Raw genomic sequence first — 68,509 nt, 5'->3', positions numbered from 1 at the left:
GCAAGTCTGTCAGTCGAGTTCCCGCGGTAACATCGGCAACCAATCGCAGTGCGTGGCCAACAGGGGGCTGCCCTAATGGTGGGAATAGCGCCGTTGCTGCTATCGCATTTATCGAGGGATCACTGTAGCAAACAACCATTCATCAGAGTGTATACCCGCGCCTTATTGCATCCTGCCCGCGTAACGTACTACAAACAGCCCCGCGGACGGAGAATCAAAAGAAAAAAAAAGAATCCGTTCGACGCTTTCCAGAGGCCTCGGGACACGCCACATGTTGGAAAGAGAGAAAGAGAGGGGCGATGAATCGAGGGACGGCGGATGGCGCGCGCGTTGCCCAGGAGGTTTAATTATAAGTAATCTCGCGTCCTCGCTGAATTTAATGCGCACGAGAGATCGAAGAAGCGAGGATTTAAGACCGTGTACCATCGGCCCGTTATGAAAAACCGACATTATGGCTGATGATACGGAGCCCCACGAGAGAGAGGAGAGCAAGCGCACGGTCGCGCGCCCTCGCGCCTCTCTCATCGCGATCCAGCACAGGTCTTACGTTCTGTGTGTGTCCCGCCTAGCGCGTTATATCCGTGGAAGAGGAACTCGACGGCGAGAGAAAAGACGCAAAAAAAAGAAAAGAAAAAAAATAGGGTGGGATCCCCGCGCGCGCGGTTGCACGGCAACACGCTAAACAGTACATTTGCAATCATGAAGGTTGGCGGATATGTAAATCCGTGTAGGTATACGCACAGGGGACACGATGATCACGTGTGCGAACACACGTAAATACGTACACACGCGGAAAGGAGAACGACCGACATATACCATATATACGCGGGTGTTCGCGTAAATCTACGGATGTTTTTTTCCATATGTACACACACATACACACGGGGGGGGGAATAACGAATGACGACGGAGAATTCCGGGGGAGTTCGGGGTCTCACAATTAAAACGAGAAACCAGCCGCGCGCGATATGTGGAAAAGCGTTGCGATGTAAGACACGTCCCGCGAATATATCAGACCGCGTAGCAAAATCCTTCAAGTTCGTCGAAACCGGCTTCCTTAATGAGTATCCCCCCCTCGACACATCTTTTCTCTGCCAGTCATCGATGCCTTTAATTGTCCTCCCCGTTCCTCCTTCACACTCCTTACGCCCCTCGACGATCTGGCCACTTCGTGATATTTTATTACTCGTTTGACCGTTCATTTTTACACTTCTTTAAAATATCTATCGATCGCGAGTGTGGTGGCTTCGGCGAAATTTGTGGGCGACGAACGATATATGGAATTCTTGTAGTGCCATAAATAATGGAAAATTCGTAAACGCGAATGATACCGAAATTACAGAGCTTCCATTACATTGGAAGATTTTCTGACAACGAAAGTTAGTTCGAATACTTCTTGTTCGTTAGCTATATGTACATCAACTTGAAAATTAATGATACACTACAAGTGAATGAAATGAAGTTCGGAATTGAAAATGCCCCGTTAAGAACTTCTTTCGACTAAATTTAGGTAAATGAAATCGAAAGGATGCCAGCAGAACCGTAAGAAATACTCGAAGATTAATGGAACGAACCGATCGCGATGTGGCCCGTGTGTATCCGCTCGAAAGCCAGCCGATGATCATCGAAATTCTGAGCGTCATATCGAGCTAGCAGTTACCTAATAACGTATCCATTAAGGAATACACCGATCGGACGTATTAACGAGGACGATAATGAGACCGTAGACCCCGCTGGAAGAATTTAACCTCGAACTTCCGTCCGCGGCTACGGTTCACACGAATAGGCATGTCCCCCCGGACGAATCAGGCCGAGAAAGCCCCCACCCCCCTCCCCGCCCCTTAAGGTGCCACGGCGATCCGCGGCGGTCGTGAGATAATTATGGAAATGAATTTCGATCGTTAGGGGGGCGTGGCTGCTGGCTCCTCCGTGACACGACCTGACCCCGGCCGGCTCCGGGGCCCGCCTACCAGCCATCATTCTCCCTACAATTTTCGTGCCTGCGTGTAAATACACCGAACGGTATATTACCGTCCGCGAAGGCTCGCGGTGGAGAATAATCTTCCCCCTACCCCACCTCCCACCGACACCGAACGACCTTTCGAAGACAATGTATGAACCACTCGACGGTCTCCATCGGTTATTAAATCTTTGTAACGCACAAGTTACTTCTCGCGAATTATTAACTTCATCGCGAAACTGCAAGAGGGAAAGGAGAAATAAGAACTTGTTTGTAAATTACGGTAGAGTCGATATTTTTTCAACGATACACTTATTCGAAACTTTCAATGATACACCCCAATGAATACTTTAAATTCAATTAACGTGGTAACTGCTTGTAAAAACAAGATGTTATGTATACCACAATGAACTCTGAAGATTATTGCTTTACTCTAACGATGAATATGTGGAGTTGTTAGATTCTGAGCGTAAGAAGTGGAGTCTACAGTAGACTCGCGTTAAAGTAGCTGTACGGGGTTCTCGAGGCGGATTTTTCCTGGAAACGGTACTTTAACGCGAGTCAATAGGCACGTAAGATCTCGTGGTAATTTGATCGATCCACCAATTGGATCAGAACTTTGGTTAATGTGTGTGGGTAATGCGTGTAAGCTGGGGTGTTTCTATCGCTACTTTACCGCGAGTCTACTGTACCAGGAAATTGTTCCTCGGCGAACGGAACAACAGGATGGCATCCATTCCATTTTATCGATCTTCCTATCGATCGGCGAGAACCCGAGATTCCCGGAAATCGCGTTAATTTTCACTTCGACACTCTCGACGGATTTTTCAGACGAGAGGTGAGAAATAAGAGAGATCGTTCAGCTCTTCCCCTGATTATACAGGCAACAAGTATCATTAGGATATCGCTTTAGAATTAATATGTGGTTGCCGTGGCGATCCCAGCGAAGGTCGTGATATCCAGGAGGACCTCATAGTCGCGACATTGAGCAATCTCACGGTATCGCCGCGGTGCATTTTCGTAAAATTGTGGTGCATGCAAATTCAGAGACACCTCCGGGACCATTACGGGAACCGCGTGCAACAGTTTCCTCGAGTGCATTAGCGTGGATCGACATGGGGACTGGCTGGATTTCGAGCCCGTTAAAAGCAGTCGCGAATAAATTACGCGTGACATATCCTATCTTGTGCGAATGAAATAATTACAACCTCCTCATCCTTTCTACCTCCATCGAAAACGGCGAAATATGTCTCGCGCACAAAACAAGATATAACGGAGACGCGATCATCGACGAGCCACGGCGATTTTTTTCCGTATGAACGACGATCAGGTTAACTACCGCTTCGGACGTTCCAAAAATAATTCAGAACAGGTTCCGAACACGCTAGTTATCTAGAAGAAATTAAACGCAACGTATCATTCCGTTTGTACACCCCTCCCCACCCCCCTGAAGCACTTTCCATGATACGAGGAATAAATAAAGCGGTGAAAAACTTGAAAATAATCCCTTGGAACGTTACGGCTAACGTGATCAAAATGAAACTACCAAGGATATCGAAAGAGGAAGTGATCATTGGACCATCGATTTTTAAACGCTTGGCCACGATGTATCGTGGCCAGTTATTTTCTGATTAAAATGACAAGCTGGAATTATCTGGATTATCCTTAGAATTCTATAATTACCGATCACCAAAGATGAATGAACTTTGTGTTTCCCCTGTCGAGGCAAGATACTCGAAAGTACTCGTCCATTCGGAGGTTACCTGCTTTTGGTACAGCCTGTACACACACTAGCTGAAAAGGATCCACGGAAGATGGACAACGAAAGATCCTAAAGAACGAGCAACAAGAATAGAAAAGAACGAAGGGATTGGTCGTGGGCGAAGAATGGAACAACGGACTGACCCTAGACTCGCTGAACCTCCGCCTCGAAGAGGTCGTATTTAACAGCATTGAGGCCACGAATCACAGGGCAATTCGTTTGAAGGGGGCGATGAAAAATAGTTTCGGGCCATAGGGGCCAGGAGGAACAGGCTGTCCCCATAGAAAATAACGCGCGAGGGTGCTCGAACTGGGTCCGTGGCGTGCCACTTTGGGCCTAGCGCGCTGTTAGAATCCTCCATTGATTTTGATCCCGTTACGGTGCTTCGGCGTGGTCTCGAGTTGCGTGTGTCAGCCGTTCATCCCGCTAATCTTGATCTTTAGCATCGTCATTACCGTAATTACGGTTAATCGAGTTCACAATATCTTTTTCATGCGGTTCCCGCCTTCCTCGACACCAACTCGGCGAATATTCATAAGGGCTCGCCGAATTAGGAGACACATAGCTTCGAGTTATTCTCGAATAATAACGTTGAGCTGGCTACCTACTGACGTTCATTCAACCTGGGATCTCACAGTCGAATGAAAAAAATAAAGCATATTTTCTTCGAGAAGAAAATCACCATTTTTATAAAATTTTTGAGAAAAGAACTCTACAAGTATTCATAGACTCAGGGAGCTACATTGATTTCAAAGGTTTCCCATCTTATCTATTCACATTGGATGCACAATTGGACTACCTAAGCTTCCGACTACCACAGTTATATAGACGCAACGATCACGAAATTTTCTTTTGGATAAGTATCATATCTAATATATCAGAATTTTGATATCCCAGACGTAACGACTTCCCTGATTCTTAGGATGATTAAAGTGACACCTGGCAAAGAATATCGTATTATCTATCCAAATTGGATACAGAATATGACTACCTCAGCTTCTAGCTACCACAGTTATATAGACGCAACGATCACGAAATTTTCTTTTGCATAAGTATCTTATCTAATATATCAGAATTTCGATGTCCCAAATATCACGATATATCTGATTCTTAGGATGACTGAAGCGACCAGATCACCGGTGCATCGATAAAATCTTCGGGGCTCGGCGTTATCACCTGCCACAGGAACTTGGCACCGCTCGCTTCGATGGCTTCCTAACAGTGTACAACGCCACGGAGAAACCTGTTTGTCATGTACCTCGTTCTCTGGATATATTAACAGCGGTCTGTTGCTCTCGCTAGCAATGGCTCGCGCTTAAAGGAAATCGTGTTTCTCGCTGGTTGTACGCCGATATTACGTACCAACGATAAAACTTCCTGTTCCGATGCGTGTCCCGTAATCGTTGTTCCTTTCGAATTTAACAGAGCTCACAGCCATGAGAGGGGTTGGGGTGGTGGACGAACGGGCTCTAACGTAAATTAATTACGTCAACTTTCTCTGATTGGCCACATGTCGTCGACCGTGGGAGGGCGCGTGCCTCAAAATGAACTTTCCGATACGAAGCAGAGAATACAATCTTGATCGCAATCGTTGGGCTTAATTGACCGATACAGAATCGAACCACAGATCTATTCCCAGCGTCCGATCCGATAGTTACGTAACTCGGTCCTCCGTCGAAAAAGAACAATATTTATCCAAGTAACCAGAGTTTATTCAAGATCAAGAACCTTTCACCTTTCATTATACTTCAGCTAGAATCTTAACGAGGTGTTAACCCGCCATGGTAATTAAGGCTCATTTCGGAAGCCATTAGGAAGCTTCGGCAACTGAAGTCCATCGATTAATGCAGATTCTCCTTGAAAATCGACCAGCACGAGATCGTGCCCAGTTTTTTTTTTTTCTTCCTTTCCATCGATACACCGATAGATCGATGCACCGTAAATATAATTACAACTCGTTCTCCGCGTGGCCTTCGGGGTCGAACGGTTTAATCGAGGGATCTTGAATCTATCTTGCGTCCGCTATCGGGCGACGCCATTCGATCGATCGTAGCAATATAATACACGAAACTTTCGTCCTGAAAACTATATCGTTTTCTGATCGCACCCATCGTTTGTCAGGGGGCAGGGAATTTTTCAAACGTTCTTGAAAATTCTTCCGTCGAATCGTGAATTCGCGCGTGACCTACACACGGGAATGATAAATGATGATCTTCTCGTTTTGCCGTCGCGTTCGAGACGACTCAATCCCGCTGTCACTAACGACCTGTCACACGGTGAATTCCATGCTTGCCGGGTGACGCCACGCAACACTCGGACGTAGAAAAAGTAGCCCGATATAAGACGAAAAATCTTGAACGTCGCAAACAAGTTCAAAAAATGCACTACAAAGAAACGCGTAAAAAGTGATAGTTCAACTGACGAATGTGAAGAAGACATTGTTCTGAACGATGATAGTGATGAAAAAAATTATGATGCAGAATGCTTGTTCTGTACTGGACTTTATTGTTTAAGGAAGTACTGTATTAATAAATAAGTGTACCAACAAGTTTCCCCACGGAGGTTAAAATTGCGTTAAATAAAAAAAAAACCAGAACGTGTATCGTATTTCAATAAAAGTAGTTTTAACCACGAATTATGCATGCTTAAAAAAATGGATCTCATATTCGGCTACTTTACTCTACGACACCCAAGAGAAAGAGAGATCCGTATCTTATATTTATTTATGCGAATAGCTGGAGCCCCTGTACAAATTAAACGAATGAGCTTCCAGCATCCATCACGCTCGATGCGTTCTTGCTCGACTATTTTCCCCCAGGTAAATTTATATCTCACGATGACGCGTGTCTCGGTGTGTTCACCATCTAATCGTGTCCGAGATAAGAGACCGGTACTCTGAAGTTTTATAATCGTTGTGTCCAGCGTTCGGAGCACGGAAAGCTTTCATAGATCTTCTCGAACTGCGGAAGTGTCTCTATTTGCTGTCGGAACCTTTGATTCGTACTTCGTTTTCTACCCCACAGGGAATATAAAACGATTTTCTGTTGTCGGTAAAAAAAAAGAATAAGTCGTTGAACATCGACTGAGAAATGTGTGCGAATCGCTGACGTTCGATTTTTGTCAGAAGCTTCGAAAGGCAATAGCAGTGCTTCGTGCCTGTATCACAGCTGTTTCGAAGTGATAGTTGTAAATTATTCAGAAGCAACAAGACATAAGGTTAATCATCTATGTTAACTTCACAGTCCTTCGAGATATCGTTCCCCACAATATTGCATTCTGAACGACTCGTATTTCGCTATCTGTATAAAACCAGGATCCTTGGAATTCCTCGAGTTCCCATGAATCCTTCGAGTGATCGTAATCCCGTTCCATCGAGGGTTATAACCGAGTAAACTTCGATACATTAAGAAACTTATAGCAATCGAGCGTCGTCGTCCCCATGACGATGTCGCTCAAAATTTCTCGGATCGTGGGATTTCCGTTGGCTGACAGCGGCAACATTCTTCGGAAGTATGATATATAAACGTTGCTTCGGTTTTGCCGCGCGTTCTCTCCCAGAGGAGCACGATCATTTCGTCGACATGCTGCAATTTAATTAAACAAAAAGTCACGATCGCTCCTCCTCCGATGGAATCTTCCCACCACTTTGGTCGCCTGGATTCGATAACGTAAATAACCAGTGGCAACATATCGCGGACCTTCCTTCATATTTCGTTTCTTTTTAAATTTTTCACGAATTACACCGTTCGCGCTCTCGACCGAGGACAAGGGGACGGAAAAATACAGTAACGACGCTAGAAAACCTTGGCTTGTACATTCGCGATAAAAAATGACGATCGCAGATAAAGCCATTTCGATCGGAGACCGATCGTCTGCCAGATGAAGATTACACCCGTCCCGGAGCTGTTTCGTTTGCACGATCTGGGATAACCGAACGACCGCTGATAATAAATTTCCGACCGTTCGTAGACCGACTCTATTGCTATGCAAGATATTCATATTTCTGGAACTCTGAAGGGAGTCTGAAAACGTTTATCTACAAGGAATCGTATGCCCACTGGATTTGAATGATAAACAAATGTAGGTCTACCAATGAAATTACTCGAATGGTAATTGTTAATTTTATTAATGCCGAGCAATATATATATATACAAATATAATGTATAAAAAAAAAACTCTTCTCGATTATATTAACCTGTCAAGCGCATACTTTGTTGCCCTTCCGCTTTATTAACAACGAATTTACTTAAGGTCTTCAGACTCGCTTTAGCATTTCTCCCTATAAGATTACTGACCCGGCGCGAACCCGAGTTTTACGTTACAATAATACGAAAGCATTTTCACTGAATATTTAATCGTCTCGGGCCACTTTCATAATTGTTTTTTTTTTTTTCGAGATAAAACTTATTCACGAATCGACCAAATAACGAGGGAAAATCTACTAACGAGTCCCACGGACATCGGTCGCGAACGAATAGTCACCCGCTGTGTTCTTCATGCCGATCAGTTCCCCAACAACTAACTGTCCGTCCGAGCGTGTAGGGGTTTTTGCGCACTGCAAATCGCTTTGCATTATCTCCCCGCAATCAAGGCCGGTTATAAAAATCACTGAGCCATTCGAATTAATCGTTATCCCGACAAATCATCCTGTCTCGTCGTACGATCATTGGAAGCATACGCGTTCAAGAAAGAAAGATAGAGAGAGAGAAAGACAGAGAGTACAGAGATGAACAGACCGCAAGAAACACCCTGTGTATACACGGGGTAATTACTTAAAAACCCTTTAGCAAGTGTTAATTTCACTTGGTGCCGGGACAATCTGCCGAGTAACCGCGTCTAACTGCCCTCACGTCGAACACTTTTGCCGAATGGTACATTCGATATCTCATAAGCGAGCGGGGGAGGGACGGATGGATGGAGGGAGGGGCGGGGAGGAGGAGGTACACCGTTAAAAATCGGCGTCGTTAGGTCATCGACGTCCCATCAATTCCTCCTCGTTCCCTCCTCGCAAAGTAGACACCATATTGTTGCTGTTCCCGGTTCGCCTGTAATTACTAATTACAGGCCCCGACAGAAGTCACGGCTCCGGAAGCGAGCCGACCGCCATGACTCTCCCCTTCCCACCCCGCCTCACCCTTCCACCGTCGAACCTTCCGCCCCCGTTCCACCGCTAGCCCCTGTCCATCAAGACGATCTATACTCCTAGCATCGCGAGCATTTAATATCCTCGGCAGAATTGTCTAATACAGCCGAGTCATTGATTGGCAGAAGGTAGAAGCCAGTTACCCGCCGCCGTCCCCCCGCCATACCCATAAGCCTCTGTCCGGACGAAGATTAAATTTCCTGTATGATACGGCCATTCACGAATACCAAGGATGAAAAAACTTCCCCCCGTTCCGTGGATAAGACCAGACACCGATCCGACCATGCCAGTGATTTACCCCCGTTGTCGGTGTGTCGCGGTTTCACGGTGCTCGACGCCGCGCGCGTCCGTGATTCCGTCGGAGATCGAACTTCCGTCGGTGATCGAACTCTTCCGCGTGAAAAACTGATGTATATACACCGGGTAAAAGTAGCCCTCTTGAAAATATTCGTTATACGCGCGGCCATTGAAGTACATACATCTCCGCTTCCATAGGTACAGTGAACTCTAACTATATTGCCACTAAACATATTGCCACGCGAGCCACTTCCCCTTCACACGTACTTTCGAGCACGCAGATTCGCTCTCCCATCGCGTTACGCCGGCGCACCAGCACGATCCAGCTTTTGCTCAGGCCCCGAGGCTGAGAAGATAGAACTTAGCATGCAGGGGCCTCTGAACTCATTGCCATTTTACTCCCCTACGACCAGGGTAATATAGTTAGAGGCCACTGTATGTATGCCTCAAGCCTCGAGCGGAACAGTTTCGAATTCGTTTGTACGGTTTTTACGACTGAATAAAGATCGACAGAGACCTATCCAGCAGGTGTCCATGGAATAAACTGTACGATTTATTTCTCCGGTCGTACCGATTCCGCCTAATGTCGAAGGTTCGCAGAAAACGATCCGAAGCCGCACACGCTGAACTCGACCGCTGACCACAGACAGCCCTGGAGTGGGGAAACCTTCGATCGACAGCGTCAAACCGTTGCGCTAACCCGGTGCACTTAACATTTTTCATTTCCCGTCGCAGCCGTTCATCATCGGGCGTCGATGATACCGATCGGATCGGTTTATTCTAAATACGACATTACTATCGAAGCTACGAACAAGAAAAAAAATGTCCAAGGACGCAAATGGAAGTGGTCGTCCATACGGGAGTTGTTTCCTTCGTAATTGGTTTTATAAGGTTCTCCAGTGAGGGGAGTGGAGGGAAGGTGGGTGGGGCAAAAACCGTGGCCACCTAACCGGCGCGAAATTATACGAATAAAATGTTTTACCGCGTTTCTTGTCACCATCTCGAGCCGGCAACAAGAGCGCCGCTCGGCCGGCTTGGATCGATCTGTATCGATATACACCACCGCGAACAGATACATCGCAAGAAGGATCGATCGCGCGAATAGACGAGCAAAATGACCGAATGAATAACGGAGCATGCGAGGAGCGTGAAGAAGATAATTGAATGAGAAACGCGCGGGGATTTTTATGAAACCGTACGGACTGGATGTTGCGTCGTCGATCAGCCGCGCGATGAAAGCAACGGGTCGAACGTTCCTCCCCTTTCCACCCGTTTTTTTTCGTTTCCGATTCTACCCCCACGATGGCCGAGCCGACACCCGAAACTTTCCTGATCCTATCTGATACAATTTACAGGATATCGCTGCTCTTGCATACATATAGTTAACCCTCCGGTTTATCACCCCGCCTTATGATCGATCCATGGCGAACACTTTCACCCTCGACGTCGTACTAACGATCTCTCGAGAATACCAGAAATCTGTTTATCCTGAAACTTTGTATAATCGAGGAGGGCAATTATTCTTGGTCTTCTTGATTAGAATATATTCACCGAACGAACCTCCGAATAGTAATTCGATTTGCTTTGTATATACAGAATGGACCACGATGGTCGATCGAATGATCTAACTCTGTAACGCATACCTCGATGCCGTGAAATTTCGCGGTTACACCTGAAAGGGTCACATTTCATTGTGGTCTTTCAGCTTTTGAATCTAAGAAACGTGAGTACGGTAATTTCGTGATCTTCCAAGAAGACGTTTTTCTTCGTTTCGAAATTCCTTGACTCTAACCTGGTGAATGCTAATGTATCATCCAAACCGTCCGAAGATCGTTTCTCGTCACGTCGACCACGGCCGATTTACATACGAACGCCTCAAGGGGACACTTGTCATCGTTCTTACGAAGTTTGGGGGCAACGAAACTTATATTTATAGATGTTGTAATACTAACAACCCAGAGAGTCGATTATGAAGAGCCCCGTTACGTAATGTTTGACAACTATCGTTAAGCAAACTCTTTAAACAGTTCCAAGTATTTGGTAAATGAACGTTGAACGTAGAATCTTCTAAAGAATTCCGACGAAGTGTCCAATATAATACTTTTAATTACGTTAACATAAATGTAACGGATCGAACTGCCCTTCGAAGTGTTCATACCTTCTACCGATCTCACCGAAACTATTCGAGATTCAAGGACTCCTTATGGATCATTTTTTCACGCTTGTTTTTACTCCGATTGGCTAATTTCAAGGTCTAATTACTTATCATCGGAGCCGGCCATAGTATCAAGGCCAAGTTCATCGGAAAGATCGATTCGCAATCGATTGGCTGTCAATTGTGAGTAACGAGCGACTACCTAGTTATATGCTCGCCTGTTACGCTCATTTCAGAAGCACGGAAGTTTGCCGGTTTCTTCGAGATAATAATACACTCCCCGGTTTCTGTGTACAGCACTCGTACTATCCACGGCTCAAGGATAATCAATTTGTTGCTTGCATTACGAAGAACGCCGCGTAAATATCATCGATCCGTTACATCCTCTCTTCAATTAAATCTCCTCAGAAGCCTACTCGACGTATCCTCGCGGTTACGTAAAATTATATATACGATTTGAGAACTTCACACTGTTCAGACTGTAGATAGATCAGTTTGCTGACCATTTCGGTTAACCTTCGTACAATGCAAGGACATTTTGATCCATCTGTAGCTATTGCTGTAGTCTTTGTAGTTGCATGTAAGTGTAATACATGAAGTTGAAAATATAGATAAAATTTTATGCACAATTTCTTCGTGATACTTTGCGTCCAAGAGAAATTTTACTACGGGTCATAATAATAACCTTGCAATTTATCCAATTATAAATCGAATGAAATAAAAATCACATTAACCAGATAAAGGACCATTTAAGAATCCCAAGTTCTAATTCCGGAAGATCGTAGGATTACACTTTATTCGAGAAAAGAAAGGAAATGCATCGAGAGCAAAGGATCGGAGATTAATTTTACCCTGAACAACCAGGCCACGCTATTAAGCCTCCTCAATGACGCTAGACTCGTTTATAATTGGTAAGCAATTAGCAATTATGTTTCACGGCCGACGGTAATAAAATGGATACGCAACGAACAAGGGACAAGACACACGGGGGTCCGATGAAAAATAACGCGTGAGAAGATCGCGCGCACGCATCGACGCCCGGGCAACAAGTTATCCGCGTGGCAAGAAATCTAATTATGATTGGCTCCCCGGTATGAAATATAATAATCCAAACCGACAGATACAGTAAACATAATTTCACGCTCGCACGGAGAAAGTAATTTGGCGCTCAATGAAAGATGAAATTTCAATTGCGGTTAATTAGAGAGGCGAGGCACCCGTGGAACGGGACGCTCCTTCCTGTTCGGGTGAATAGAAAAGTGATGGCCGTTGACGGATTCGAGTTATGATACACATGGGGATCGCTAATTACTAACCCCTCTGCGATATTACTTATCGCTGTACTCGCGAATCATCGCCATCGATGATAATATATTACCCGTGGAGACGAAAAGGGAAAAATAAGAACGATCGACGCGACTAGACCGACCGGCACCGGTGAATAAAAGAACCTGGTAACGACGCTTTGTTGCCTGTACGGCCACGATTCGCATTCAGACAAGACGGGAGTTACGACAACGCTCATCAGAATGGATCTCTAACGCCTCTGTGCTCGTTCATGGAGAAAGTGACGCGGGAAGTCATATTAATTCTGATGAAAAACTAATTTCCAACAACCGCGGTCACTTTGGTAATATTGTCTACCCTTTCAAATTGTACACTCGCGAGCAAACTCGACTTCCACTAGGAGAACAAGTGGCATAGGGGAAGAGCCTCCTACCACTTGGTATAGGGAGTTATTAGAATTTATGGCAAATTAACATTTAGTTTAACATTTATTTCAGTACTTGAAATAAATTTACCAAGTGACAGGAGGCCCTTCACCTACGCCACTTTTTCCCCTAGTGGAAGCCGAGTTTGCTCAAGGGATATCAATACTAGACAGAGAAAGAACTGATAATGGATGATTTCCAGCAAAAACAACATATATCCTCAAACTCGAAATTCACCTCGAAAAGTACCTGCGTAAAAGAGATCTTCTCCCATCGAAGATGAACCACCCTCTCATCCTGTGTCTTATTAGTTTGCATAGCATCAGCATTAGGGGAGGTATCGATTACCTCCAAGTAAATCGATCTCGTAATCACTTTGAGCGCTGGTCGTAACGAGGAAGGCGTTAAACGTGACCCCAACGATATCTAGGAAGTAGAACAATGAGATTGAAACGGCAATGGAAAATTTGTTCCATTGCGGTTTGCCGTTCACCGCTGCCCGGTGGAACCGACTAAGGTGTAGCCAATGAACGAAAGCGTGACAATATGCGGATAGCTTGGGGAAGGACAGTGGTGCATTTCCAATCGATTCCCACAATGGCAAACGGCGTGTAACGCGTTAATGGGAATACTGCTATCTCCAACGAGACCCATCGTGTAAATACCTTTTGTGCGCCGTTTGCAAAATCACAGAACACGATGAAAAGAATTTCTTTTAAAACTATACCTACTGCCCTTTCATTGGAAAATAAAAATAATAAAGTAATAAATGGTACAGTTAATATTCCATAATGTCCTACTACGATTATACGGTGTTTGTTTATGCAAATTTACATCGAAGAGAATGTTTATGCGAAAAACAACTTTTTCTTCGTTAATCTGATAATATCAGTTTTTAGCCATCTCTTGGCCAGTCGTGACATCTGCTCGCGAACGAGTCAACCTTTTTTACCGATAAAGCTGTGATCCCTGCCAACAGTCACGTGACTCTACGTTCGAAGAAAGTCAATCACACGAATAAAAACGTTGTGTACGATTAAATAATGAGGATATCGAGAAAATGCGAACCAACCATCAGCGAAATATTCCTGGCCTTTAGATTACCCTTAACAAGGTTCGACGGGTTTCTGACCAGAAGATACGTCGAATATAGTTGCGCGGAATGTTAACGCGCACCTATTACATCAGAGGAAGATTCTCGTTAGAAACAGTTACTGGCCGGTGTATGTATACACGGACATACTTTACAACCAAATATCGTAAGACTTTATAGATCCTGAAAATAATGGGATCGTCGTAGAAAATGTCTGGGGCATCTTTGACTCGTTCTCGCAGTTAGCGCAACAATAATTGCTCGGTAATTGGCTCGAAGAATCTTGTATCACTTAATGGGGAAAGAAACGGACGAAGAAAGCGACGCGGTTGTTCGAGACCGGTAAGTACGTATTCATTAAGTGGAATTGCTAATAAAATCGCGATCCCTTTTCGCGTTTTCGAAACATTTTAATTCGAGACTCGTTCAGCTTATTACGACTCATTTGCTTTTTCTTCGACGAAGCTGGACTGCCATCTTGGAAAAGGGAATGTAAGCATATTCGCGGGAAAATGATATCTTGGCCGCGAGAGGTTGGTTGTATATCAAACATTTGGACTATGAACAATTATTGTGATTGCAGGTGACTATAATCACCTGTTATTACTATAGTAATAATTCTGTTATAGTTATTAATTAATGCGATGCAATATCAACAATCCTGATAAACTTCCAGAGAATTCGCACCGCAGGACTCACAAAGTACTAGATCGTTTCTACATTGATTCTACATTGTTGAATGTTAGAAGAAAATAATTCACTCACCAACAGCCTGTTGAGAATACCAGAATCTAGTGCCAGACATCATTTCTGTGTACCTGTTATTTCCTCAAATTAAATTATTCACGATTCACGCACATTCACAAAAAGCACAACTGATCACCTCCACTACCCGCCTCGGACTTCGAGAAATGTAACGGTTTCTCGATCCTATATCGATTGTTCGATTTCTCGTTTACTAACATCACAATCGAAATGGTTCATTTGTACCTTTAAACGATGAAATATTTTCAGTCTTTTGAAAACGTAAGTATTCAAAGAAATAGGAACGTTCTGTTACAAATATTTGAATTAATAATATTTCAAAAATTAATTATAGTAACTAATTATATAATGCTGCATTTGCCTACAATAATGTAGTACCACCGTAGTACTTACATGTTATACTAATTGTACATTATGTAATGCTACATATTATAACAATTGTATATTATCAAATAAAGATTACAAGTAATGTGGTAAATTATACGTAATTCTAATGGTTGAAATGGTTGAAATCTATCAAACGATTCAATCCAGACTTAATTCTATAAGTCCCGCCAAATGATGTTTTACCATTTCATGTTGGCGACACTGAATATTCGAATACACAAAGTGACGTTGGTCATCTTTCCGGTTTGGATCGCTCTTTCAGTACGGCAAGATGGCTGATCAGGTACGTGTTCCTTGTTAACATCATTTCGTACAGTTTTTCCCGTTTAACTTTCTTGTTCACTAAATATTCTTGTCAACGCGATCATTAATCACGTGACAGTTAACAATGGGGAAAAAGATTCCGTTACTTCAGAATGTTATGAAAAGGTTATGACTCTTTGTGTAAACGTTGCACGTGGTTAGATTGTTCGTATAGTCTATAGTTATATTTAAAATTAGTCAGCCAGTTAATATCACCGAGAAAACAATGAAAATTATACAAATATACTTGTATGGTTACAGACCGAGCGTGCTTTTCAAAAGCAGCCCACGATCTTTCTTAACCGCAAGAAAGGTCTGGGCCCCAAGAGAAGGAAGCCCATGAGATATAGCCGCAATGTCGGCCTTGGCTTCAAAACACCTCGCGAAGTACGTATCCTTTCATTCGTTCGGAAAACAACTGATTTGAGAAATCAAGAACGTAATGTTTGTTTTTAACGGAAAATTTTCAGGCTCTTGAGGGAACTTACATTGACAAAAAATGCCCATTCACTGGTAACATTTCGATCAGAGGACGCATTCTCACTGGTGTTGTACAGAAGATGAAAATGCAGAGGACCATTGTCATACGTAGGGATTACCTACATTATATCAGAAAATACAATCGCTTTGAGAAACGTCATCGTAACATGAGTGTACATCTCAGCCCTTGCTTCAGGTGAGTGCTACATGTACTTGTTATTTATTGGAATGTATATGTGATTTTGATGATGATATTGACGACGGTCTTCTGAAGAACAAACTGAAGAAACTTATTCGTCTACTGAACAAATATTTTTTTAAACGCTTATTATCTAGCCAGAAAGATCCTTGATTCTTATTGTTATTATTGTTTTTCATTACAGAGATGTAGAAATTGGTGATGTAGTCACAATTGGAGAATGCAGGCCCCTTAGTAAAACAGTCAGATTTAATGTTTTGAAGGTATCCAAGGGAACTGGATCAAAGAAAAGTTTTAAGAAGTTCTAAGATTGTAGGAAATACAATCTGTGGTGAGTAATATAATAGAAACTTTAGAACTAACATTCTGTATTAACAAATTAGAAGTATCAAATGATGAAATTATCGACGGTCTTCTGAATTGATTAGACTGAAAGATTATTTCGATTCCTGAATATAATTAATAACAAGTCATTTTTTTCATGTTTGTAATTAAATTATTACAATTTCTTATTTGCATTTTGTCTACTACAGGAAAACATGGTATGCTTGCAAATTGGCTGAGAAGACAGAAAACATCAGGTTGCAGAAGTTACAAGACATGAATTACCATCTTGTCTTGTAAGTTATGGCATTTAAAAATAAATAAAGGAATAAAAAAACATTTCTACACAAAACGTTTCAGATTCAATTGCAAACAATCCATATTATTACCCTGTGCCATAATTAAGACATAAATAATGGGATTCGGGAAGTATAACAAATTAATGTTAAAAAATATATTCTTTTATAGATTTCAACAAGAAAATATTATCAAAAGCACATATTATGTAACATCAAGAACCACTCAATAAAATGCGTATTGTCACAAGTACATAAAAATATTACCACCAAGGAAGATACTTAGCTAATTTCTATACTTAATTTGCACATTATCAAAATAACAATATCGTGGACAAAAGGCGTGCAAATTTGTCGCAAGTGTCGTATAATATCAATATCTTAATTCTTAAAATTGACAATACAGGAAAAAGTGAATAAAAATTGCTTAGTATCACATACATACGTGAATTCTTATTTTTATATTTAAAAAAGAATATGTATATCTTCTGACTTTTCTGTACAAAATTGTCACAGGTAGCTCAACTGTCAATGGGCACATCTTTGGCAATCTCTGCATTGAGTGTATAATATTCTCATAATATTCAGTTTAATAATGTGTATTCACACATGAAATAGCATTCAGAACTTTACTATATAATATTAAATTATCAGATACTTACAAAGGCACTTTAATGTATATTTCATAACATAATTATCGTATTCTGTGAAAAATTTATTATATTTATATACTACTAATATAAGAAAATAATTTTTAGAGACTTTTTCTAAATATCTACAGTCTACAGTATTCCAATACCAATAATAAAATGGCATTTGGATGGAGATTCTAAATTTAGATATTACTGTAATCTCACTCGTTTTAGAAAGCATAAGTATCTCTTCGTTAACGTATTACTAGTGATTAGCAGTTGAATGATTCTTAGAAGAGAATTCTACTATATAAAGTATGTACAGAATGGGCCCTGCAAAACCTAATAATAAGGAAAATCCGAGGAGCTCTCTCCAGGATAGTCCACAATCATCGCCAGAACACTTAAATATATCTGTCAAATGAGTGTTACTGGAATTACAATCTATTGAAGTAAGCAGTGGGTCAGAGTCTATATTAGCAATTTCTAAAGAATTACTACTATTATATAATGATAAAGGTTCACATACTGAATTCAATATAATTGCATTAATCTCTGTTTTTGGCGGTTCAGTTACAATTGGATTTTTTGTTACATCCAACAATGCATTTTTTGTGGATGTACTTGTTGCCTCTTCATCAGGAGCAGATATACTTACTTCACTTCGACCTGCTGGCTCAATTTGACTCTCCCCCAAAGTTTCAGTCAACAGTGAAAATGGTTGAATGGGTACTTTTATGAACCTTCTTGCGTGTATCTCGTTCTCTTTATGAATCTTATTGATCCTCTTCAACTCAGATATCTAAAAGTATAGTTCCCTCACTATGTTTATTAGATATTTAGTCTTCACATTCCTATTTTATAATTACTGTGCATCTGTATCTCAGTGCCAAAGCCTGCAAAGTGTCCTCTGTCTTCAGTGGAACATTGATTACTTCCACCTTACGTGGCACTGATTCAGTCTTGTTTCGTGGTTGTAGAGGGATGTTATCATCATCTTCACTGTTATCATCATCGGAGTATAAAAACACGTAATGTGGGGAACCTTCCCTCTGGTTTCCGCGTTGATACACCATTTGTCTGGAAAAAATTACACACTGTAGATCTCAACCGAAAGGTAAAACACAAATATAACAGAAGTAATTAAATATAAAAAAAAAACAACACCATCAACAATAAACGTAAAATAAGAAATTGACGAAAATTATATCGGTTTCTTCTATATAAACGATCCAATGCGGAACATTAAATAGGCGATCTGTCAAACGTCATCAGAATAAAAACCAAAGCTGTCAATTACCTTTCGTACTTTCTCGACGTTCAGGAGCTTCCTTTGTTAATTTTTATCGCTGATCATACACATATTCCATTTTAAAATGAACTAGCTGTCTAAGTAGATCTTAACCCGATCGAGTACCCGACACAACTGTGTATCGCTGACCATATGTATTGTAGGTATCAGAGATTACATACTTAATCACGAACGTCACGAAGGAAGGTTAAGTTTCATTCTGCGAATCAAACGAAACAGAACTCTCGTCTGCGCTGTAAGAGACTTGCGACACATTTAATTTTTGAAAAAATTAACTACTATTCAAGATGATGCGATATTCGGAAGAAGGTGAAACGCTGAAGGATAACACAAAATGCGCTACCATACGTGCGAACTTAAAAATGTGTCTGTTACAAAGTGATTGTTGCAAAATTGTGAGTGATCAAGCTATACACTGGTCCTTGTCCTAACCCTCACTGACTGTGTTACAGAGTTTATAAATCTGTACCGTATGAAATATACAATTCCTTATCGACATATACCAGCAGATATACTCTGAATGAGTTGCATTGAAACGAAGTATATAAATGAAAACATTGTTGCTTCGTTGCAGTACAAAAGAACGCCCAGAGAATGCCTTCGATCAAAAGACAAAAATGTGCCCGACGAGTGTTATGCCCTGCATAAAACGTTTTTTGATTGCAAACATTCAATTGTAAATATTATTAAATCGTAATTACACCGCGGACATTTATGCATTTGCAAATATACAAAATCATTAATAATATGCATTTGTATGCATGTGTTTCAGATTGATGGAAGAAGAAGATTCAGAGGACCTAAGGGTGGTTACTAGTAATACAATATTGTAAAACTATTTATATGTTTCTTTCTTAAACAATTCTAATCTTATTTTGTCCATTGTAGAATGATAACCTTGCTTGCTCTGTAAATAAAATTGATATAAATGGCACTTTGAAACTTTTTTAAGTGTTACAGTGATATTTCATTGGCCTCCGATTAGCGCACTGCGCCGAACGCGCATAGCATCATGCTATTAGCATGTGTTGTAGTCGCAAGGGAGCAATTGAATCGAATAGACGTATTGTATCGAGGTGCATCGTATTGTATTTTAAACTTTTATATCATTATAATTTATATGTATATTCCAATAAACATACGTCAGGTAATATAAGCTTCATTTCATCGAATTGTCTTAAATATAACTGCATAAATATTGTACAATCCTATACTAATTATAGTTGTCTGGTTCAAAATGTTACTACAGAAACTAACTTTTGCCTACGTCTTTTAAACTTGGGCTGTAGTAAGTATTTGCAGAAACTGTCATGGTTGCTGGGGTTACTATATAATTTGAACGGGAAGCACGCAAAGTGTCAGTCAGATTTCGCAGTTGCACGAGCAACATTAGACCGAGCTCGAGACTCGTACGAACACAACGATAAACGACACGTTTCAAAACTCTTATGCTTGCTCCGGGGGTACTATGACCTCACTTCCTCAAACACACGGGGTCTCTGACGCCTCCTCCGGGGGCTCCCTGACCCCATGGTCTCACCACACGGTGTCTCTGGCGCCACCTGTGGGGGTTCTGTGTCCCCACGTTCTCGTCACAAGGGTCCCTGGCGCCACCTGTGGGGGTTCTGTAACCCCACATTCTCACCACACGGGGTCACTGGCGCCACCTGTGGGGTTCCGTGACCCCACGCTCTCGTCAACGGGGGTTTGTGGCGCCACCTGTGGGGTTCCGTGACCCCACGCTCTCGTCAACGGGGGGTCTGTGGCGCCACCTGTGGGGTTCTGTGGCCCACATTCTTTTCAACAAGATCTCTGGAGCTCCATCTGGGGTTCTATGACCCTATTCTACAACAACACGGGGTCTCTCACGGATATAATGCCAATTCATGTAATTTTTAGAATATTGATATTAATTTATGAACCGAGATTATGGCTTCATAAGTTTTGAGGTTGTTGATACAAGAATAAATTGAAATGTCATATTTATTAAGAAAATTAATTACGTGCTTATTATTGTACGTATTTATACTTAAATATAGTAAATAAATTAATATAGTAAGTTTTTTATTGAAAACATCGTAAGAAAATATGCAATTTACAATGGTATTTATATAAATTTAAAATTAAAAATTTTTTTAGTTGGATATCTATGAGATATGTTTCCATTGCAAGAAATTAATTGAGTTTCCAGTATGTACGATGTGGAATATTTGAATGTAGCGCTAAAAGAGCTTCGGATGTGGCCTGGTCGCTTTATATTGGTAATAGTGAGAACTCTTCGGGGCGAAGTTTCCGTCTTTTATCGGGGTTTTACGCAATAGGCGACAGTCGTTCTCTTGTGGTTAAATTCACCGAGTTATCAGTGAAATATACCGTAAAATGTTGCGTTTCATGGGAGGACGTATGCATTCCATCGTGAGGAATTCGATAGTGCCGCGAAGCACAACTGTCCTAGTTCAGAATGTCCGTGCTTCGCACGGCGAGAACGAAGAGCCCGAGGAGGAGTTCAATAACAGATACGTAACGTATTTGAGTCGCTCGGACCTCGATCACTGGGACGTTCGTCAAGTTATGAATAGATTGGCCGGTCAGTAATTATGTTTTCATCTCTGACATACTTTCCTTCAAACTCAATACTTTAGACTACTCATATTGTGTTTGAGTCAGTATGACCTAAAAGGATATTTAATTAGATTCCTCTTTATGTGTCAATGTAGTCAAAGGTTAATACTTTTTATAGTTTGTTCTTAATTCTTGAACAGTATCACGGAAAGGACATGAATGTATCATGATGCTACCACATATGGTTTACTATAGATCTTATATATCTATGCACATATTTATATTTGTTTGTAACATTCCGTAAGGTTAGTTGTTCAGCTGTATTAATACGTAATTATAATTGTTTGTACTTTCAGGTGTGGATTGTGTACCTGATCCATCAATCGTTTGTGCAGCATTAAGGGCCTGCAGAAAACTAAATGATTATGCTCTTGCTGTCAGATTTTTAGAAGTTGTAAAAGACAAATGTGGACCTAAAGTTAAAGAAATATATCCCTATATTTTGCAAGAAATCAAACCTACCTTAGATGAATTAGGTGTCAATACACCAGAAGAGCTTGGTTATGATAAGCCTGAATTAGCACTCCAATCGGTGTATGATATGTAATAATTAGATTATAGACTTAAAATATAAATCTAGTATTTGTGTATAGAAATGCCTTTCACTGGATTATGACAAACAAAAGATGGAGTAATCTTTGACACAGAAAGAGAAAGGGTACTTCTGTACATACCTGTTACCAAATTTTGATTTCAATAAATCGATCATCCTATTGAATAATGCCTTTTCCATCCACAAAACACACTGGTAATTATGCTGCACGCAAAACTTATGAAAGACATTTTAGAATTAACAAAACGAAATGATATGTATGTATTATATTTTAATTGCAACTTCCATTGGTTCTTTGCATTGCTTCTAAACTCTTAATATTTTTCAATTTACCAGTTTTTGTCCTTTTTACATCAAAAGTAACCAAAGCGGAAAGGTGACACAACGACGACGTATGTACAAATTACATTTTGTAAGATACACAGCGATAATGTCATGTACACGTACATCTATAATTATCTAAAATGGTATTACATTTTATCCTTTTCTTTGTCAAACGACATTTAACTTAATTTACGTTCTGTGTGCTTTGTTACAAACGAGAACAAAAAAAATATTTGTATATAACATGATCATACACGGGAGTATTAATATATTACATTCTTTTTTTCATATGCAATGGGCATGGTTTTAAAAAACAATATAACAATTAATATCTAGACTTTGTGATCGGTTTTTACTGATTATTAGTAAATTCAACTACTTTCTTCTATAATGTTATAAAAACCTTTTTTTTTATTTTTGGTATCGTTCGTACTTGGTGTCGAGGGCAGTTTGTTGTTTCAATGTTACGACTCTGCTCTTGACATACGCCTCTTCTGTAGAGGAGAGCATAATTACACACCTACAGGAACTTCATTCATGATAAAGACACGCGTACGAAAGAACATTTAATTAAATAAGTATATCACAAACTCATTCTTAGAATCGTTTGAAAACTGTGTATATGCCACGTTTATAATTGTACATATAATACACACAAGTTAGTATGTAGAGATACTAAAAGGTATAAAAAAGTGTAAGTTAAGATCGTCAGGTGAAATGAAAAAATTCATTCTGAGAATGTCAATCACACATCCCTAGCGAAACCGGAAAACCGCAACATTGAAACAAGATTGCACAGAAAAAAAAAAATACAACACTTCTCCTAATTTTAGGTACAGTATAAAAGTGTGAGTTGGCATTTAAATGCATGAAAACGTTTTTTTCGTCGATCTTCCTTTTTTCTTCGTTGATAACAAAAATAAATACATTTTTTTCGTTTCTCTATCTGCAAATCAAATATAAAGAACAATATATGATCCTTTGCTTCTAATATGCTCTGCGCATTGACAACAATTGAAAAGAGAAGGGACAGACTTAGTCTCCGTTTGTGAGAATAATATAGTGTTCCTTATAGTATCGATGGAAGGAAACAATTGTCTAATAAAACGTATGCATTAATAAATGTGATAAAATTAATCACGTATCACGGGTGTGCATCGAGACTTCAAATCCGTACGTCTTATTTTCCAAAAAAAAAAAAAAAAAAAATAATCAAAAAATTATACCTTACAGCCTATTTGTACCCGTCAGAAATGCTTAAACTTTTTTTTTCTCAGTTACCACTACTATTAGTGTATATTAGTACGTACTGTTACATGTCTCTACCATCTGAAAATGATTTCTTTTTTCTTTTCATACCTCAATTTATCATAAAAATAGGCTACATGTTTTTCCTTCGAGTCTAACTTGATAGCCAAATGTTCTTTTTTTTTATCAACCGAAACATCTTTAGATCGTGAAACCTGATATCCGCGGAATTCGATTACTCGTTATTTAAACGGAATTTCTTTATGTAAATGACGCGTCTTTCATAAATATATCTGAGATCCTACGTAAAACAAGGTGCATCTCGGTCACGGTAGTATTCGCGATGAATAGTACAACAATATCGGTTTAAAAGTATCCGTTGAATAAAATTCGATTCGGCACTATCGATTCGATATAGTTAAATATAATTTGTATCCGTTCCTCTACCGCTCTCTTTCGTAAAATAATTTAACGTAAATCTTAAATTTCTTTGGTATTATTGATTCCGTTCTCGAGGAAATGACACACCTAAGGACTAGACGAACGTTGTCGCGCGCGCGGCGATATCTGTGGATCGCCGGACCGGAAAATTTGTGGGTTTCCCGCAGACACTCACGGATACCGGGTGTCCAGAATGAAAACCGACGAAGTCATTGAAAAGGATTCAATGATCTTCGCATTCGTCGAGCGTGATTAGCAAGTTTTCCTAAAAATTAGTACTATCTTCGAGAAAATCGAATTACAAGTGAATAACCCTAAGTGTCTACAATGAATCTTGAATACAAACATGATTACATCCAAGTTCGACAATGAGAATCATCGCGGAACAATTCCAATCATCCCTCTCGCTCCTCGGACACATAATTCTCACGCTGCTTCCGTTTCACTGTTCGCTCAACCAAAGAGGACACACTATACAATGATTCAGAAAAGACACAATCATTTTCCTTAATATTAATAACACGTATTGTATCTAATACTCTCACTCTTTCTCCTTGTTTTCTGTTTTGTTTCTTTTTCTTTGTTTATAAACACCACTAATGTGCACCCGTTGCATTCTGGTGTTGCATAAAAGTTTCTGTATCTCTTTATCTCTGTTTCTTTTCTGTTTTTCCTTATTTCTTTATTAACTATGTAAAACGCTTTATTCTGGACTAGAGACGGTTTGTTGTTGTTGACTGTCCTCGTCCTTCACTACTTCAGCCTGCATGGCTTTGGTGAGAACGTTGGCGTCCTTCAGCGATATCACTTGAAGAACTTGATGTTCACCGGCTGCGTTTATCATTGTCATTGGATGACCCTGAATAGTGACGGCCTCGATGCTAGTTTCCCCGTTTCCCGGCTCGACTTTCGGGACTTGAACCATCGGCGTGACTACCTGCATCGTACCGTCACTTTGTATATTGGCAACCATTGTCTGATACATACTAGCGGATACCGGTACTGTTATCACGCCTGACACCGAGACAGGATAGCCTGAAACAGAGAAGCAACTGTCCTGTGTTCTGCCCTTGACCAGGCATATCGTTCTGTATGGCAAACTGGGAATTCGAGTGAAGAAACTGCGGCAATACGATAAAGTTTTTGTTTGTTTTAGTAGTTGGTGTTACAAATATTTATTAAAGAATGTTATTCTATATGTCCTGTTGTTTTCATCCCAGCTTGTGCTACCAATGCTACCAGTTTACGATACAGCTATATATGTATACTATACGAATTCTCTAAAACTTAAATATATATATATATATATATATGTCAGACGAGACATTAAATATACAATCCGTTAAAAATAAATAAAAATCTATATTAACAGGGTGTGCTGAAAGTTTATATATTAGGTACATATCGATATAAGTCAATGATTAAATTTAAAAAAAAAAAATAGGACATTCTGCTTGCATGTTCACGGGCTGTTGTTTTTTCTAGCACACCCTTTTAACGTGATGTCATTAATGCGAAAAAACAATAATCCACATCTACGCTCGAGAAAAAATAAGGCATTAATAAAGAAGCAACAAATGTTTAAGCCATTTTGTTAAACACAAACCGATGAGAGTGAAACGTCGTACGAATAATGAATTCCGATACTTGATCATGTTCTTAAATTGAAGTCAAAGATGCCAATCGCGCGGGTAGCTTAAACAAAAGCTGCTGAATACAACTATAAAATAATAAAACATCAACAAAAAATACTCTATGTACAGCAGTTTTATTTCTCTTTGTTTTTAATTAAAGTAAATAACCAATCTTCGGTAATAATGGTAGGTTGTGTTTGCAGTACGGGGGGACAGGTTGCTCCGTGATCGCGGCGTGGTACCATCGTTTTATTTCTCGTTAAATTAAAAAGTCTTAAGAATCCATGTGAACTGACCGAATTGACCGTTACGTTCACAACTTCTTGTACATTCCAGAATGTTACGACATCTATCGGATTTCTTGCTCTCAGAGGAGTACAAACTATACACATGCAACACTTCGAATATACAAATGTATCGTGTTTGGAGTAGATTCCATTTCAATGTTTTAAAATAGTATGTACATGCATATACATATTCAATTTACCTCCATTACTTCATGATTAACCTTCCTCCATTAAAGATATAAAAAAAAAACAGAGAGAGAGAGAAACTAGTAGGATGTTCTCGGAAAGAGAATAGTCTGACGTACACAAAACACATACGAAACGGCACAATATCGAGAGCAATCTATTGTTCGTAGGACTTTTCCCCCTTTTTTATGCGACGTTTGAACGTGTCTTGTAAAAACAAAAAAATCGATCGTATGCTTCATACATCTTCGAACGCTCCCCTGTTGACAGCGCTTAATCGCGGGTACCATGGATTCTTAAAAATGAAATTAAAATAAAGCTGTGCACGGCTCCTCGAGTGTGAAATTGTCGTATTATGTACAGTACCAAAAAAAAAAAAATCGATTAATCTAATTCGACATTCTACTCTCGTTGCACAAAGTAGTAGAACAGTAGGTAGAGTCTCTTGAATGGAGCGTAGCAGACAGCATGCAAAACAACAAAGGATCCTGGGCCAGTAAAAATGAATTCACTGCTCAAGTAGCTCCTGGCCGGCGACGGTGCAGAGCCTATAGAAAACTGTTTTACCGTGTCCGTCTTCTCCTGTGAGAATGATCTGGCCATCTTGGCCTAGTGTCGCTTCTGTGACACTGTTTAGGTCGACAGCGACGCTAGTACCCTCTGCACTACCTGCTACTTCGGCGAGAGCTTGAACTTCTCCTTGACTTGTATGAATCTGCGGATGAAAACATCTAGGTTTTAACTTCAGCCCGTTTAACGTTCCATTAGAGAGCCTTAAAAGAGTTATACTTGAGAACAGAAACTTAGGCGTCTTAAGTTTCCGTATTTCGACTTATCAGTCTTTATAAGACTACTATAGATTACATTTTTTTGTACGCGTATAATTAGATTTATTGTTGTGCCCGAGACACCTAATTTTTTATTTCTCGTTATAATCTGAAAACTTACGGTAGCAACGCCTTGCACTTGAGCCGTTGTACCGTCCGGTAACGTTATTATTGGGTTGTTGGGATCCACTTGGATGATTGAAACAGTACCGTCCGGATTCGTTATCGTTTGCAGAACTGCCGTTGGATACTGAGTCGTCATCTACAGTGAAAAAGAGTATTATTACACACAATACTCAGTTCATCTCATCTTCTTTGAAAAGTAAAATGTATTAAAAAAAAAATGAAGGGAAAAAAGTTAGAAGAATTTTATACGATATATACGTAAATGAAAAATGTGTATCCTCCCGTTCGGTGAATCGTATGAGGAAATTGCGTGTAATGTGTCATAATAATCGAAATAAAAGACAGATCAAACTCAAATAAGGGAAACCAAACACATGTACATAAATACGAGTTATGTTCGAAAGAACACGTTCCAATTGCTAATCTTTCTCTACACACGAATTTAAAGAAACACTATGACTTAATAGCTTCCGGTCAAGGATGTAGATTTTTAGAATAATCGAAGAACGACGCGTATGGACTATTCTGACTGCACGGCGTTTGGTCATGGTGCTTCGTTCAATTCTGTTTCTTTTTGATACAACACTCTACCCACTCCCACCTGAGTGGCAGTGGCAAGAGTTGTAGGAGACGCGGCAATGATTTGTGCTGGCGAAGAGTTTCCCTTAGATGAATCCGTGCTGCTGAGGCGAACAACTCCCACCGTCTGTTGCTGCTGCGACTGTCCACCTTGGCCTTGCGTCGATGAATGTGACTGATGCGACGAGGAATGAGGAGTTGATTGTTGTATTAATACGTTTGACTTGTCGTCCTCTTCGCTGAACGCCGGTAGAAGATCTTCTCTTCCGTGAAATTTATAACAATTTATTACAATTTGCCTTAACGCGTGCGTCCAAGAAATCTGGAAAGTGCAACGAACAGAATGTTAAACGTGATAGAAGCATTCTTAGGACAGCAATAGATAAATAAAGAACCATTTACAAACCTTTTGTTTCTCATCCTCGGACCTCGCATCCATTCGGACATTTGCCCAAGGTAATTCTTTCGGCCACCAGGGCGGTCGTGTACTATCCCTGCCCCAACCAGGTTTACCCCTGCCCGTGGAATACTTCAGCATCAACGGTATAAACGCCCTGAGCTGAGCTTGTGTCATTTTCTCGACAGGAGTGGGTATGCCATCTATTATAAGAGGTGGTAATTCGTATAAGGATGGGTCATCTTGTACTGGAGGTGGAGCTTGTTGTGCGAGCGCACTCTCAAGTTCTTCCATGATAACATTCCTTAAATTTTTTACTACATCTTCTAACGGCTTCGCCCCAAATACTTTATAACTACTGTTTGGCTTTCCTGGTGTAGCTACTAATACTACTGCCTGCTGTCCAACTCGCGTCGCGAACTCATCAATGGTTTGCTGAAACATGTATGCATAAAATATGAATATTGTATAGAATAAATGGTGATGGACCTTAAATGCAAAAAATTCAGCAATTCATTGACGAACTGTTAACAATCAGGCGATAACGTATACTTACTCTGAGTTTTCTAAGGAGTCTGTTTTGTTGCCTCTTCCTAATGCTGGGATTTGTTTCAAAACTATGAGGTCGTTTTCTCTTTTTCGCCGAGACAATGGCGGCGGCTGCGGCTACGCCGACAGGGCCTAAATGTGCGTATTATTAACTATATGTTTTCCAATTTCATCGTCCCACACCAAATCAGATACCAATAGAATGTTGCAATTACAATAATAAAATAATCGGGGCTTGGAGATTTGAAATTTCTTTTCACACGAATATGTGCACACATTCTTTTGACATCAGAACACATATATAGTACATTCAAAAACATTAGAGATGCGAAAGCAATAGTGATATGAAACGTGCTTGATATCCAAGAGTATATATATATATATATATATACGCATTCATATAATAAATATAGTTTACAATAAATTGCAAATGCAGCTTATTGTTATTTTATAAACTAATAAAACATATACTCTTGGACATTTTTTTGAACAAGGTGAAAATGAATATCTACAGACTATAACACTTTTCTATAACATTTAGATACTGGACAGAACAAAAACATATTTGATAGATGAAAATTAATATTAAGGTGATGAATTTGATCTACCATGAGGAAGCTATAATGAATTTTAAAAAACACACAAGAGGAAATGATATTGAATATCATAATGCAAATGAAAATCACATACAAATATTGCAAATACAAAAACAGTGTTTCCATGTGAATGAAATAATAAAAACATAAGCAAATAATATAGCACACAAACAATGTAAAATGCATTCAATGGTAGTATCTTTGCAGTATGCTTCTATTCTGAATTATTACATCAAAGAATAAACTTAAAATGATGAAGAAGAAAAAACAACAATAAATTCATGCTGCACTGTCAATGACATTAATATAAAAGAAAAAAGTAATAAATGCCTGTATAATTATAAATAAAAATAATATGGAATAAAATAAAAATGGTAATAATGCTAATGTTCAAAGTGAATTTCTCCTCTTGTTTACTTTTCCAGATCAACCATAATTACCAGATTAGATGTATCATTGGCAGGCAGTATCCACTTCTGTATATTTCCATTGACCACAAATCAATAACTTCAATTCTATATATATACACATTGTCTCACTGACAATTCGAATAAGCAAACTTTACGATATTTTATGAAACTATCTTATTGTTTTTTTGATGTCGAAAGCAGGTGCAACTACATTGTAAAGAACAGCTCTAATAAAGAACAACTTTATAATTATTTTAGCCAATGGCAAATTAGACCTTTGTACTATGATTTACACATTTTTCCAGTAATATCTCTCCAGTACAAACGAATTGATCATTTAACATCATTGGTGCACCCTGTATGTTACTCTTTACTTGCAAATGAGAATAATTAGAACATAAATAACTCAAAAGGTGAAAAAGCAAAAAAATGGAAATCACCATTAGCGTGTTTGATTTGCCAACCTGCAGCTGCTAGCTGGGCCGTCACGTCATCGTCCATGGCAGCCGTGAGGAGATCGCCTTCCTCGTACGTTTCGGACCCGCTACTTGGCTCATCATCGTCGTCATCCGAGATTCTGTCCATTGTGCCAGACTCTGCGTTAGGCAGAGATACCATCTTCTTGTCTTCGTCGCCCGTCTTATCCTCTGTTGTATTGCAGTGCCCCCGTCAAAGTAGATGTTGGTCTTTGATATTTTAAGCCTTCTTTCTACATCACCTTCACCTACATACAAAAACCAAAATTGCTGTTAGAAAACAATGAACAAAACAAAAGATCCTTCTGTTCGTGAATAAAGTAGTCCCCGGTTAATAGACGCATTTTATGCCCCGCTTAATTGACGCCAAGTTATCCCCACCTGGAATAGCTTCCATGGGACGAGTGTCCACGTTATCTGTGCTACTCATCGTAAAACAGTTCGAATTTTTTTCTCTCTGTTTCACTCTCCGCCAATCATTCCCATTTTTATCGCCGACGCGCTCAAGAAGCGAGCGAACCGGCGAGATTAAACAGCCGGCATGCCCTAGAACGCCTACCTCCCTCGATAACTATCGCAACGCGGACCCAAGTCAGCGTCAATTAACCGGGGACTACTGTAAATCGATCGATACATATTGATAAAATATATGTTCCTTATTACAGTGTAAAAACCCTTTGAATCTATACAATATTAAAGATTATCTAGATACATATGCTAATAAGATAACAACGCCAGTTCTCCATGCTTAGCTTCCTGAGTCATACTTCAAACCTTTCACATCTGCCCCATCTATAATATCAAAGTATTCCCCTATCTTTACCAAATTAGATAGCTCACAGCTGAAGCCATTCAACTTTCTGATCCATCACCATAAATACAGTTTAAATTGCACAAAAAGTATACAAATTAAGCTTAACAATATAACAATAGTCTCTATAACTTATACGCGTAAATGATGAAATATGTACACATGGTGAGATTGAGTGAACACAGAATGAAACATACAAGGGTTCGTCCTGCCAAAACTCTACAGACCAACAGAGTAATTCAGAGACATAAAACCTGATCTAATGACTGTATATACATATATACATAATGACTAACAAAAAATAGTTCGGGAAAGAAGCATTGAAACATACTGAACGACACGAGTAAAACGTAGAAGACAAGCGTCCAGTACGGAGATACCGTACGGGAAACGTTTTTCAAAAAGTAATAACAGTGGAATCCAGGCCGATGTGTTTCCCGCGCGTACGACCGCGAGGATCGCACGCGTCCCTCCTCGTGTGCGAAGTGCCCGCGGGAGGGGGAAGAGGCTCTCGAGAACTTAGAGCGTGAAAAGACGATGAGAACGTTGAGCGTCGTCGTCGGCGTGACCGAGATCGTCGACGGATGCGATCTCGACGAACCACTACTGATGAATTGCGACGGACCGGTGGTAAATCCCGCATGACGACAGAGCACTAAAGAAGCGTGACGAAACAAGAGAGAGAGGATGCGCCGAGTCGCGCACACGGCGCGTTTATTCGGCGACACGTTTGGGGGGGCAATGAAAATGCGCAGGGCACACGCAAAAGAGACCACCTCCGGGGCCGCAAAGCTCATGACCGTCGGTCGTACCGCGGTGAGCCATGGAGCAGGCCCAGTGAAAATCGCGAGTTGCGTACGCACCTTGTGTGTCCCTCTGAGTGGTCACCCGATCAGGGAGGGCTCAGGGTTTCGCGTCTGCGGGGAGGCCGCCGTCGGCTACGCTCTCTCACCACGCCCTACGCTCGCGTCTCGCGGTCATCTCGGGCCGCTCGTGTCAAAGCACCCGCTCACCCGCACACCACAAGCACCGTGACCCTCCGTTTGCCACGCGACCACGTTTGATCTCACCGGGCGTAAATCGCGTGCAGGTCGCGCCACGCCGCAACACGCACAACAGCCGCCATGGACACCATCGCCAGTTTCGGCAGCGACCGTCGTATCGATCGGCTACGCGACCCTCCATCACCACCACAACAAACGCGGCAGGCGAGGCGGCCATTTTGAGCGAGCCTGCGCGGTGCACTCCAAGCAGACGATGCAAAATTGCCCTTATTTCGCGACCGGGCGACGCCCGCGCATCGCCCGGGCCCTCAACTCACGCTTACCCGTTAATAACGCGCGGATATCATTTCACCACTCACCGATTTCCCGTGAGAATCCGCGAAAATGCACCAGCGACCACGGAAACACGAACACCATATACATGTATACGGGTCTGGAATAATGCGATTGGCCGCCGCGTCTCGGGTACGCGTCATGGCGTCCGCTCGATCGCCGCTCCCATTGGGCCCTGAAACACGTGACACCTAACACTACTTCGTTCCTGGAACGATGTCGCTGAGTCTCAGCCTAACCTAAGCTCCCCGCCTGAAACTTCGACACAGACGTCCCGCATCTCGCACGTTGTTTTGACGTTTCGCTTAGGACCATGTTGGCGGGTATGAAACTCATTCTTTTCCCTTTTGCATCCTTTAACGCGACGATGCTTTCTTTTATAATATAATGCTTTGGTTTACAAGAACGGTGTTTTCGTAAATATTCCATTGAAAGTTGAAACGTAGAATGTCAGGTGATTTGAAAGGACATTGATACTATTGCATTGAATTGATTCTCTTGTACAAGATTCCTAAGGGAGCAAATACATTTTATTTTTTTTTACAATCATTACAATAAATCTAACAATATAAAAGTATATTATTAAAAATAATATTTAATAGTATAAAATGTTGTAAAGCAGCTTTACATATCACATCTGGGGTGGGGTAAATTACTAACTATACACGTTAGATCAAGTGGTACTAACCAATTGGATTTTTTATGTATAATGTTTTAAGTAGACATAATACAAATGCAAGGGGTATTTTAGGTTACTAATATTATTCCGTATGTTATGTTGGAAAAATATCAGGATTTTCTCAATCCATACATTCCCAAGTCTCCACTATTTCTTTTCTCGAGTCATGTGAAAGAGGAAAGTGAAAATTCCAAAAAAGGATTTGGAAGCTGTAGCCCAATACCATACAACAATAAACTAAGCATTGTTATTTCAGAGATGTATACAGTGTTTGTAGTCTATAGTCTGATGATCTTACTGCGTTAATCCAATTGGTTACAAACAAAATACCACAATGAAGAAAAATATGTTTCTACCTTCAAGCCCATGGCTTATTCTTGTTACATAATTTTCCAAACCATCCTTGTTCGCAAAGACATGTGTTATCAGGTTGACAAGTACCATTCCTGCATGCTCTTGTACAAGCAGAACGTTGTGGAGATCGTCTACCAATTTCACAATGATCACCTTTGAAACCTGCAGGACATCTGCAGACATTGTTGCCTTTACATTTTCCTCCATTCAAGCAGGGTATTACACATTTTGCTGAAGACACATAAGAAGATAGACACTTTCTATAGCTAACATTTACACTTGGAAGATTATTAAAATATCTTCATAACTTACAGAATTCACAACGTAATCCAAAATACCCTCTAGGACATTCACAGGTGTCCTTCTGTACACATTTTCCACCGTTCAAGCATTTCTCTGTACAGATACCTAAAATTTATTATGCTCTAGTAAATTATGTCTAATTAATACATGAAACATATATACAACTTTTTCATAACGGATGTCTTAAAAATCAACTATATCAACAGCTTCTCTTTGAAATTTGTAGAAAAAATGCTACATCTAAAACAGCTTGGAATTCGATTCACCAGTACATCTGCAGCTTCAGGGGCAACTAAATCGGGCAAACTGTTAGATTCAATTATAAGAGTAGATCATGCTGGAGAATTAGGAGCTGATAGGATATATGCCGGGCAGATGGCTGTTTTAGGTATAAATTAGCTGTAAAAATTATGAGGATACAGCTAATCTTTTCAAATATGAATTTACATTTATTGTGGGTACATAAGGCAGGTAAGACTGCAGTCGGTCCAACCATTCAACATATGTGGGATCAAGAGAAAAGGCATCGGGCAAAATTTGAGGACTTGATTAGACAATATCGCGTAAGACCCACTGTTCTGACGCCTGTTTGGAATGTTGCTGGCTTTGTTCTTGGTGCTGGTACAGCACTAATGGGAGAGAAGGCAGCTATGGCTTGCACTGTAGCTGTCGAAACAGTGATCACAGAGCATTACAATGATCAGTTGCGTACTTTAATGGAAAGTGGTGAAAGTGTAGATGAAGAATTGCTAGATACCATAAAGAAATTCAGAGACGAAGAGCAAGAGCATCATGACACAGGCATAGACCATGGTGCAGAACAGGCACCATTTTACCAAGCCTTAACAGATGCGATTAAGTTAGGCTGTAAGACAGCTATATCAATATCTAAAGTCATATAATTTGTTACAGTAGTTTACGTACAGTATTTCATTACCATGTAGTGTCTAATAAATAAAGAGCATTATTTTATATATATTTGTTTGCAATTTCAAAGTACCTCCTTCGCAATACGGTCCTTGAAATCCTGGCGGGCAAGAGCAAATACCAGGAGCAGTACAGTTACCACCATTCATGCAATTTGGATAACACAATGCTTTTTTGCAATGAGGTGGTCCCAAGTAACCATCTGGACATGGTCCAGGATTGGGTTCTGCAATAAACATATCATTACTGGTATCCGAACGGATGACACGAAAATTTGTAATAAGTGTACCTTAAATGTATATATTAATAATCACAGTGCATAGTTTCGTGCACGCTAGCAAGCTGAAGTACCATGCATTATACCCGCAGTGCATGCAAGGAATCGTCGGTCGATAGTTTATTGATTCCCATCTTTGTGCAACAAATAACGACCACGATTTATCGCGAGGAAACACAAGAGGCATTCCAATGATTACTTTCCGCAACGCCCACACGAATTTAAGTAGATAAGCATAAATTGCATATACCGACCGTCATTAAAGAAACGCCCCGGTCACTTAAGAGATACCTTTATTAACATATATATTTCGGGATATATTAGGGGCAGAACAGCCACGCATTCATTCGGTCGAAAATAGCCAATTAGATAATTACGGATCCGCGAAGGCATTTGTGACGGTGAATCCGTCTGAAAGGGAAGGAGCTTCGCAAAAAAATATTTTTGGCGGTCGAGTCTACGAGGGTGTATGCTCTATGTGGCGATTAAACGGAGGAAACGATCGAAATTTATCAATAGTGAATTGTTATGTATAATGTATTCCCCAAAGTATTATTGTATATTGATACTTTTACTAATGGATCAAAGTCACTGATCAAACGTACGTCGGCCGTTCGAAAATCAAAACGAAAAGGAATCGGTATTTCGATTGTCTCCGACCGCGGCGTGCAGCAAATTAGGCGATGAATTATTGCTGATACAGAACTGTATGTGTGAGTGGAGAGATGGTGATCGTGGGCGCGATTGACGCACTCACCGCGCACGGTGCATTCTTTTCTCAGGTTAAGACGAAGGGGTGTCCCGTTTAAAGGTTTCCCCTTGCGTGTCTCGATCATCAGACCGATCCCCAATTGCGCTATACCCGAGTTATTACCGGAACAAGGCATTAGAACGCTGAATTCTGTGTAAGAAAAAAAAAGTTAATGTTTCATTTCTTCGAGCACAATTTACAATAGGGAACAACGTTGTACGGATCTCTACAGTCCACAGGGAATTCCCTGTACTTATTTAAATAACTCTATGTGTTGACACAGCTTCGACTTTGAATTTCAATTTAATAATATTAATGGTATTCCGTTTAATTATTTTCATTGCGAATTTGCATAAATTATTCATTGTTTCGATTATTCTTCGATATCAAAATGTAAGTTTGAGAGATACCATAGAGATCCCTACAGCGGTGTGCCTCTATTGTAGGATTATGTAATATCGACGGAAATTTAAATCGTTACCCTTCGGTCTCTTGGGAACTCTTCCCTGCGTTTTGATCGTAATAGATGGGGTTTTGAGGATCGACTCGTCGTACGATTTTAAACGGTAAAAATTATAGTAGTACTTCTTCACGCCGGACTTCCATGTGAAGTTCACGTACGTTACCTCACTCGGGATGATCGGCAGTTTACTCTCGAAATCCGGATCCAGTAGATACGACAACACCCTGCCCTCGGTAATCGCGAATATTTCCATTGCGAGCCCTAAGCGTGACAGAAAATAGATCGATGTCGGTCGTTTTTGCATCAAGAAACGTATTTCTATCGAATCGATTCTCCGAGAGTGTAAGTTCCGATTCGATCGGTCGGAACTTCCAGATCATTGGCATGTTTCTCGATTCGTAAAAATCAAAATGATCAAAACATTTAATTTCATAATACGATATCAGGCTTTTCATTATCAGAAGAACAAATAATCGATCAACGGACATCTAAATAAATGCTGCGGAATATTTCCGATCCGTTTAAAAAGAAAAAAAAAACAAGCCAACTTTTTCCCGCGAAGTTTCCAATACCGGCTGACCCTGTCTCTCGACGATTTACGTTATTACAGGGGCTGACGATCACATGACGATTCTACTGACAATTCATCAAACACGAATATACATATAAGCCCTAAATATCGTTCTTGTCAAATTTATAAACATACACAAAATATAATGTGGGTTCACACGGTCACCAACCCGTAGTAACAATATCAATCACGACGCCACGTTAACACCGACTCCAATGAACAAACGATCGACTGCGCGACCGTATCGTTTCAAATTAATCGTTCAAGGAACGGTTCGGTTTCCGACTAATTCCCTGAAAAGAAAAAAACTGGAATCGTTCGCGGGAAGATTTTCGGTGTGGCCGGGCCGTATGTATGTATCTACCCGTCGTCCGTCGACTCACCGCTGAACATTTTAATCTGTTGCTGGTCGATCCACAGGGAGATGTCACCGGACGGTTTGTGCCCATTGCCGGAACGATGGTGATGCCTCGCGGCCGCCGTGTCCAGGAGCAGAGCGATCGCCGCCGAGGCCAGGGCGGCTGCGGCCCACTGCATAATTAACGACGTGCCGCCAGGTGTTGCACGGTTTATGACTAGCCCCCCTTGTGGCCTACGGTTCCGAACACGTCTATCTGTCTTTCTCTTGCGGCCACGGGCCAGGCTGTGTGCCCCTCACGGCTGGTCCGTTGCTTTGCGTGCCCTCTCTTTTTTTTTTTTAGTGCGAGCTTGGACGTGGGTAGACAAAGAGAGAGAGAGAGAGAGAGAGAGAGAGAGAGAGAGGGAAATAGTAGGAGGAGAGGGAGAGAGAGACAGAGATCACGAAGGAACACGCCGCCGCGACTCGACGCGTGAAATTCGGGATTTCACGGCAAGAAGCTCGAGCCGAACCGGGCACGTTCTCACGCACGCAATCTAACGAGCTGACACAACCAAGAAGGGACAGAGAACCGGTGGCTTTCCAGCGGTGTTCGACTTAGCGATCGAACGCGCGACCGGATCGATCGCGACCGCCGTCCGTCCGACCGGTTGACCGACAATCAATTCTTCTCGCCCGCTCTGTCGATAATGCAGCCACCCAACAGGGTGATCCCACCGACGGACAACACAACGACGATCACGACACAACAACGCTCGAGAGCGAGTGAGTGTGAGAGAGTGAGAGAAACGTGAACGAGACGCCGCGCATACACACGTGTGTACGGTTCGCGTCGCTGCGGCAAACTGACTGACTGACTGACTGACTCAATGAGAAAAGGCCTGCAGCCGCAGCAGCAGAAGAGCAGCAGCAGCAGCCAACAGCAGCCAGCAGCAGCCCGTAGTCTTCTTGCCCGTGAGACCGCGAGCAAGATCTCTATCTTCTGAAGGGGTCCCGATACGCTCCGGGGATAAGGGTGCGTGCACAACGATCCAAGGTGTCGATATCGGCTGCTCGCCACCACCCTCTCTTCCCCCCTCGATTCTTTGCCCGTTTGATCGCCCTTTTCGTTGACCGTGACTTTCACTTCTTTTCTTCTTTGTCCTCGTTAATTATACGTTCTCTCTCTCTCTCTCTCTCTCTCTCTCTCTCTCTCTCTCTCTCTCTCTCTCCCCTCTTTTTAGATACGATCGGAGGAATTTTTTCATCGAACGACATTGACTCTGTTTTCGATAGCGAATTTCGGTCCAATCGGCACGAGCTTGGAAGCGTATCCAGGGTATTTGCATTACCTTCAAATTTGGTGCGGGTGTACCAAGTGACACGAAAGTAACTGTATCTTGAGTAACGCATAGAAAATATCTGAAGTGAAAAGAAATACAATGTAAGAATAATAAATAACAGTGTTGAAAAATTAGCAGCAGTAAGAGAAAAGGAAATTCACCTGACAGGTTAGCATGAAGAGTTCTCTGTCTTGAATCAAACGAATCAATTTGTCAGAATTCTATTTTCGAAAATGATCGATCGGACGTTCGACGAAAGTTGTTGGAAAAATGATTTGGCACAGTCTAGAAGGTTAGATATAAAATGTTCCCGTGGGTTTAAATTGACGAAAAATTAATTGATCCATTTTACAAATGGACCGTCTTGAAAAATTACCATCGATCCGGGTGTAATTGGCGCGCGCACGGTACAATTCTCGGCTCGAATTCTTCGTATTCCACGAGGTCTCCTCCCTCTGAATGATTTTATTAAAGACAGACACGCTTCGGTCCCGATAAACATCTGGCGGATTTATCTTCTGGTAAATCGGAGGCGGACCCGTCGACATATTTTACGGTCCGGCTGGGCCGATACCGACCTTCCTTCTCGGGACTCGAATATAGTACACGCGGATATATGGAAATCAGAATTCGGATTAGCAAATAAGGTGAAAAGAAAGATCGGTGGAAGGAACCAGTTTTTAAACGTCTTTGGCCGAGATCCTCCTCGTTTTCTTCTCTTCCATTCTCTTTCGTACTTCGTTTTCTATTCCCCACCTCCTCTTCTTCCTCCTCCATGACCTCCCCACACCCCACTTCAGCTGTCTGTCTTTGCGTTCGGCAAAGAGAATTCACGGTTGCAGTTTGGACTTTGTTCTCAGGCTTGACACCGAGTTCTGCCCATTGATTTATCGGCATCAAGACTCGCCTTAAATAGTTCGACTACATACTCGGAAGAACCGAATAGAATCTTTCTCGTCTTCGACGACGGAGGTTCGTGAATTCCGTTACGGTTCGACAGATTTTGTCGTCTCCATGTTTCGAAAATTATCATTTTCATGTTTCAAGCCTCTTCGTTTATTTTATGGTAACCGTCAACCCTATAAATATTGAGTGTTAATCAGATCCGAAACATGTCTTGCACAGTTTTTCTCTTTTTCAGACAGCCACCTTGTATCGTCAATTGCAGCGACATCTTTTTTGTACGGTCACCATTTACTAATAACGTAAAAAGAAATAAATAACACAGTCGAAGAGTATCTCTGTCGGGGTTGATAAACTCGAAATTCCGTCGTCGTTACATATATATACACGGTTTCCTTTTCGTGATCCTCCATTCTCGGCACGGTCGGTTCTTCCCATCGAATGTTCGACCACAGTTCCGCGGTATCGTTTTGTAATCCGTTACAAAGGCCGGCTTGTTAGGTGCTGCCCACGGTGTACGTATATACGACATGCACGATTTCACACTCTGCCGCTTGTGGTGTCGGTTAGCCCGCAAAGATTTTTCGCGCCTCGCGTAGAGCACCGACTCCCTGGACTCTTTTCGACGGCGAATTGGATCCTCTCTTAGTGGCGTGGTTGGATTCCCGTGGGATTTTCCACGAACAGGTGCCGGTAACGAAAGATGCAGACGAGTCTCGAAAAATATATATGGTCAATGTCCCTATTTCTAATCATGAAAGAGTTCTACTATCGCAGAAATTGATTTTTATTATATATTTATGCAACAATCGCCAAAAAAAATTTTATTAGATATAAAACCTCCCATTATATATTACTTAACTTTTTACATTAAACAAAAAATATACGTACTAAGAAAAACTCGGGACATTGCGGATATCCTATTTCGCAAAAGAAACAATCTTTGTATTAACCTTAAAAAAGTTTCTTCACGATTTTCGACCATACGTCCGAAATCTATAGTCATAATAATGGGGGGAGGGGCGCCCGTCGTCTACATTACTATTTCCGAACACAGGATTCGAATGGACCCTCGATCAATGAATAATACATGATATACGATAGACGGGCTGCTTGTGGCCCGACTTCATCAGCGGTGGACTGTCTTCGATGGTGGTTCCTCCGTAACATGGAAAAGAAGTTACATTTAAAATTAAATGCATTCGAACCAGTAATGAAAGTATCCTAATAAAGGGTATCTTGTTTCAGGAGCGACATTGATATCGAAAACCAGTAAAACAAATTTAAATATATTTTAACCCATAGTCCAGAGAAAGTCTATCAACTATCCTCAACATGTATCATCTGACTTCCTATTTTATTCCCTTTGCGCCCCCTCCCCGTATTCTTAGTTAAGCAACCTAATTATAACGTAACGTGAACTGTTTCTCCGTCAAAGACAATAAAAATCCCTTACGCCTTTAATTATTTTCTTCTTTTTTCAATACCAAATCCATTTCTGAAACAGTCCCATTTCTCAGCATATACCTTGTACGGCACGCGTGAAACGCGCGTGTTAACCGAACAAGTAATAAATAAAAAATTTAAAAAAACCGAACAAGCCTATGCTTCCCAAGGTGTTCCGGATAATCCGTTTGAGGAGGCGCCGGTTAACGCGGGTGATTTTTAACGCGTGCGCGCGTCGACGTTCTCTCGGCGACCTGTAACGAAGAGTCTTGAAAGCTCCGAGACGATATCTTCATTTTTAAAGGTCACACGCATGCCGTAGGTCCCCCAAGGGACGAGTGGGGGAGGGGGGCTGTTCATGGTTCCATCGGCTTTAAGAGAGCGCTCAATGAATAGTTGATAATAGTGTCCATTGTAGGCCGCGTGTCCGAGGGGATGGGCCCATCTAACAAATGGCCCATTGTTATCTTTTACGGCTCTTCGGTTTTTCTCTACCTCCTTCTTCTTCTTCTCCTTCGTCCCCTCTCTTCCCGTCGTCCTTCTTTACCGTCGCGCACGAGAAAAACACGGCCGTGCACACCACACATGCACACGCACAGGATAATTCAGAACGGCGAAACGATCTCACGTTCGGAGCTATTATTACGCCCGTATCGCCGATTGAAAAATATATATGCACGAGTCGTGTGTAGCTCTCTTGTAATCGGGCAGGTATAAAACACCAGTTCTTTTTTCCTTCGTATAAGTTCGAATTTCGCGCGTGGTATACCTGAAACGAATACATTTGTATTAGATCGAAAGTAGATGTAATTTATTAGGTTTCCAACGAGACGCTTAATAAATTCTTACACGGTACCATTCTCACGGGCCATCGGAGGCGAACAGATGAGAAGGGTGGGGCTTAAGGTAATCGATTTCACGGGTATCGGAATCCTCCACGCGCAGGGGGAGGTTGGGTAATCAATTTTTAGAGGTTAAGACGCTCGCTGAACCTCCCGATGCCCGAGCGAAATTAGAGGATATTCGATAACGCGACGCGTTCTTGGTGTATTACGGCCGGCCCACGGGATAAGGCATCTCGCCCGATACGCACAACGTACAATTGATCCGAACGGGTATTATATACATATACGTGGGCTCACGAACGGGGAAGCGAGTCCCTCGATGGGGCCCCGTCTCTGCGCCGAGCGCGACGACCGGTGCCGGTTTTATTCCCGATCGAATGTTTTTGCCCGACCGTCGCAAACCTAATTGGATTCGCAACGATCGCCTCCACCGCGCGGGGCCGTATATTTACAGGCGGGCATTACGCAAAATCACGTGCATACGGGTCGGTCCCCGGCGGTTTTTAAACGTGTACCCCGGGCCGGCCCGTTTGAACCCGTATCAACGCCCAGAGCCCCTGTTCGATCGTGTCCGTGGAAGGGAATCAAGGCCCGCCACGCGATTCGTTCCGCCGTTTAATCGCAACGGATACTTTGTACCCACAAAATTGCGTTATCCAAGCGCCGTCCGTTCCTTGCGGCGATCCGCCGAAGCGGCCTTTCTTCTTTTTTTTGCACGACCGATTGAATTCCAAGTGCAGCAGAAACACCACATTTGCTTGAATACGCCTGATCAACTGAACGTATAATATTCACGGGGCAGTCGATTGGGAGGTAACATTTTTCATCTTCATCCTGCGGGACAAATCAAAATCGGTAGACGCCCTTCGCCTTCCCAATGCACTCTTTGTCATGTAAATCACTACTGGCACAAATATCTCAATTTATGTAAAGCATCTTGTTCCTTAACAGGTGGATCTTTAATGTTCTTTTTACCTACCCTTATATATATTTACATATGTTCCACGAGAAATGATTAAGGACGCATTTCAAGAAACCACGTCTATTAATCTTGCTTCTTGTCTAGATTGTTTCTCGCCGTGCGACGGGTAAATGCATATTCAAATCGGTACGTTGTATATTATACGCTGTATACTATACGCTGCTAGGTCAAGAAGACAATGCGATCCGAACACCGACGGCCCTATACAATGTATCCTGATATATCTACTTATCCGTTGTAATTCTTACCTTGCCGTTGTATCCGCGTTCGATCAGCGGTGCAACCCGTATTATACGATCTTTCTCCATCGTACGGGTCGACCTTACCTTGCTCTTCTTCCACGGGGAACACGGACGCACGCACACGACGTGCCACCGTCCATGGTCCTGCTCCACACACACGAAAGGAACGTTCCGCCGTCCGGCAGACAGGCCGGGCAAACAGCAGGCGCTAACGTCGATGCATGTAACTGACGACGACCAGATCTCTCTCGGGTATAGGTATACATTTCTGCGTCGTCGACTCGGCATCCCCCTTTTGTCCCTTTTTTCTCTTCTCTTTTCGCATCTTACGGTTCGACAGGGAGCAAGGGTGAGAGAGAAATTGTCAGAAAGTAAGGGTAGGGTGGGGGGGCACATACGTTGAACGACGGAACCGATTGAAATGGACCGATGAAAGTGGGAAAACGCGGGAAAAGAAATGGCAGGGGAGCAATGTAGGCGGTAGAAAAAGATGGAAGAGGAGCGACGTTACGGGAAAGAGCGAGAAGGACTGGGAAGAGACGAGAAAGAGTGAAAAGGCAGCAGGTAGAAAAGAGGAAGGGAGACTCCACGAGAGATCAAGTTAGAGTACCGGCACAAAAAACCTGTCCCGCATAATTACATTATCGGTCACATCTCGTTCGACTTCTGTCCGCGCGGCCCTCGTGCTTGCCCGACCGAACGTGCTCCTGTGGAGTACTGTGGACAGAAGGGCCTGCCGTCTTCGAATACGATGCAACGAGGGACTCCTCCGGGGAACCTCAGGGGGTTCCCCTATCCTTGCTCCCCCCCCTTTATCAGATCTTTCCTCGAGCATCGACGATTCGAATTGAAAATTCTAACAAATCATCTCCGCGAACTACAAGAGTTGGGCTCGGGTCATCTTTACCCGGCCGAGGTTCATGGCTGTTGCATTCCGAAATGCTGAATACGTGAATGCTTAGAGGGAATATGAACATCACATACCCCAAAGAACAATGCCCCTTGGTAATTCGGTGCCTTACTCAGAATTAATAATCATATGAAATACAATTGACAAACATCTTTGTATTATATTCAATTTCGGTCAAAGACTGGGTGTTGTCACTTTCGTATAAAAATCGGTGCTATTTGAAATGTCTCGGTTAGCTGGAAAATAACATTCGAAGTTACACAATAGAATTGAATATTTAATCAGCGTGTCTGGTCGTCTTTTAGATTTTCGCTTATTTTATTCATCATCTTTTTATTGACATCGGAGATGTTACACAGGCGTTGGAATGCGCGTTATCGTAATCGCTGATAAACGGTCGGAACTTAAGGCGAATCGAAGTTTCTTTTTTCCGTTTTTTCTTTTACATAACATCGTAACGTAATCCAGTACACCGCGATCCGTTGCGCTATGAGAGATAAAATGAACCTTCAATCAGGTTGCTAAACTCTGCAGTCTCTACACCGTAGAAAAAATATTGAAACGGTCGCACCGCCAGAAATATGCACCGGACACATGTCCACGCTTTGACATTGTCATCCGTGCATCTTTCTGTCGGTAAACGTATCGGTATCTTAATAGTAATAAGATAATGTACAATGAAAGAATAGCACGATAGGCGTGCACATGTTTGAATAAGTTTGTATCTTGTACGTATGATTTCTTGTCTATTTTGTTGTTGTTTTCGATATTGTACCGAGTCAACATGTGCCGTCCCCGTGTTTACTAAATGAACACTGGCTTCGTGGAAAAACGTACGTAGTATTCTCATTGAAATCTGTGCTGCGCAGACATTTTTCGTTTCGCGACGGGTATTTATAAATAAAAGCTGTCAATAAAAAATAGTCCGATCAAAAACACACGAGATTCGACGCTAATTTACGCCACTTACATTTCTACCGTGAATACAAAAAAGAAAGCTTCGTCGTGTACAATAATGAGTAATGAAATAATACAAAGAGAAGAAAAATAAAACGAAGTATCAAAATATATTAAAAAGTATCAAAACATTAGTTACGCGTACGAGAGAGTTACTTGGAAGTTCACATAAGCTGCTACGTGTTTTTCGTCCGACTGGAGAAATTCCGAGTATACGCTGAAGGTGATTTCGACGCGTCGAAAATATACAAAAGATAGTACGATTAGAAAAATACATTGAAACATAATCACGCACGCTTTGTAAGTGACTTGGACGTCGATGCTTATCCCTTGGAAATATAATTTAATACAAGTTTACGATAAATGACGCTCTAATATATTACATATATGCCTCTGCGCTTTTACTCTTTTTAATATACTTCGGTATCTTTACAATAAATTATTGTGTTCTTTTGTTTTAATAATTTACAATACATCTTTCCCTTTTGTTAGCGCCTATATACGTATGTATGTATATATGTATAGAGTTCGTAAAAATTACGTGACGTCCAAGCCATTTATCTTGTATATTTGTACAGGATAATCGGCAAAATAGAACCTAACAAATATTAATTGAAACATCTAACTCTTGTCGCCGAAGGAAACGTGTCTTATTTTGTCATAATGGCATCGAATAGAAATTTAAAAGAAAAGAAATTAAAAATAGCTGATTACTATGCCATTCGTCCTTTTTGTGTGAGCTGAGAGATGCGTATCCTTTCTTTGGAAGTATCATATACATTTTTACGAACTTTACGCGCACGTGTATTGTAAGTATTCTATACTTTGTACCTTTTCTTTATTTTTGTACCTGACATATTTGCTCGCGACACTTTTGCAGACAACCTGTACATTGCATTGAATATGCTAAACTTAATACGGTAAATAAAAACGTACATTTATTCTTACGGAAATCAACGAATCATTTACCTATGATCTCATAACACTTCATATACTAAAACGTAATAATAGCTACTCCTGTGTGATCGCGTTCATTTTTTAAGAATCTAAGCATTAATTAATAATCAATATATGTCTCTCTATATATATATTTAATATTTTATATATTAATTAATCAATACCCTATATTCATTGGATTATAATAAAATTACAAAAAAAAAAAAAAAATGAAAAGTAAACATCCATAAAAATAAAAGGACTTCTCATTCGTCTCAGCTAAAGCACGTTTCACATACAAAAAGCAACAATTAGAGGCCATGTGACATATTTCTTTCTTTAACTACTATAGTGCATGTACAATGTTCCTTTTAATATCATAATATTAATAATATCTTTCATATATTTTTGTCGTTCGTGTATCGTTAATGAAAGTGCGAGTGCACAATAGTTGTTAGATGGTCGCTGATTCGTTTACGTTTGGCCCTCTGTCGGCAGAGTAAAAATTGATCGCATCTAAAGGTCTTTAGAACAATCTTCTCATTTTTTTCCCCTTCATTTTCTTTAGTTTAAAAGTAGAATCAGTCGAGGCCAGATTGTGACACAAGTCGCAACATCAGTCCCTCCGATTTTCAAGATTGCATATAAGTAACACCGGTTTAACTAATTTCGTATAACATGAATTATAGATACTGATCAGATCTTTCTTCCATTTCGCCCATATCAAATGTGATCCTCATATGCAGCCTGAAAAGTGCATTCTGCTTTTGTGCCGTACACACTTGGAACAATATAAACATAACTCGTATACCCTGTGACAAGCTGTTGTGTCCTTATCAATCTGGCCTTGTCAAAAAATGTTTACTGTCGATGCTAGAATATTTTCTACTATATTATGTCCATAAATAGCTTGCACGCTATGAGACACCTATCATCGTCTTTGGGTTTTATAATTAATCAATGATCATCAATAAATTCATCATTTGTAGCTAATTTCCGATCGACTAACAAACGGTACTTCCAATTCACAGTCAAATAATCTCAGATCAACGTTCTTCCGATTGCTAAAATGATTGCCCAAATACTCGAGCAGCACGTCTAAATAATGTGTATGTATCAAACATTTAAGAGGAATTAAGTCTTCGGATGACATGAATGTACAAATGTTGTGCATGACTTGTATATCCCTTAGATCGGCTCGATATAGAAACATTTACTTATACGACTACGTAAACTATAAAACCCAAAACCAAAGTCTAATTGGCAGTATAGTGTTGGACATTGCGCCCAGCGCAAGGTGCATAGCAGAGCTGCTGCGGCTAGCGAGAACTGGAGCCCTCGTTTCTGACAAGAAAACAATTTTCATGCGGCTTGGATAAGATAATGGCAGAGGTTACACGTATGTGGCCATAGTACCGCTTGGAATGGGTGGTGTTTCTTCTGGTCTAACCTTGGGCCCATATTGTCCGATGAAAGAACCATCCTCCGTGAAACGTCCTTCAACAAAACGCAATTGAAATTAATATATCCATATTTATATTTAAAATCTTACACGCCGAGACAGCTACAAATAATGTGTTTATAGATCGTGCTTGAAAGCACTGACTGACCTACCTTAAACCAATGTGGCAAATGCTTGTGAGTTAGGCTCTTGTTTACGGTGTCGACCGTACTGACCAATGAATGACCCGTCTTCGTTCATGCCTTCTGTATTAAGTGAAGTGATAAAGCAAATAAAATGGAGAAATAAAATAATAAACGTAACTTAAACCGCTAACTAGGAGAAAATGAATAATTTCTAAAGTAAGATTCTAATCTATACACGTACATAATTTTTCCACGATAGAAAAAAAAGAGAAACTGAAAAACCATTGAACAGAAATATTCTATGACCATACATCCTGTTGCATATACATATATGTGGGAATTGGTGCGCTAGCGCATACTCTAACTAAAAATATACATACCTGAATTGCCCTCATTACTCTGTTAACTTAATATAAATTGACCTTTATTGCATTTTAAACTGACCTGTGTCTCCCTCTCCGTATTCCGCCATAGAATCTGTGTCAGATTCCGGATGTTTGCCGTCTTGATGGGAGGACGATGCCAAAGACGCTCGACCGCCCGCCGATTTAGTGTCCAGAGGTTGCGAATACTCATGGAAACCACCTTCTTCCGGATAATCGCCGCGGCCGGCAGCCAATTCTCTTTCGTGTACCGCGTATTTTCCGCCTCTGTTGCGTTTAATAACACAGACAATTATAAGTACCAAGAGAAGGAACGCGATCGCAAGCATCATTCCAATGAACCAGCCGGCGGTCGCGACATTTTCCTTCGGTTGAATGATGGGCCCCTCGCTGCTTGTTTCAACCTCCTGTTGTTCGCTCTCTGTGACGTAATTTCCATCGACGGCGACGACAGACATCACGTATACTTCGCCGCTTTGAAGTCCGCGTATCTCGATCGTGTTCAACAAATACTCCGGGTCCGTTTCGAGGAATATCGTTTCACCCTTAAGTTTGTACTTCACGAAAAAGTGACTTCCCGGATTCCCGTTAAGATTCAGCTGCCAAATGATTCGCACGTTCGAATAGCCATTCTCTTTCGGAATGGTTTCCCACGTGAAATGAGGTATGTCCGGAGGTTGAGACTTCCGTGTTTTTTGTTCGATGAAGTAACTAACGGAATAAAACAAATTAGTTATGTTCAAATTGCCAAGAAATTGGGAATTTGAATATTGTATGAAGAAACGTACTCGTTCCCTTCGCCAACTTTCGTTGTCGCCCGTATATGTATACGATATTTCGTGTCGGGCACCATGTCTCCCAATTTCGCGCTTGTAGCTTCTGGATCCATAATGTGAGGTTTTCTTTCTAACAATGGGCCTAACCTAGTGCCGATTACCGGTTCGTAATAAATTCTGTACCCATTTAAGATACCATTTGGTTCGGCCGGTTTCGTCCACACCAAAAATAAGGCGCTGGATCCCATAGGATACGCCTCCAAGCCGAGAACTGTTCCCGGAACTCCTTCGGGTGTATCGAAGCTTAAAGTTTCAGAAGGTGGTCCCGCGTACCTGAAATAAAGAATTAATATTGTAGATTCAAATATAATAGCAGACAACTAAGAATAACAACTTTAGTTTTCGTTACCGGCCATTGTACGCTAGTATCCGGACATAATTCTTGCTGAATGGAACGAACTTATTGACGAGTGCGTGCGTCCTGTTACCGCCTCTTATATCGATTTCTCGCATTCCCTTTTCACCATCCTTCTCTGTCCACGTTTGGATCTTGTATCCTTGTAATTCACCTCGCACCGAGTCTTCGGGAACTGGATTCCACGAGAACTGCGCGCTGGTACTCGACTTCACTTGGTTCAGCGTAAAATTACTGGGCGCCTGCAGTGGCACTATAAACATATTAAACACAGTTTCCATTGACACGGCCGTTAAAACGAATCACAGAACGGAATAAGCGAGTTCATCGAACTGAACAAACCATCTTCTCCGGAGTATCCAATTATTTCCTCGGGCGCAATTCTGCATTCTCCCCTCTCATTAATAGCCACAACTTTAATCCTGTACCTCTGGTAAGTGGGCTGATTGTCTACTACCAAATCGTTTTTCCTCCAATCGTTTATATCCTCTATGGTCCATTTCTCCCCCGGTATGTCGCGTTTATAGTACACTCTGTACATGAATTTCGGAGCGTTGTGCTCTATTTGCGGCATGGTCGTCCACGATATTACGAGATTTTGCGGGGTAGATCCTTTTCCGACGACATTATCGGGATTCTTGTAAGGAACGTCCGGCAACGTAGTGCACACATCGCTATGTGGCGATGGCAACGACGGTCCTACACGAAGAATTATCATTAATCGCCTGTACAATACATCGAAGCATTTCGACGCATTTAGAATCTTACCTATTTTATTCCAAGCCAATACACGGAACGTGTAGTTCGCCCACGGCGTCATAGGAACGACGTACGTTTGTTCAGTGGCTGGCACAGAATCCCTCGATACTTCCCAAGTATCTGGCGTGAAGGTTGTATTGTGTTGAATAGTATATCGTAAGATCGGAGCTCTATTATCGCCCATAGGTGTCCAATGTACGGACGCGTCGTTTGCCATACAGCGCACACTGAGTAACTTCGGTGAGTTTGGCACATCCTGAACAACTAGCGTCGCCTGTGCTTTGGTCTCGTCCAATTCCGTATGAGCGACACACGTGTAAGTACCAGAATCCAATTCTGTTGTTTTCGTAATCATTAAAGAGTAATCGGTGCTACGAATGAAGCGTGGTTCCATCTCGAAATCTATGGGTTCGCCGTTGCTTAACCAATCGATTGTTAGGACCATACTCGGATCGGTTACTGCATTGCATCTGTAATAGAAAGTATTTACTGTTACACTTTCATGTCGAAAACGAAGGAGTTCATAAATGACAAGGAACGCAATAAAGATATCACGTTTAAATACACCAATTAGTTACCTAAAGGTTGCAGTGGAACCTGCAGCAACTTCATAATCTTCCGGTTCATCCGTAATCCTTGTATGTTCCTTTACCACTAGATTACCAGTAGCCTCGACTTGTCCGAATTTATTAGATGCGTGACACGTATAAGTGCCCGCATCTAAGAATATTACGTTTTCGATCTCTAGATCGCCAGACTCTAGAGTCTTATATCGACCGCCAGTCAATTCTTGATCGTTCCGTGCCCATTTAACGGCCGGCTTCGGTGCTCCAAACACACGACAAGTGATCCTTACCGTTTTACCATCGACCGTAGCGATATCCGCCGGGGGTTGTGTGATTTCGGGCTCTAAGGCTAGAACATTTACGTACACGTCTTTGTATACGTAACCCAATGAATTTGTCGCGTTGCAACCGTAATTTCCGGTGTCTTTCTTCGTCAGTTTCTCAATGATGATCGAGTTCGATGTAACTTTTCTACGCGGATTTGGTGGAGCCTCCGATATCGGTTTACCATTGTGTATCCATTTGATTTCTGGGACAGGTACACCGTCAGCCGCACACTTAAACTCGACGGTTTCGTCTTCCGCCGCATTGATTATCTCAGGTTCAATAGTGAAATATGGTACCGCCATCACTTGCAAGTTTATCGAATACGATTGCGCGTTTCCTACTCCGTTGGACGCTTCGCAGGTGTACGTACCTTCGTCTTTAAAATTGACGTGTTTTATTATCAACGATTTACCATAATTCCCCTGTGTTATTCGATCGTTTGTTCTAACCACTTCGCCGTTTTTACTCCATACTATTTGTGGCAGTGGCGTGCCACCATATATGCAATATAATTCAATCTTTTTACCGCGTAAGGCAACTTCGTTTTTCCTACTGACGTATTGTTTAACGGGCTCGTGTTTGTTCTGACTAGCAGATACCCCCGATGAAATAACATTCAATAGAACTTTATTCCCTAATTTATATTCACTTCTGAATAAAGACGTAGCTGCGCATGCATAATAAAAATCGTCAGAGGCATCGTTTCGAGAGACATTGCTGAACCAAAGGTTTCCTTCCGGGTCCAGTGTCATTCGGGAATTATTGATCGATTTGATGGCCCCGGCAGTATCTTGTATTAACCAATATACGTTTGGTTTCGGCCAACCATCTGGCGGTTGGCATGTCAGTTTAAACGGTTGTCCTTCATTCGCATCCAGACTTATAGGATTTTGATCCTTGAATGAATTTAATTCGGCTTTCCTCACGAAAACCGAATTAGATGTGGCTATTCCCCATTCGTTTTCTGCAAAACATTGGTACTGTCCTAGATCTTCGTCTCGTGGTCGAGAGATCACCAGTGTACCTCGACCTGGTTGCTGAGAGATACGATCGTCATAAGCTGGCCATTCAAAGTTTTTCCCATTTTTAATCCATCGGTACCTGTATGAAATTAAAATTTATATTATCAAGTTAACATTGATGTTAATAGTAAGTATCGAATATAAGGATTACTGTTCCAAGAATAATACAGTTCCTTTAAATGCTATTTACAAACGAACTAAAATAAATCACAACATGGTATCAATATTGTTTATTTTTCTTTAACATCTCAGAGGCCACTCCCATGCCTGTAGAATTTACACCACAAGTAAGGTATCTTTATCAGTACTAGTAACTTTATATCCCCTAAGGCTATGAGGTCATCCTGGTAATTAAGACCAGTTACTCTGGCTTCTTTGCAGAACAGAGATAGTACACTTGAATACGAGTGCAATGAAACTGCATGAATGAAATCTCCATGGAAAATGCAAATGTACTGTTATGCTATTAATTACTATTTTCAAATATTTTGTTCGCATAAACCATCAAACAATTGAAATTGAAACAAGGAAATATTCCTTGATTGATTTTATTAATAATTTCAAAGAGAATACCATTGTGTTAGAGAATAATAAGCAAATTTGTGTTCTATTTACTTTCCAATAACATGCACTTTACCCTGGGGCAGGTTCTCCTTCTGCTTCACATTCTATTAAAAATGGTTTCTCGTTCTCATTGACCTTTGCTTGAGCCACTTGAAATAACTGCTCGTCTGTCGGGGGTTGTTTGGATATCCTTGGTGGAGATTGGACTAATGAAAGATACAAATGACAAACATGTATAATTGTTACATTTTTAAAGCTCGTCAACTCTGCTATTGCTATGCAACAACAAATCAAACTTTTTAATTAAATAAATGCAATGCAATTAAATGAAACAAAGAATCAATAAAAACACTCCTGTAACTAATAAAAAAAAAGTTAAAACTTAACATATGTAAAGAAATGCAGTGAAATATAGTGAAATCAAAATAATAGAAACAAGCTTTTAATTTCATAGAATGTAATTACATTAAACAGAATTCACTTAGCATAAAAAGTGGTACAAATGCAAGTAAAAGCAAATAAGTATTTTTTTTTAAATTCCTGAATTGTATAGCATTAAACTTTCTATTTTAGACATCTATAAAGCATCTTAAATGTACAATAACAGAAATCAATGCGATTTGTTATTAAAAACTAGATTTGTAGTAAGCAAATCTGTCTCTAACAACTCTACAATTTTTTTCACCTCCTATAATATCCAGGATACGAACTATAATTAAAAATCACAGATTGTTATAGAAACTGAAAGATCGGGATGGGTGTTAACAACAAATTTATTATGCCAAAATGAAATACAACAACAGAATTACACTCACTTATCGCTGATGCCTGTAGGACCAATGTTGAGATAATGCACACGATGAGCTTCATGATTGGCCGGTATTTTCTTAATCTAGAAATAAAAAAAGAACTGCCCTAAAATTCGCGGCTATCAAGATTTAAAACAAGGTGTAACAAACGTGATCGAAGCATCAAATACTCTGACTATGAATTCGAATTGGATATTCGAAATCGGACTTCGAAGCGATCCGGATGCCTAAATTCATTGCAGCCATTCGAAAACACAATACACTACGGCATAGAAACCGGAAATTCATCGTTTCAATCTTCACTATTCATAACGAATTTATCGAATGAAATCGTCAAAGCGGCCTTTGCTAAGTCCTATTCACGGCCATGAAAAGCGATTTTTCGTCTTCGGTTCGAACGGTATCGAATTATTGTTTGCACTGGTTCGTATACATGTCAAACTTGGACAGGCATTATTTCGAATACAAAACAAATGATTGTCCACTTTTATCTTGAAGATAAAATTATTTCATATCAGGATCAAATAAAACATTTTAAAGTAGCAGTTCATTTCAGTTCACTACCTCAAACAAACTAATAATAGCCAATTTCAAATACAAAACGGGTTAACAGATGATTTGATTGAAAACCGAATAATGAAATAATCTAAATAAACATCGCTTGCTTGTCGAGTAAAAACAATGCATGAACCCTTGGAAATAATTGCTAATCGAGTAATTATTTTTGAAACATTTTATTCAAGTAATGCTCAATCGCAATGCACACGCTCAAGGCTGTAAATCATTTACACGAACAAAAAGTTCATCTCGAACGATACTAGTTAAAATTGTCAAGTTCCGTGAAAATGTTACACTGTGGTAAGTTGCCAATGGAGATGTGAAAAATGGGCGTGCTCTCCGCGGCGACGGGCAGCATATAGATCAGACATGTGTCAGCGTACCCGGTTAATTGTATCAAGCGATTCGAAGCATCCTAGAGTGCTAATATCTGAAGGCAAACGTGGAGAAATAAAAAAGATCGGCTGTACGGTAATCAGGAATTGCTTTTCAGGTCGCGCGCGATCGTTGTCGGGAACAGGTGATGGTGTCATGATGATCTCACCAAAGTTGTCCTTCGAAATCACAACATCGCGCACGAAAATCACGATTTTATAGTCGTTTGATTCGATCGCCTATCCACGACACACGTCAGACAGTTGTCTGATATTCAAGAAAATCTTATCGATCGGGCGTTAGCTGGAAAACAGATTTTCCTATGGGGAACCAAAAAGGAAAAAAGGGAACACACACGGGGCTGGGCATACGAACGGGCACACCCGCGAACCAACATTGATCGCCGACGCTGTTCCGCTCGTTTCACGCGTTCCACACCGACACCTCGATCCTGCGTCACTGAAAACCTAACCGTTTTCACAATGTTAGGGATCGGCTCACCTATCTCAACGTATTCGGAAGTGTTTATAATGTTAAAATCCCGTCATCACCAAGGCATCATCGAAAAACCACTGACTCGCGCACACGTAACGCACCGTACGGTACTGTACCGCTGTAGATGTGCACGTTGCATGTATTGCAGCTACGTCCTCCCACCTAACGCTTCCCTGCTACACTGATTCACACCGATGCGCCTTTAACAAAACTCTTAAGGATCTCTCACACCGTGAATAGATTTGACATTTCATTCTGCTGTACTGAAATGATTTATTAATGGCACTCCTTTCGTACATTAGATTCGAAATACTGAGAAACATGAGGAAGTTTATTGAAATGAATATTGCATTATGCTGTGTACCAATAAGTAACCGACTATTTTGGCTCCATTCCTGTGAGTTAAATTCGTGGCACTAACAAAAAGAAAGAAAGTCTTAACCGTATTGTTAGTAGAATTACGGAATAAGCAAGATAGTTAGTAACATCCGTTAGTTTAAGCTTCAAATGCACGAAATCCGTAGTCTAATGTAGGACAACTAATCGAACTTTCTCGTGTGAACGATCCCTTATAGGAGTGAATGTTCCTCGGCCAATAACGGTCGAGTCGGATCGAAGATATCTGCCGCGCCAGTTTCGAAAAAGGCGCGCCCTCTCAGCAAATGATGCTCCTATGTATAGGATCCGAAAGTGCAGCTGCGTATACTTTGTGAATAGGGAAAAATGATACGGTTTAAAAGTGACGCCGTGTAAATAGAAGCAACAACACGCGTTGTCGCTTGATTCGTGAGATATTCAGGGTATGAATACAATGTAACTCGATATTCAAAATTTTATTTCCATTATACATAATGATGAAAATTCGATAAATTCTGGTCAAGTAATATGGAGTACAAATAACGATTGGTATTCAATGAAATTAAATAATATCGGAAGGCACTGATATCCTTCCATTATTCATTGATAACTTTTGTAAAAATAGTAGAATAAAAATATTCATATGACGTCAGGTATACGGAAATATCGGTGCACAAATGTTAATTCAACGGTGAATATATCATCACATGAAAATATACATGCATCGTAACACTTTAACGCAAATATTGTAATAAGATAGCTTTAGCATACCATCGAAGAGCCAATGCTATTGGCCCAATGGCGAGTCTCCCCTGCGATAAGCAATACGTCTGCGTATATTTAAAAGTTCGATCGCGAGTTTAGAACAAAGATGTAGGTCAACTTGCGTTGTTACACGCGTATTCAGCATAATTAATCGACTTGCACGAGTCGGTTCAAACACATCGTACTAAAATCATGACGATAATTATCGCGCGTAAGCATATTTGGCGACTTCACATTAGTTCGTCGGACCACACGCAGTGGAATAACAAGCGTTGCTTACAGAACACCTCTTCGCGCCATTTCTTTTGGCGACGATCGATGGAACGTGCACAAAAGAGATATGCGTTCCATAAAATACGCTGGACACCAAATAAGTACATGCTCACGCTGGATATAGTATCTCTTTCGTTCTATTCTTCGAAACTTCCGTTCGGTTAATTGTTTAATTTGCTTTTTTTCATATATTAGTAGTTACTTAAATCATTCACTGGTTCATTTAAACATGGATACTTGTGGTACACTCACAATAATTTAATATGTATCTATGCAAACAAATTGTCATGTTGGAATAATTTTCTTTATTGATTCTTGTTTCAGTTCATTTGTAATTCTTGTTCGAAATTCTATCTACAGAGTTTGGCGAAGTTTCAAAAAGTACAAGCCGAATACGTAGCATGCAAGAACATTGTCGCAAATTTAGATTGAGCTGCGCGAAAACGGCGAGTCAGTAAAGCGAACATTTTGGGTCAACGTATTTACGCGTTACATTGACATTCTGTTCAGTTTGCAGCATGTGTATACGTCGTTTTATTGTCAATTTACAAAATAAACGGTCAAAGAATTTATACTACATAACCATTGATTAAAGCAACGTCAACCATAGAAGGAAAATTTATAATCGATACTTTTGTACAATTTTATACATTTTCAAAATGAATATGCAATTAATAGCTTAGCTAGTTTTCTCATTAACTTCATTTCTACAAGTAAAATTGAACTTCATTTCAAAATTGCAATATAACAAAAATAATTTAAATATACTGTACTACGATTAAATATATTGTGTCTCTATTTCATGATAATGCAGTCTTGCATTCATATATGTATAAATTAAAAATCACTTTGTCAGTACTATACAATAAACAATTCAACGTCGCTTCTCCTTCTCGCAGCACACTATGTTACACTGTATAAATAATAAAATAAATTTAATTTCCTAATTATATAAATTATACAATTTGATACTGATTCGGTTCTACCTCATTTATATGTCGTAAAAAGAATGTGACTTTTACTTGTTCCACGTGGCGACAAAGCTTCATAGCTAAACTCGTCCGTAGTTTCATGTGTTGCGTTAAAGACGGCAGATTTAATAATAAAAATGCCAATCCATCAATTTCCTGCAAAATAAAATGAATCTGTAAATTAAGTAATTGCTGTGAAATTGTTCATCGAAAAGTATCTCGTATACCATACCTCTTGCTTGACTCTATACGCAATGTCTTTACAATCATTCGTTTTCCTTAAGTATCTAAATACGTCGTCAACGGTCCAGAATAACGGATTCGAATCAAGCTTTCGCGTTTTCGGACGTCGTTGCTTCTGTTGCATCCGCACGTATTCGGCATCTGCTTCTGAACAATCAGATTCGATACTTGTGTCCCAATCTCGTTCTCTTTTGCTTGCCCTAGTGACAGCATTACATTGATTATATTTCGATGAATGTTGTTTGCTGCTCATGCTACTGGGACTTCCTCTGTCTTTCGTTTTCCTATCGTTAAACGAGCTTCCAGAATCTTCTGAAGCGTTACTCGAAGGAGGTTCAGTTTTAAACTCGTCGGACTTTTCTTCTTTCTCTAAGCCTTTCTGAATCATGATGTCTATTTCAGAGAGTTGTGGTCGTTGACAATCCTCGAGGGACACTTCGAGTCCTGATACGTGTTTCGCTAAGTCCAGTGACATAAATGGCATCTCCTCTTCATGATCGAAATCGTCATGCGCCTCTTTTTCCCTATTTGCCCATCTACCTCGTCTTCGCTTCCTTCTACCACCCCACGGCTTTGGCTTCTGTACCATGATACTGGTGTAACCTTTTGGTTTTCCTCTTCTTCCGGTACCCACTGAGGCCGCTGAAGTAAAAACGTATTTGCTACTAGTTGTAATTATAACAGAAGAAAATAGTACGGTAATATGAAGAATACTTACTGAATTTTGCTTTGGACGTCTTGTGACATTTATCAGGACACTCATTTTCAGGTACATGTAAGGGACCAAAGAGATTCGGGCACACCATTAATTTTTTACAAATATTTCTGCAAAAATCAGCCACCATGTCTCCAGACGTTACAACAGCAACACTTGCACGATACGTGTTGTTTTTATGTTTTGCCTTTAAAACTTCTAAGTGGTAACCAGGGTCTGGTTTCGAATCACACTGCAGTACTTTCAATATGCGGGCACTTCTATACCCAACGGATACGATCATTGATAAAACTTCTCTCATAACTAAAATTACAGGACCGGGGCCCACTGCTTTTGGCAGAGTGGCCAATTTTCCTTTGGAAATCATTGGTCCCGTGAAACAACGGTAATTGAAATATATCTTTGGACACCACAACGAAGATCGTGGCTCGGATATCGGTATATCCAGAACGCCGTTCTTTTTCTCCTCCTTGACAGGTGTGTGTAACTTTTTACAAACCTCTGCATAGTTTTTCGGTGGCTTCAGTGGATAGTGATTAGATTCACACCATCCAACAGGGAATATTTTTAGGGAATGCATATCAACGATATTCTCTGGCCTTGTGTTATCATAATTGTCTAACTTTAACCACAAGAGATTGTCAACGATTTTTGCAATATACGCAGCACATATGATGTTTTCGTTTCCTGGTTCAACTGCTTCTAGTCGCATACCAGATTCGAAACCTGCATCTGCAGCACTTTGTCTTTCAAAGAATAGTGTCTCTTCTGCAGCGGTTGCTTGAGTCTCTTTTAGATATTCGTCCCAATCAAATTCTTCCCCCTTTGGAATCCAGCCTTTTGGCAATGCAACTCTGTAGAAAATAAACCATTAGTTATGTAAAAACTATTGTAGTACGTTATTTAAGACAGTATATTATATTTACTTAATGTTATTCTTCTTTGCCCATCCAACTGGAAATATGTATGGATGTTCTGCAGTGCAGAGCCAAGTATTCTTTTCTGTACTATTGTACGTACATGTTTCCATATCAGTCGCATTTGCAGATGGATCATATACATCAATTTGTACAAGGAAATAAATGCCATCAAATACTTTTATGACAGTAGCTGGACATATATTCATTTGATCACTTGGACTTAAAGCTTCCAGTTTCATGCCAATTTTAAATCCATGCTTCGGGTGTTCTATACTATTATGGAACAGTTCATCCGGTAGATCATTGCCTTTTGGTATATTTTCTAACAAGTCCTTCCATTCTTCATATGTATGCATTTCTACAATAGAACTGGGTGGTTCTAAGAACCAAGTGGAGTCTGACTTAGCCGTAAATCCATACGGATGAAGATGTTCTGATGTACAGAACATCCAGAAATCTTTACACGACGAACCAGGTGTGTCATATCTCAGTAGAAGACGTCCTCCTACATTCTCTATGATCTGAAAAGCAGAGCAAAACATTAGCTTACTGACAAAAGAAATCCTAAATAACAAATTAAAAATTCTTTGTTGATTCTCACCGTAGCTACCCATAATTTATAAGGATGTAGGGTATCGCTAACTTCAACCTTCATGCCTTGTTTAATTCTCTCTGTCATGCTGAGACCATCCTGTACAGATAATAATGAATTCAAAGTGAATGACTGGAAGTCAGAAGTTTTTGTTACAAAGTTCTTTCTTTACGTTTACAACTTACCCCTGATAACATTTCTGATGGAACAGTCCTGGCTGTTGCTAAAAACTCAATCAATTTCTCTACAGATTCTGGAGACCTCTGAAGTACAATATCGGGAGGTTCCAATTTTTTATTGTTCTTCATACACCATCCAAGTTCATGAGCAGCTTCTTTGGTAAGATTAAACCAGAATTCCAAGGACCTATCATCCCCACCAAAGTATCGTAATCGTAGCAGAGGTCCACATGCCATGACAATGGAAGCCACCCAAAATTTAATATTTTTCTCATCTGTATTCTTTGAAAGTGGTACTTCAAGTGACATGCCAATCTCAATACCACTTTGTAGTGTGAGTTCCACATGTGGGAACATAATTTGTGGAACTTCAACACTTTCTGTAGCATCCAAATAATCTTGCCAGAAGAATCCATATTCTGTAACATAAATTTCCACTTTAAATTTGTTGGAATACAATTGTTCTGGTACAAAATAAGTAATGAACTTTTATGTTATGAAATTTAAAAATTTAATTTCATTCAAAATTTATTTTATAATTTGAATTATTTTTATTTATTTCGTAGTAATCGACAGATAAAATATAAACAACGATTCATTTAAAACAATCGTGTGTAATGTTTTTCAAGATTGCATTGATAAGTATAATTACAGAAAGATTGCAATGAATCGTTATTATCACGACAGCGATCAACAAAATGAAATAAATTCTTTTGCGCATCTAATTAACAATTACACTCAAACATTCTAGTAACCCACATATACATTGTATTAATCAAAATAAAAAAGCTCATCAAACACCTTTACAATGGAATCCCGAACCAACAGTCAGCGTGCCGAGTTCAAAAACTTAAAAGGTTACCGAATAATAGAAATCGTCAATTTTACCGCAAACAAACGTCACCGTTATATAATAAAAATCCCGCGAACAATCACTGCAAATTAATCGTGGACAGGACTATCAATTTGATCTTACCTCCTTCTTGTACTTTCTCTTGCGTAAAGCCCTCGCAATGTTCCATGGTTTCGTTATAATATTATAAAGCCTGTACATAAATACATCGGAATCAATTCAGATTCTTCGTTAATCAGTAACGAAACGAACGCGTTATCTATCGACGTTGAGTGCATTCAATGAATCGTAAAAAATTCTACGACCTACCTTATCCCGTTCCGTACTTATTTTTCGTAATTTCCGTGATGCTTGTTTTAATGAAAAATAATATGTATCGTGAATCGTAGCTGCCCGTGCCGCTCTATACTAGCCTACCGTGCGTGTCTTCGTTTTTCTCTTTCTGCCTGTCTCACTCGTGCGGCACGCTTGGCGCACTCGTCCCGAATATCAGAGCTACCTACATCGAATTGAGCAACATTTTGAATTACCTTCGGTCATATGTATTTCATGAAACGACCACTATCCGTCCTCTGTTCCATACACCAAGATTTTAACCCTTTTCTATTGTATCGCAGAACTTCAAGACTTTCCTGCGAGGATCACACTCATCGTCTATTCCGCTTTCCGCGTGCACAGAAGTTTATGATCTTTTGCGACCGTTACATTTATTGTTCCACCTATTCCTTCGCGTCAATGGATCGGAATGCAGAATTAATAATAATTTAACAACCCTTTGGACGCCGAAATTCGAATCATTAAGGTACGTCGCGTACGGAATTCCCGTGATTCCGTTTGAAAATCATATTTGACGAACGCCCATAGGCGTTTCACGTTTGTAAGGAGTATCGAGAAATTAAGAATACTTAGTAAGAGGTAACTAAGGAGAAATTAATTTATTAATTTAATCGGAAATTGAGAAGAAGACAGTGACTGTGATATAAAATTTATAAAACAATTTTTTTAAATTTATGTCAATTTAGGATACTTTACGATTAACATTATGCTATTTCACATCTTCGATTGATATTATTGTATTTAAGCTATTTGTAACTCAACTCAATATATGTCTTATTGTATTATTATTAGATATATGAAAGTAGTTATTTTATAATTCATAGTTCTTACGAGACAGAACAATAGTGCAAAGTTCTAAGGGGTTCTAAGGTTTAGTTCGACATATTATACAATATTATGCACGGTGAGCAATGAAAGTATTCGAACAATAGGGGACTTAAAGATCGACTAGACATAAAAATTGTACATTAAATATCTATAAATTTGGAATAAATGAAACTATAGGTGCAAAAATGATAAAATATTTAATATAACAATAGAAGAATACTTATGTTGCTCGCTCTAGGTGAAACAGAAATATATGTATATTAACGAGTCGTGTATATACTCGTTACAAAATCGATAGACATTGCTGGAACACATTTTTTGTTTCACTTTCACACACGCGTCACTCACATGCCAATATGTTGCCCGACGTGTACCATTAATATAATAATAATAAAATATATATTTCATGACATAGGGATTCGAAGTGTTTTATACGTTTTAAAAAGTAACAGAAACATGCCGGGTGATGAGCGACGTTCTTGAGGCGAACGCCACGTTTAAAATAGACAAGACGATGCGAAAATAAATTCTACGGAAGATGATAAGTGCTTATGGAGTTTTCCAACATCATAGAAATAGGATAAACTTAATTAAATCGAGATTGCAAAAACGATCGAATGGTGTTATATACAACTGCTGTTACCAATAGAGGAAAGCCAAGACATGGTGACCAGATAATCGTTTTATCTTCTGATTTCGTTACAGCAAAAATATCTTCTCTCAAATAATGATAAAGCTTAAATAATATAGAATGAATAATTTAAGGTTGCTTTAAGAATAGGAGTACATCACCTGCAATGTGATCAAAGAAGTATATACATATATATATACATATATACACTTATCTTTCTCGATGTTTTCGATACTGTTAGCAGACGACACACGTGTTCCTGGTTGCAGTTGTAAATAACTGTAAATCAGGGAGGATTATTTCTTTTATTCTAAATGCATTTGACAGTATGATACGTACTTGTATCGTGTGATATATTTTGAATCATGTTGTTTCTACTGCGAGGAAGCACATCCCGTTGTCTCGGGAAAGTTTTCAGTAAAGTTAAGTCGTTTGAATTCTGTCTTCCGTTGTTACTTAACCTCAATGGACGATCTCCACCAATTTGTAGTAAGGTGTTCAGCTCAGAAGCGGGTTTATACGTGTCCAATGAAAATGTTAAAAAGTACCTGGATTATCTTATGTGTACGTATAAAAATGGGTATGACAAAAGTTCGAATGTCAGTGACATTCTGAAAATAGAAACATTGCCAGATTTATTGAATAAAAAGCTAAAGATTCTGGAAAACATACAGAGCTTGAATGATATTGGTAAGTTCAGTACCAATTGGGACACAAAGTAATGGAACTGCTTTTCTCTGAATTAGTTCTTTATTTTACGGACATAATAAAAGTTGTCTAGATAAGATGATTCTTCTGGCTGTGATGTCTATACATTGGTGAAGAAGATCGTAGGGTAACATACAATGCAATATTCAATTTGCCTACAATTTTGACATTTTTTTCTGCTACTATTGTATTGATTAATTTATTTTGCTTTACTTGGAGCACATTATGCTTTTCAGGTAAATTATCAAAAATCAAGTTCTTCCAAGAAAACAGAGAGTGATCTCAAATTCTGTGAGGTAACACTTCATGATTCCATTACTTTGTAGCCCAATGGAGCATTTTCATTAGTATAGATGCGATAAAGAAATCATTTTTAGTTACCAATGATGAAGAAATGAAGAAACTTGCTAAAGAAGAGAATGTATTGTACATACAACAACTGCAGGATATTGATAAAAAAATACTAGATGAAATTTTGGAAAAGATGGGTGCAGAACATTTTGAGGATATTATTATTGAAATAATACCAGGAGTGGGTGGGCAAGAGGCAATGCTATTTGCTCAGGAATTAATGGATATGTATATGGGATATCTGAATTACTTGGGACTAGATTGTGAGATAGTGGAGATAAAACGTAACGAACTAGACGGTTTGAGGAAGGTTACTATAGCTGTATCGAGCACCAAAGCTTTTGACAAATTAAGGTATGAAGCTGGCGTGCACAGGGTACAACGAAATCCGTCAACAGAGAAGTCTGGTCGAATACATACAAGTACAGCTGCAGTGTCGATTCTACCAGCACCTAGGAATATAGATATTACACTGGATGACAAAGACTTGAAGATAGAAACGAAAAGAGCGTCTGGAGCAGGTGGCCAGCATGTAAACACAACTGATTCCGCAGTTCGAGTAACCCATATCCCTACTGGTATAAGCATATCTTGTCAGTCGGGCAGGTCTCAGATAAAGAATAAAACTTGGGCATTGATGAGATTGAAAAGCACGTTGTACGAACAAGAGTCTCATAAGCAAACTTCATTGATCGTTGAATTGCGCAAGAAGCATCAGGGACTGAAAGACAGAAACGAGAAAATTAGAACATATAATTACTTACAAGAACGTGTGACAGACCATAGAATATCAAACGGCACAATTTACAATTTAAAAGGGTTCATGAAAGGTGGAGCAGGATTGGACAAGCTAGTGGACAGAATCCATCGAGACATGCAGCAGAGGATCTTGCTTGAGGTAATACAGCAGACAGTGATCAAATTGGAGTAGACGGTCGGGTTCAGTCAATATTCGCCACATTTTTTGATAAGAAACGACTTCATTTTACATAGGCAAGCCATTGTACATAGCAAATCTGTAATAAACTCTGTGTAATACAAGTAACATTCATTCGTTTATCGGAATTGAAACTCGCCACCATGTCCCCCCAGGCATAAAAGAGTACCGTCTGTAGTCTCGCTCAGGGAAGCAGACAGCCGCCGTAGTAGAGACTTCAGTTGTTTATTTTGAAAAACATACAACAAGATTATTCATTTCTCTTCCCCGTGTAATCGTTTGGTTTTAACCGCCTGTCCAAAGGCACGCATCCGTGTTAACATCTTGTATAATACATTAATATACAAAATTAATATCCGTAATCTCTATAAATATCAAACGACGACATCGTCTTACATTCGATTAATGTACAAAGCGCAAGAATCTGTGTGAATGTGTCCCCCATAGTATCATGAACGTGCTGCTCGCTCGTTGTATACGGCCCTGCTCTAACCGCCCCTCCCCCTGCCCTCCAATGAAATCTTAACGACCTTATTGCTCCAGAAATTACACCAGTGGCCGCGGTAAGCGAATTAGCCGAACGCGATTTCATCATATCCCGCCGGTTCCGTTCGCCGATTATCCCACGAAACGTAGGTGCGCGCTACCCACGAGCCGCGAATTGACATCCTCGTTTGTGCCACGGCTTAACCTCAGATCTTAAACAAGGAATATGTATTCTGGCCACCGGAAGTGCATCCTCCCACGTGGATCAGTTCTTCTGGCAAGTAGTTGCGCTGGTACTACATTCAACGTCTCTTACTCTGGATGGAAGCGACACAATTACGGTTTATCATATTGTTTTACACTGCTCTTTATGTCGCACAGGGATTGTATAAGAGTCGTCATGAAAGAATGTCCTGAATCAATGGTCGAACCTATTCAGGGTCGATTCTTCGTGGAGTCGATTGAAAACATTGAACGGAACCGAAGAAGCTATAACTGAAGTAATATATCAGTTAAGAGCTGAAAATGCTCACATAATCTAATATTTCTGAACGAGGAATCAACCCCAATGAAGCTCCAGATACACAGCCGTTGAGGAAGCGTGTATTGCTCTGTTATTCTCTTCGGTCTATCGGCTGCTCGACTTAAGGATGCCTTAGAAACTTTTGACCATTTCAATTTCGGATCCAGGTCTTCATCGGAAGATCCTCCTGTCACACTGTTAATCATAAGGAAACGAAATAGGTCTCAACGTGGACAACGCAACGGCCTAACCGTTCATTCGTAATTCGTTCTCCGTTATTTGGAGGAAAATTACTGTCCGTCGTTGCTGGGTCTGAGTGAAGGAACGAATAGAAAGGGGAGAGCAGGGACGTATACGGAGTAGATACCGCATTGAATTTCAGGCAGTAAGGTTGTCTCTTTATGACTAGAGTTCGGCACCGTGTCACGGACGTTCGCTTCGAGTTTCAAGTCTCGAACGCGAGAGAAGCGACGAATTGAATCGATGGACGACCAGAGTCCACCGTTTACCGAGAAATCTATACAGAAAATACTTCGAACCGCCCCCCCCCCCGTCTCGTGGCGCACGACAATAATAACCTCCAAAGTCGCGACGGTCATTCTCTTCGACGGGTGCAGACCCTGCCTGCACCGGAGTATGCACGCGTCAATAGACAGCACCAGGAGCTTGTCCCCGCTGGTATACAGCTTCGCCTACAGATACACTAAGAACACCTTGAAATCGCCGGTAACTATCGAAAGAAAAAACATTGAATACTTCGCAGCAGCGAATCGCCTCGAATTGTACTTCGTCCCGTTTAATAGCTGAATAAAGTTGGCAAAGGTAACTTCCGTCTCCCCGTGAGAGCATCCTATACGACAACTTATACTGGACACGAAGGTCCGATTTCCCGATCATTTACGATTCGGGTACGATCGACGACGTTCCCTTCAGCCGGGAAAATTAATCCTGACCGAAGACGATTCGTCTGAGGAGGACACAGACGGTCAGTAATAGAGTAAGGAGGTAGATATTCGGTCCGACGTTAGGGGCCAATCCGCAGAGGTCTTTGATCTCGCTCTCCCTTATGTGAGTGCGGATGCAAGATTGTGGTTTCTTCCTCCTCAGGGTGGTCAACGCCTTCTGGCACACCAGCGAGTTGTTCTCGTACATAACTTCTTCCGGGAAGACGCTCAACGTAGGGGACACAGTCTCGGTGCACTCCGTGTTCACCACCAACAGAAGCATGTTACTGAAGTCGACAGGCTGGACGATGTACGGCCTCCTGCAGTCCTCGTTTATGTCCGTTGGGATATCGAAGGACTCGAAGGAGACGTTCCGCAGGTACAGATACACCTGAAGAGAAAAACAGACTCGATATTCCTTTGTCTAATAACACATGGAAGAACACCGTTTCTAGATCATTTTTGAGGATGACTACAACACGATATCTATTTGATACCTCTTGGTCGCAAGCTTCCGGTCTCGTTCGATTGATCAGAACCTTCTGGTCGAACATTTTCTCGTCTTTCGGGTCGACCGGCGGCTTCTCGTCGCTCTCTTGATAGTCCTCGCGCATACCGTCTTCCTCGTTCGGGTAAGCGAACGCCTCTGCGTACTCGGACTCCCAAATACCAGCTTTGGCCCAAGCCCAGGCTGTTTGACCCACCAGCCAGGCGACCATCCTCTGTGCATTCCTCCATGGCTGAAGGAAACGAAGCTTCAGAATAGGTCTAGAATAGGTCTGGATTTCAAATTTGTTCGCTTAACCGGGCAAATCATCTCTATTCTCGTTAATACACAAGACACTCTGGGCGAGGTACAACTAAAACTCTTGGTCAGACACCAACGAAATGACCGACACCTTCGTTGCTGAAAATTCCTCATAGAGCCTCACCGTGAGCAAGATATTTCCATCGTTGGTGGTCTGCGTGCTCTTGAAACACACAGCCTGGTAATCGAATATCCGGATCCTTTCGAAAACACCTTCCTTCACCAGGCTGGACATCACCGGTCCCCTCAGTTCACCGAAGAACTTCCCAGCATCGGCCTCGTCCTCTGCCGCGATCACGTAACCGTTGTTGTCGACCAGGTAACAGGCCCACGTCTCCGCGCCACAGTGCGCGTGACAATTTCCGAGTCCCTCGCAGCTGAAGGTTATGTTCTGGAAGAGTCCTTGGAGGGCGGTGTGTTGGAACTGGAAACCGACGACCGCTGCTGGCGCCTTTGTTTTCCGTGTTCCTGAAGAGGGAGGTCTGGGTAATTTTTAACACCGAGAAAGAAACGATCCCATCGAAGTCACTTAGGGTAGCTCACGCGTTTGGTGTCGTATCTTTATCGTTGACCTTGCGATTTTTTGGTAGCAATCGAACGTTGAAGGTTTTAAGAATGTTCTGTTAAATTTCCAACTGAATTTATAATTATTTCTTGAAATTATTAAAATTTTAAATTACGTCTTTCTTATCTTCTATGAGAAAAATTGAAATGCGCGAGTGGACCGGTAGTAACATTGGTCAATACCACATTTCTGTGCTCCGACTTCAACCAACGATTAGAACGGCTTGCATTACATAAAATTACCAATAAAAATGGCACGACTGGCAGTGACCAGGGTGGTGTTGTCGGCACCCTCATCGTCGATCGGCACGGAGAAAACGAAGCTCTCCGATTGGACGTAGTGTTGCTCAACAGCACGCTTGTACCACACCTCGTCTATGGCTCTCGGGTACATCTTGCTGAAATGGTCCTCGGGAATGTTCCCCTCCTCGTCCATCAAGAAGTCCTGCCATCTTGTCAGGCCACTGTGAGTGGCCATGAACGCGAGCGTCACGCCGAATCGTTGTTGGAACTCTTTCCTACAAGAAGTCGAACGTCAGAAACCACCGATCGGAAGCGATACCCCCTGGGTGACAACGGCCAGAGTTTCTTTGCACCGCTAAATATGTATACTGCGCTAGCGCGATACGGCGTAGCTTTGGTTATAACGCGTTTTGCATCTTTGAACGTAATTTTTTTCGAGGAAAGCATTGTAAAGTAACAGCCGCTGCGGTAGAGTTTCCAAAAATGTGTTCAAGGCTACTTTATGTAGGTCGCAGTTGATCTTCCCGGTTTCTGTGGCCCGTGGGTCATTCTTCCTCTTGAAGGCACCTTCACAGTCCTGAAAGACTATCGTCCTATCGGCTCCGCGACCTGATCGCCAATTAAGAATCGCAAACGGAGTAACGGAAGAGTAAAAAAAGAAAGGAAAGAAAAACACAACAAATTACCGGTGTTGGTTAAAGGAAAGAAGGGCCAAAGAATTGTTACATTAAAGACGGGAAATTAATGGGAATCGGTACTAAATTCGAACGAACCGCAAGTAGTGGTATATGGATGGCAGCAAAGAAAGCGAGCACAAAAGAGAAGCGATAACAACGAACGATCGATCGAAATCGTTATAGTCTCTAAAAAGAAAACGTAAGGTGCGATGTGATGGACGTTACCTGGGCAGCAGATTCATCAGCCTAGCTAAAGGTCTGCATGGCGTCAAAATGGTCAGTATTAGTAAAAAGGAACGGGTGCAATATCGTTATCCTGACAGACGGATGAGTAAGAGAACGAAAACGATGAAAAATTGTGCAGAGAACGGAAAACACATACAGACACACAGAAACGAAATGGTCTCACTAGTTTCTGTCGAATGGTATTGCAGTGTGTGGACGTATTAACGGATCTATTTAAGAGTTCAATCGTTTCAATCGTCCTTTAAAAATCTTATTTCTCGTTTGAATTTCACTA

At 40.7% G+C, this 68,509-nt stretch overlaps 11 protein-coding genes across 20 annotated transcripts in view; 5 read left to right on the top strand and 6 right to left on the bottom strand.

Moving 5' to 3' along the window:
• The first annotated feature begins 15,506 nt into the window (after positions 1–15,506).
• Positions 15,507–16,925, top strand: LOC107194719 (40S ribosomal protein S11). Its single transcript, XM_015584388.1, has 5 exons — positions 15,507–15,557; positions 15,839–15,964; positions 16,048–16,253; positions 16,441–16,587; positions 16,790–16,925. Exons 1-4 carry the CDS (start codon positions 15,546–15,548, stop codon positions 16,562–16,564), a joined length of 468 nt encoding a protein of 155 aa, XP_015439874.1. The 5' UTR covers positions 15,507–15,545; the 3' UTR covers positions 16,565–16,587; positions 16,790–16,925.
• Positions 16,926–17,761: 836 nt separating this feature from the next.
• Positions 17,762–18,986, bottom strand: LOC107194913 (lysM and putative peptidoglycan-binding domain-containing protein 3). Its single transcript, XM_015584626.1, has 3 exons — positions 18,809–18,986; positions 18,378–18,588; positions 17,762–18,310 (listed from the first exon to the last, which is right to left on the bottom strand). The coding sequence occupies exons 2-3, from the start codon at positions 18,582–18,584 to the stop codon at positions 17,774–17,776; spliced, it is 744 nt and encodes a 247-aa protein (XP_015440112.1). The 5' UTR covers positions 18,585–18,588; positions 18,809–18,986; the 3' UTR covers positions 17,762–17,773.
• A 41-nt stretch (positions 18,987–19,027) lies between these two features.
• LOC107194926 (cytochrome c oxidase assembly factor 5) lies at positions 19,028–19,722 on the top strand. The gene is made up of 3 exons (XM_015584639.1): positions 19,028–19,215; positions 19,395–19,496; positions 19,593–19,722. The coding sequence occupies exons 1-3, from the start codon at positions 19,108–19,110 to the stop codon at positions 19,635–19,637; spliced, it is 255 nt and encodes an 84-aa protein (XP_015440125.1). The 5' UTR covers positions 19,028–19,107; the 3' UTR covers positions 19,638–19,722.
• A 1,353-nt stretch (positions 19,723–21,075) lies between these two features.
• Positions 21,076–22,160, top strand: LOC107194790 (cytochrome c oxidase subunit 5A, mitochondrial). The gene is made up of 2 exons (XM_015584490.1): positions 21,076–21,407; positions 21,739–22,160. The coding sequence occupies exons 1-2, from the start codon at positions 21,200–21,202 to the stop codon at positions 21,987–21,989; spliced, it is 459 nt and encodes a 152-aa protein (XP_015439976.1). The 5' UTR covers positions 21,076–21,199; the 3' UTR covers positions 21,990–22,160.
• Positions 22,161–24,651: 2,491 nt separating this feature from the next.
• Positions 24,652–32,373, bottom strand: LOC107194643 (DNA-binding protein P3A2). 4 transcript variants are annotated; one of them, XM_015584293.1, is made up of 8 exons: positions 32,250–32,373; positions 30,040–30,323; positions 28,601–28,725; positions 28,054–28,479; positions 27,772–27,969; positions 27,064–27,204; positions 26,683–26,830; positions 24,652–25,043 (listed from the first exon to the last, which is right to left on the bottom strand). In XM_015584293.1, exons 2-8 carry the CDS (start codon positions 30,215–30,217, stop codon positions 24,712–24,714), a joined length of 1,548 nt encoding a protein of 515 aa, XP_015439779.1. In that variant the 5' UTR covers positions 30,218–30,323; positions 32,250–32,373; the 3' UTR covers positions 24,652–24,711. The 4 variants fall into 4 exon arrangements, with proteins under 4 accessions (XP_015439779.1, XP_015439778.1, XP_015439781.1 ...); XM_015584292.1 differs by lacking the exon at positions 32,250–32,373 and adding an exon at positions 31,750–32,069; XM_015584295.1 differs by lacking the exon at positions 32,250–32,373 and adding an exon at positions 31,750–32,069 and having other exon boundaries at positions 30,064–30,323.
• Positions 32,374–32,391: 18 nt separating this feature from the next.
• LOC107194642 (5-demethoxyubiquinone hydroxylase, mitochondrial) lies at positions 32,392–34,533 on the top strand. Its single transcript, XM_015584291.1, has 3 exons — positions 32,392–32,546; positions 33,786–33,947; positions 34,031–34,533. Exons 1-3 carry the CDS (start codon positions 32,537–32,539, stop codon positions 34,459–34,461), a joined length of 603 nt encoding a protein of 200 aa, XP_015439777.1. The 5' UTR covers positions 32,392–32,536; the 3' UTR covers positions 34,462–34,533.
• On the bottom strand, positions 33,261–37,159 carry LOC107194641 (protein shifted-like). Its single transcript, XM_015584290.1, has 6 exons — positions 36,932–37,159; positions 35,996–36,238; positions 35,521–35,664; positions 34,560–34,712; positions 33,569–33,664; positions 33,261–33,487 (listed from the first exon to the last, which is right to left on the bottom strand). Exons 1-6 carry the CDS (start codon positions 37,083–37,085, stop codon positions 33,261–33,263), a joined length of 1,017 nt encoding a protein of 338 aa, XP_015439776.1. The 5' UTR covers positions 37,086–37,159.
• Positions 37,160–45,864: 8,705 nt separating this feature from the next.
• On the bottom strand, positions 45,865–54,253 carry LOC107195006 (neuroglian). 6 transcript variants are annotated; one of them, XM_015584746.1, is made up of 11 exons: positions 53,447–53,499; positions 52,664–52,740; positions 51,922–52,054; positions 49,948–51,363; positions 49,379–49,839; positions 48,953–49,309; positions 48,605–48,863; positions 48,208–48,528; positions 47,481–48,130; positions 47,064–47,156; positions 46,871–46,946 (listed from the first exon to the last, which is right to left on the bottom strand). In XM_015584746.1, the coding sequence occupies exons 1-10, from the start codon at positions 53,461–53,463 to the stop codon at positions 47,065–47,067; spliced, it is 3,783 nt and encodes a 1,260-aa protein (XP_015440232.1). In that variant the 5' UTR covers positions 53,464–53,499; the 3' UTR covers positions 46,871–46,946; position 47,064. The 6 variants fall into 6 exon arrangements, with proteins under 6 accessions (XP_015440234.1, XP_015440233.1, XP_015440236.1 ...); XM_015584748.1 differs by lacking the exons at positions 47,064–47,156; positions 53,447–53,499 and adding an exon at positions 54,092–54,253 and having other exon boundaries at positions 45,865–46,946; positions 52,664–52,758; XM_015584747.1 differs by lacking the exons at positions 47,064–47,156; positions 53,447–53,499 and adding an exon at positions 54,092–54,253 and having other exon boundaries at positions 45,865–46,946.
• A 2,024-nt stretch (positions 54,254–56,277) lies between these two features.
• Positions 56,278–60,587, bottom strand: LOC107194834 (scm-like with four MBT domains protein 2). Its single transcript, XM_015584538.1, has 8 exons — positions 60,263–60,587; positions 60,077–60,146; positions 59,107–59,519; positions 58,931–59,020; positions 58,336–58,850; positions 57,413–58,263; positions 56,684–57,336; positions 56,278–56,607 (listed from the first exon to the last, which is right to left on the bottom strand). Exons 2-8 carry the CDS (start codon positions 60,120–60,122, stop codon positions 56,437–56,439), a joined length of 2,739 nt encoding a protein of 912 aa, XP_015440024.1. The 5' UTR covers positions 60,123–60,146; positions 60,263–60,587; the 3' UTR covers positions 56,278–56,436.
• Positions 60,588–62,022: 1,435 nt separating this feature from the next.
• Positions 62,023–63,813, top strand: LOC107195020 (peptide chain release factor 1). The gene is made up of 2 exons (XM_015584770.1): positions 62,023–62,438; positions 62,834–63,813. Exons 1-2 carry the CDS (start codon positions 62,114–62,116, stop codon positions 63,736–63,738), a joined length of 1,230 nt encoding a protein of 409 aa, XP_015440256.1. The 5' UTR covers positions 62,023–62,113; the 3' UTR covers positions 63,739–63,813.
• A 1,493-nt stretch (positions 63,814–65,306) lies between these two features.
• The window catches only part of LOC107195019 (voltage-dependent calcium channel subunit alpha-2/delta-3), an 11,003-nt gene continuing 7,800 nt past the window's right edge, over positions 65,307–68,509 (bottom strand). For both annotated transcript variants that reach the window (XM_015584768.1, XM_015584769.1), the window contains 4 exons: positions 67,313–67,587; positions 66,630–66,973; positions 66,195–66,437; positions 65,307–66,088 (listed from right to left, as the gene is read on the bottom strand). In XM_015584768.1, coding sequence (XP_015440254.1) covers positions 65,696–66,088; positions 66,195–66,437; positions 66,630–66,973; positions 67,313–67,587 — 1,255 coding nt within the window. In that variant the 3' untranslated portion in view covers positions 65,307–65,695. The remainder of the gene's footprint in view (positions 66,089–66,194; positions 66,438–66,629; positions 66,974–67,312; positions 67,588–68,509) is intronic.

The sequence above is a fragment of the Dufourea novaeangliae genome, unplaced genomic scaffold (genome assembly GCF_001272555.1).
Source record: "Dufourea novaeangliae isolate 0120121106 unplaced genomic scaffold, ASM127255v1 scaffold8, whole genome shotgun sequence".
NCBI classification, from domain to species: domain Eukaryota; kingdom Metazoa; phylum Arthropoda; class Insecta; order Hymenoptera; family Halictidae; genus Dufourea; species Dufourea novaeangliae.
This window is presented reverse-complemented; position numbering and strand designations above follow the sequence as displayed.

Bases quoted from the DNA above. Each gene is read 5' to 3' on its own strand.
- LOC107195006 (XM_015584745.1), bottom strand. The intron at 51,364-51,921 runs GTAAAGTGCATG...AATTTCATACAG, and splicing joins GAAGGAGAACCTGCCCCAGG to GTACCGATGGATTAAAAATG. The intron at 48,529-48,604 runs GTAACGAAAACT...TCTTTATTTCAG, and splicing joins ATACTAGCGTACAATGGCCG to GTACGCGGGACCACCTTCTG.
- LOC107194926 (XM_015584639.1), top strand. From the start codon at position 19,108: ATGATGCGATATTCGGAAGAAGGTGAAACGCTGAAGGATAACACAAAA. The intron at 19,216-19,394 runs GTGAGTGATCAA...GCTTCGTTGCAG, and splicing joins AAAGTGATTGTTGCAAAATT to TACAAAAGAACGCCCAGAGA. The intron at 19,497-19,592 runs GTAAATATTATT...CATGTGTTTCAG, and splicing joins TTGATTGCAAACATTCAATT to ATTGATGGAAGAAGAAGATT.
- LOC107194642 (XM_015584291.1), top strand. The intron at 33,948-34,030 runs GTATAAATTAGC...TACATAAGGCAG, and splicing joins CGGGCAGATGGCTGTTTTAG to GTAAGACTGCAGTCGGTCCA.
- LOC107194913 (XM_015584626.1), bottom strand. From the start codon at position 18,584: ATGGTGTATCAACGCGGAAACCAGAGGGAAGGTTCCCCACATTACGTG. The intron at 18,311-18,377 runs GTAATTATAAAA...CTATACTTTTAG, and splicing joins CACTGAGATACAGATGCACA to ATATCTGAGTTGAAGAGGAT.
- LOC107195020 (XM_015584770.1), top strand. From the start codon at position 62,114: ATGTTGTTTCTACTGCGAGGAAGCACATCCCGTTGTCTCGGGAAAGTT. The intron at 62,439-62,833 runs GTAAGTTCAGTA...AATCATTTTTAG, and splicing joins ACAGAGCTTGAATGATATTG to TTACCAATGATGAAGAAATG.
- LOC107194834 (XM_015584538.1), bottom strand. From the start codon at position 60,122: ATGGAACATTGCGAGGGCTTTACGCAAGAGAAAGTACAAGAAGGAG. The intron at 58,851-58,930 runs GTGAGAATCAAC...TCTGCTTTTCAG, and splicing joins ATAAATTATGGGTAGCTACG to ATCATAGAGAATGTAGGAGG. The intron at 57,337-57,412 runs GTAAGTATTCTT...TTTTTACTTCAG, and splicing joins GACGTCCAAAGCAAAATTCA to CGGCCTCAGTGGGTACCGGA.
- LOC107194790 (XM_015584490.1), top strand. From the start codon at position 21,200: ATGTTGCGTTTCATGGGAGGACGTATGCATTCCATCGTGAGGAATTCG. The intron at 21,408-21,738 runs GTCAGTAATTAT...TTGTACTTTCAG, and splicing joins AGTTATGAATAGATTGGCCG to GTGTGGATTGTGTACCTGAT.
- LOC107194641 (XM_015584290.1), bottom strand. From the start codon at position 37,085: ATGCAGTGGGCCGCAGCCGCCCTGGCCTCGGCGGCGATCGCTCTGCTC. The intron at 35,665-35,995 runs GTAACGATTTAA...TTTCTTACACAG, and splicing joins AGTTCCCAAGAGACCGAAGG to AATTCAGCGTTCTAATGCCT. The intron at 33,488-33,568 runs GTAAGTTATGAA...ATGTGTCTTCAG, and splicing joins TGGATTACGTTGTGAATTCT to CAAAATGTGTAATACCCTGC.
- LOC107194643 (XM_015584293.1), bottom strand. From the start codon at position 30,217: ATGGTATCTCTGCCTAACGCAGAGTCTGGCACAATGGACAGAATCTCG. The intron at 26,831-27,063 runs GTAAGTTTTCAG...TTTCATCCGCAG, and splicing joins AAGTGCAAGGCGTTGCTACC to ATTCATACAAGTCAAGGAGA. The intron at 25,044-26,682 runs GTAAAACAGTTT...TCTCTGTTTCAG, and splicing joins CACAGGAGAAGACGGACACG to GCTATCCTGTCTCGGTGTCA.
- LOC107194719 (XM_015584388.1), top strand. The intron at 15,965-16,047 runs GTACGTATCCTT...GAAAATTTTCAG, and splicing joins GCTTCAAAACACCTCGCGAA to GCTCTTGAGGGAACTTACAT. The intron at 16,254-16,440 runs GTGAGTGCTACA...TTTTCATTACAG, and splicing joins CATCTCAGCCCTTGCTTCAG to AGATGTAGAAATTGGTGATG.